This window comes from Oncorhynchus masou, unplaced genomic scaffold (genome assembly GCF_036934945.1).
Source record: "Oncorhynchus masou masou isolate Uvic2021 unplaced genomic scaffold, UVic_Omas_1.1 unplaced_scaffold_1858, whole genome shotgun sequence".
NCBI lineage: Eukaryota > Metazoa > Chordata > Actinopteri > Salmoniformes > Salmonidae > Oncorhynchus > Oncorhynchus masou.
This window is the reverse complement of record NW_027008366.1, coordinates 1-72089: the sequence shown is the minus strand read 5'-3', so window position 1 is coordinate 72089 and position 72089 is coordinate 1. Positions and strand designations below refer to the sequence as shown.

General features: G+C 48.6%; 1 pseudogene; it reads right to left on the bottom strand.

Annotated features, from left to right (window-relative positions):
- Positions 1-31246: 31246 nt before the first annotated feature.
- On the bottom strand, positions 31247-71704 carry LOC135532460 (sodium/hydrogen exchanger 5-like; annotated as a pseudogene).
- Positions 71705-72089: the final 385 nt, after the last annotated feature.

The following is a 72089-nucleotide window of genomic DNA, read 5'->3' as shown; positions in this document are numbered from 1 at the left end:
CCCCAGCCCCTCTACTCCCTCCAGTCCAACCCCTCTACTCCCTCCAGTCCACCCCCACCCCCTCTACTCCCTTCCAGTCCACCCCCAGCCCCTCTACTCCCTCAGTCCACCCCCAAGCCCCTCTACTCCCTCCAGTCCAACCTCTCTACTCCCTCCAGTCCACCCCCCACCCCCTCTACTCCCACCAGTCCACCCCCCCCCCTCTACTCCCTCCAGTCCACCCCCCCCCCTCTACTCCCTCCAGTCCACCCCCAAGCCCCTCTACTCCCTCCAGTCCAACCTCTCTACTCCCTCCAGTCCACCCCCCACCCCCTCTACTCCCACCAGTCCACCCCCCACCCCCTCTACTCCCTCCAGTCCACCCCCAAGCCCCTCTACTCCCTCCAGTCCAACCCCTCTACTCCCTCCAGTCCACCCCCCACCCCCTCTACTCCCTCCAGTCCACCCCCCAGCCCCTCGACTCCCTCCAGTCCACCCCCAACACCCTCTACTCCCTCCAGTCCACCCCCAAGCCCCTCTACTCCCTCCAGTCCACCCCCCAGCCCCTCTACTCCCTCCAGTCCACCCCCAAGCCCCTCTACTCCCTCCAGTCCACCCCCCACCCCCTCTACTCCCTTCCAGTCCACCCCCCAGCCCCTCTACTCCCTCCAGTCCACCCCCAAGCCCCTCTACTCCCTCCAGTCCAACCCCTCGACTCCCTCCAGACCACCCCCAGCCCCTCGACTCCCTCCAGTCCACCCCCAGCCCCCTCGACTCCCTCCAGTCCACCCCCCAGCCCCTCTACTCCCTCCAGTCCAACCTCTCTACTCCCTCCAGTCCACCCCCCACCCCCTCTACTCCCTCCTGTCCACCCCCCACCCCTCTACTCCCTCCAGTCCACCCCCAAGCCCCTCTACTCCCTCCAGTCCAACCCCTCTACTCCCTCCAGTCCACCCCCACCCCCTCTACTCCCTCCAGTCCATCTCCCACCCCCTCTACTCCCTCCAGTCCACCCCCCAGCCCCTCGACTCCCTCCAGTCCACCCCCAGCCTCTCTACTCCCTCCAGTCCACCCCCCAGCCCCTCTACTCCCTCCAGTCCACCCCCAGCCCCTCTACTCCCTCCAGTCCACCCCCAGCCCCTCTACTCCCTCCAGTCCACCCCCAGCCCCTCTACTCCCTCCAGTCCAACCCCTCTACTCCCACCAGTCCACCCCCCACCCCCTCTACTCCCTCCAGTCCACCCCCCACCCCCTCTACTCCCACCAGTCCACCCCCCACCCCCTCTACTCCCACCAGTCCACCCCCCACCCCTCTACTCCCTCCAGTCCACCCCCCAGCCCCTCGACTCCCTCCAGTCCACCCCCAGCCCCTCGACTCCCTCCAGTCCACCCCCAACACCCTCTACTCCCTCCAGTCCACCCCCAAGCCCCTCTACTCCCTCCAGTCCACCCCCCAGCCCCTCGACTCCCTCCAGTCCACCCCCAGCACCTCTACTCCCTCAAGTCCACCCCCAGCCCCTCTACTCCTCCAGTCCACCCCCCAGCCCCTCTACTCCCTTCCAGTCCACCCCCCAGCCCCTCTACTCCCTCCAGTCCACCCCCAAGCCCCTCTACTCCCTCCAGTCCAACCTCTCTACTCCCTCCAGTCCACCCCCCACCCCCTCTACTCCCTCCAGTCCACCCCCACCCCCTCTACTCCCTCCAGTCCACCCCCAAGCCCCTCTACTTCCTCCAGTCCAACCCCTCTACTCCCTCCAGTCCAACCCCCTCTACTCCTCCAGTCCACCCCCCACCCCCTCTACTCCTCCAGTCCAACTCCCACCCCCTCTACTCCCTCCAGTCCACCCCCCAGCCCCTCGACTCCTCCAGTCCACCCCTAGCCTCTCTACTCCCTCCAGTCCACCCCCAGCCCCTCTAATCCCTCCAGTCCACTCCCCAGCCCCCTCTACTCCCTCCAGTCCACCCCCCAGCCCCTCTACTCCCTCCAGTCCAACCCCTCTACTCCCTCCAGTCCACCCCCACCCCCTCTACTCCCTTCCAGTCCACCCCCCAGCCCCTCTACTCCCTCCAGTCCACCCCCCAAGCCCCTCTACTCCCTCCAGTCCACCCCCAAGCCCCTCTACTCCCTCCAGTCCAACCTCTCTACTCCCTCCAGTCCACCCCCCACCCCCTCTACTCCCACCAGTCCACCCCCACCCCTCTACTCCCTCATGTCCACCCCCAAGCCCCTCTACTCCCTCCAGTCCAACCCCTCTACTCCCTCCAGTCCACCCCCACCCCCTCTACTCCCTTCCAGTCCACCCCCCAGCCCCTCTACTCCCTCCAGTCCACCCCCAAGCCCCTCTACTCCCTCCAGTCCACCCCCAAGCCCCTCTACTCCAACTCCAGTCCAACCTCTCTACTCCCTCCAGTCCACCCCCCACCCCCTCTACTCCCACCAGTCCACCCCCACCCCCTCTACTCCCTCCAGTCCACCCCCACCCCCCTACTCCCTTCCAGTCCACCCCCAGCCCCTCTACTCCCTCCAGTCCACCCCCAAGCCCCTCTACTCCCTCCAGTCCTCCCCCAAGCCCCTCTACTCCCTCCAGTCCAACCTCTCTACTCCCTCCAGTCCACCCCCCACCCCCTCTACTCCCACCAGTCCACCCCCACCCCCTCTACTCCCTTCCAGTCCACCCCCAGCCCCTCTACTCCCTCCAGTCCACCCCCAAGCCCCTCTACTCCCTCCAGTCCACCCCCAAGCCCCTCTACTCCCTCCAGTCCAACCTCTACTCCCTCCAGTCCACCCCCCCACCCCCTCTACTCCCACCAGTCCACCCCCACCCCTCTACTCCCTCCAGTCCACCCCCACCCCCTCTACTCCCTCCAGTCCACCCCCAAGCCCTCTACTCCCTCCAGTCCAACCCCCTCTACTCCCTCCAGTCCACCCCCCAGCCCCTCGACTCCCTCCAGTCCACCCCCCAGCCCCCTCGACTCCCTCCAGTCCACCCCCAACACCCTCTACTCCCTCCAGTCCACCCCCAAGCCCCTCTACTCCCTCCAGTCCACCCCCCAGCCCCTCGACTCCCTCCAGTCCACCCCCCAGCACCTCTACTCCCTCAAGTCCACCCCCAGCCCCTCTACTCCCTCCAGTCCACCCCCAGCCCCTCTACTCCCTTCCAGTCCACCCCCAGCCCCTCTACTCCCTTCCAGTCCACCCCCAGCCCCTCTACTCCCTCCAGTCCAACCCCTCTACTCCCTCCAGTCCACCCCCAGCCCCTCTACTCCCTCCAGTCCACCCCCAAGCCCCTCTACTCCCTCCAGTCCAACCCCTCGACTCCCTCCAGTCCACCCCCCAGCCCCTCGACTCCCTCCAGTCCACCCCCCAGCCCCTCGACTCCCTCCAGTCCACCCCCAGCCCCTCGACTCCCTCCAGTCCACCCCCTCGACTCCCTCCAGTCCACCCCCTCGACTCCCTCCAGTCCACCCCCCAGCCCCTCGACTCCCTCCAGTCCACCCCCCAGCCCCCTCGACTCCCTCCAGTCCACCCCCAGCCCCTCGACTCCCTCCAGTCCACCCCCCAGCCCCTCTACTCCCTTCCAGTCCACCCCCAGCCCCTCTACTCCCTTCCAGTCCACCCCCAGCCCCTCTACTCCCTCCAGTCCACCCCCCACCCCCTCTACTCCCTTCCAGTCCACCCCCAGCCCCTCCACTCCCTCCAGTCCAGCCCCTCCACTCCCTCCAGTCCACCCCCTCCACTCCCTCCAGTCCACCCCCTCCAGTCCACCCCTCCACTCCCTCCAGTCCACCCCTCCACCCCCTCCAGTCCACCCCCTCCAGTCCACCCCCAGCCCACCCCCAGCCCCTCTACTCCCTCCAGTCCACCCCCCAGCCCCTCTACTCCTTCCAGTCCACCGTCCACCCCCTCTACTCCCTCCAGTCCACCCCCCAGCCCCTCTACTCCCTCCAGTCCACCCCCCCACCCCCTCTACTCCTTCCAGTCCACCGTCCACCCCCTCTACTCCTTCCAGTCCACCGTCCACCCCCTCTACTCCCTCCAGTCCACCCCCAGCCTCTCCAGTCCACCCCCTCTACTCCCTCCAGTCCACCCCCAGCCCCTCCAGTCCACCCCCCAGCCCCTCCAGTCCACCCCCCAGCCCCTCCAGTCCACCCCCTATCTCTATCTGATCCCCTGTGAGTGTAGCAGACAGCTGGGGAGAACAGCCAGATACAGCGAGCCACACACACAATCTCTCCACAGTAGAAGAAAAACCCAGGGGTCAGATCAGATAGCAGTCAAGGGAATAGTTAAGGCTAGTGGTTAGTGGTCTTTGGAAGAGGCACTCAGAGAAGAACATTCTCTCTGCATCCCAAATGGCTCTCCATTCCCTATATAGTGCACTACTTTAGACTAGAGCACCATCAGTCCTGTAGGGAATAGGGAATAGGGTGCCATTGGGGATACAAAAACAGACTGGCTGCTTGGCGTGATTTCCAGACAGACAGATGGGAAAGAAAGACTCAAATCCTAAAGTGGTTTTCTTCCAGGTGTCCGTATAGTAAAGGTCTCCAAGATCTGATCTGACAAATCACACCCTGGAGAGAGAGATATATACACTCTATGATAAATCACACCCTGGAGAGAGAGATATATACACTCTATGATAAATCACACCCTGGAGAGAGAGATACACTCTCTGACAAATCACACCCTGGAGAGAGAGAGATACACTCTCTGACAAATCACACCCTGGAGAGAGAGAGATATACACTCTGACAAATCACACCCTGGAGAGAGAGAGATATACACTCTGACAAATCACACCCTGGAGAGAGAGATATACACTGATAAATCACACCCTGGAGAGAGATATACACTCTGATAAATCACACCCTGGAGAGAGAGATATACACACTGATAAATCACACCCTGGAGAGAGAGAGATATACACTGATAAATCACACCCTGGAGAGAGATATACACTCTGATAAATCACACCCTGGAGAGAGAGAGATATACACTGATAAATCACACCCTGGAGAGAGATATACACTCTGATAAATCACACCCTGGAGAGAGAGAGATACACTCTGATAAATCACACCCTGGAGAGAGATATACACTCTGATAAATCACACCCTGGAGAGAGAGATATATATACACTCTGATAAATCACACCCTGGAGAGAGAGAGATACACTCTATGACAAATCACACCCTGGAGAGAGAGATACACTCTCTGATAAATCACACCCTGGAGAGAGAGAAAGAGATACACTCTGATAAATCACACCCTGGAGAGAGAGATACACTCTCTGATAAATCACACCCTGGAGAGAGAGAAAGAGATACACTATGATAAATCACACCCTGGAGAGAGAGATATACACACTCTGATAAATCACACCCTGGAGAGAGAGATACACTCTATGACAAATCACACCCTGGAGAGAGAGATACACTCTCTGATAAATCACACCCTGGAGAGAGAGATACACTCTATGACAAATCACACCCTGGAGAGAGAGATACACTCTCTGATAAATCACACCCTGGAGAGAGAGAAAGAGATACACTATGATAAATCACACCCTGGAGAGAGAGATATACACACTATGATAAATCACACCCTGGAGAGAGAGATACACTCTCTGATAAATCACACCCTGGAGAGAGAGATATACACACTCTGATAAATCACACCCTGGAGAGAGAGAGAGATACACTATGATAAATCACACTCTAGAGAGAGAGATACACTATGATAAATCACACTCTAGAGAGAGAGATACACTATGATAAATCACACTCTAGAGAGAGAGAGAGAGAGAGAGAGAGAGAGAGAGAGAGAGAGAGAGAGAGAGAGAGAGAGAGAGAGAGAGAGAGAGAGAGAGAGAGAGAGAGAGAGAGAGAGAGAGAGAGAGAGAGAGACTATGATAAATCACACCCTGGAGAGAGAGATGAATGAAGCCCTCTGTTTCCCCAGTGACTCCATCATGCCAGCCTTATTGGCCTTGTGCAGCACATCTACACCTGCATTGCTTGCTGTTTGGGGGTCTTAGGCTGGGCTTCTGTACAGCACTTTGTATCAGCTGATGTACAGGGCTTTATAAAGGGCTTTATAAATACATGTGATTGACTGAACACAGAGAGATCCAAGCCATCAACGGCCCTGATACCCTATTCCCTATGCACTCCACTACTTTTGACCAGAGCCAATAGACCTAGGCCATATACTAGCCCATATACTAGACCTAGGCCATATACTAGACCTAGGCCATATACTAGACCTAGGCCATATACTAGACCTAGGCCATACACTAGACCTAGGCCATACACTAGACCTAGGCCATATACTAGACCATATACTAGACCTAGGCCATACACTAGACCTAGGCCATACACTAGACCTAGGCCATATACTAGACCTAGGCCATACACTAGACCTAGGCCATATACTAGACCTAGGCCATACACTAGACCTAGGCCATACACTAGACCTAGGCCATATACTAGACCTAGGCCATATACTAGACCATATACTAGACCTAGGCCATACACTAGACCTAGGCCATACACTAGACCTAGGCCATATACTAGACCTAGGCCATACACTAGACCTAGGCCATACACTAGACCTAGGCCATACACTAGACCTAGGCCATATACTAGACCTAGGCCATACACTAGACCATATACTAGACCTAGGCCATATACTAGACCATATAGCTAGGCCATATACTAGACCTAGGCCATACACTAGACCATATACTAGACCTAGGCCATATACTAGACCATATACTAGACCTAGGCCATATACTAGACCTAGGCCATACACTAGACCATATACTAGACCTAGGCCATATACTAGACCATATACTAGACCTAGGCCATATACTAGACCTAGGCCATACACTAGACCATATACTAGACCTAGGCCATATACTAGACCTAGGCCATATACTAGACCTAGGCCATACACTAGACCATATACTAGACCTAGACCATACACTAGACCTAGGCCATATACTAGACCTAGGCCATACACTAGACCTAGGCCATACACTAGACCTAGGCCATACACTAGACCTAGGCCATATACTAGACCTAGGCCATACACTAGACCTAGGCCATATACTAGACCTAGGCCATACACTAGACCATATACTAGACCTAGGCCATACACTAGACCTAGGCCATACACTAGACCTAGGCCATATACTAGACCTAGGCCATACACTAGACCATATACTAGACCTAGGCCATATACTAGACCATATAGCTAGGCCATATACTAGACCTAGGCCATACACTAGACCATATACTAGACCTAGGCCATATACTAGACCTAGGCCATACACTAGACCTAGGCCATATACTAGACCATATACTAGACCTAGCCATATACTAGACCTAGGCATATACTAGACCTAGGCCATGACCTAGGCCATACTAGACCTAGACCATACACTAGACCTAGGCCATATACTAGACCTAGGCCATACACTAGACCTAGGCCATACACTAGACCTAGGCCATACACTAGACCTAGGCCATATACTAGACCATATACTAGACCTAGGCCATATACTAGACCATATACTAGACCTAGGCCATATACTAGACCATATACTAGACCTAGGCCATATACTAGACCATATACTAGACCTAGGCCATATACTAGACCTGGCCATATACTAGACTATACTAGACCTGGCCATACACTAGACCTAGGCCATATACTAGACCTAGACCATACACTAGACCTAGGCCATATACTAGACCTAGGCCATACACTAGACCTAGGCCATACACTAGACCTAGGCCATACACTAGACCTAGGCCATATACTAGACCCATATACCTGGGCCATATACTAGACCATATACTAGACCTATATACTAGACCTAGGCCATATACTAGACTAGGCCATATACTAGACCTAGGCCATATACTAGACTAGGCCATATACTAGACCTAGGCCATATACTAGGCCATATACTAGACCTAGGCCATATACTAGACCTAGGCCATATACTAGGCCATATACTAGACCTAGGCCATATACTAGGCCATATACTAGACCTAGGCCATATACTAGGCCATATACTAGACCTAGGCCATATACTAGACCTAGGCCATATACTAGGCCATATACTAGACCTAGGCCATATACTAGACCTAGGCCATATACTAGGCCATATACTAGACCTAGGCCATATACTAGGCCATATACTAGACCTAGACCATACATAGACCTAGGCCATATACTAGACCTAGGCCATATACTAGACCTAGGCCATACACTAGACCTAGGCCATACACTAGACCTGCCATACACTGACCTAGGCCATATACTAGACCATATACTAGACCTAGGCCATATACTAGACCATATACTAGACCTGAGCCATATACTAGACCTAGGCCATATACTAGACCTGGGCCATATACTAGACCTGGGCCATATACTAGACCTAGGCCATATACTGGCCATATACTAGACCTAGGCCATATACTAGACCTGGCCATATACTAGGCCATATACTAGACCTAGACCATATAGACCTAGGCCATATACTAGGCCATATACTAGACCTAGGCCATATACTAGGCCATATACTAGACCTAGGCCATATACTAGACCTAGGCCATATACTAGACCTAGGCCATATACTAGACCTAGGCCATATACTAGACCATATACTAGACCTAGACCATATACTAGACCATATACTAGACCTAGACCATATACTAGACCTAGGCCATATACTAGGCCATATACTAGACCTAGACCATATACTAGACCTAGGCCATATACTAGACCTAGGCCATATACTAGGCCATATACTAGACCTAGGCCATATACTAGGCCATATACTAGACCTAGGCCATATACTAGACCTAGGCCATATACTAGACCTAGGCCATATACTAGACCTAGGCCATATACTAGACCTAGGCCATATACTTGACCATATACTAGACCTAGGCCATATACTAGACCTAGGCCATATACTAGACCTAGGCCATACACTAGACCTAGGCCATATACTAGGCCATATACTAGACCTAGGCCATATACTAGACCTAGGCCATATACTAGACCATATACTAGACCTAGGCCATATACTAGACCTAGGCCATATACTAGACCTAGACCATATACTAGACCTAGGCCATACACTAGACCATATACTAGACCTAGGCCATATACTAGACCTAGGCCATACACTAGACCTAGGCCATATACTAGACCATATACTAGACCTAGGCCATATACTAGACCTAGGCCATATACTAGACCTAGGCCATACACTAGACCATATACTAGACCTAGACCATACACTAGACCTAGGCCATATACTAGACCTAGGCCATACACTAGACCTAGGCCATACACTAGACCTAGGCCATACACTAGACCTAGGCCATATACTAGACCATATACTAGACCTAGGCCATATACTAGACCATATACTAGACCTAGGCCATATACTAGACCATATACTAGACCTAGGCCATATACTAGACCATATACTAGACCTAGGCCATATACTAGACCTAGGCCATATACTAGACCATATACTAGACCTAGGCCATACACTAGACCTAGGCCATATACTAGACCTAGACCATACACTAGACCTAGGCCATATACTAGACCTAGGCCATACACTAGACCTAGGCCATACACTAGACCTAGGCCATACACTAGACCTAGGCCATACACTAGACCTAGGCCATATACTAGACCATATACTAGACCTAGGCCATATACTAGACCTAGGCCATATACTAGACCTAGGCCATATACTAGACCTAGGCCATATACTAGACCTAGGCCATATACTAGACCTAGGCCATATACTAGGCCATATACTAGACCTAGGCCATATACTAGGCCATATACTAGACCTAGGCCATATACTAGACCTAGGCCATATACTAGGCCATATACTAGACCTAGGCCATACCTAGGCCATATACTAGACCTAGGCCATATACTAGGCCATATACTAGACCTAGGCCATATACTAGACCTAGGCCATATACTAGGCCATATACTAGACCTAGGCCATATACTAGACCTAGGCCATATACTAGGCCATATACTAGACCTAGGCCATATACTAGGCCATATACTAGACCTAGACCATACACTAGACCTAGGCCATATACTAGACCTAGGCCATATACTAGACCTAGGCCATACACTAGACCTAGGCCATACACTAGACCTAGGCCATACACTAGACCTAGGCCATATACTAGACCTAGGCCATATACTAGACCATATACTAGACCTAGGCCATATACTAGACCTAGGCCATATACTAGACCTAGGCCATATACTAGACCTAGGCCATATACTGAACCTAGCCATACTAGACCTAGGCCATATACTAGGCCATATACTAGACCTAGGCCATATACTGACCTGGGCCATATACTAGGCCATATACTAGACCTAGGCCATATATAGACCTGAGCCATATACTAGGCCATATACTAGACCTAGGCCATATACTAGACCTAGGCCATATACTAGACCTAGGCCATATACTAGACCTAGGCCATATACTAGGCCATATACTAGACCTAGACCATATACTAGGCCATATACTAGACCTAGACCATATACTAGACCTAGGCCATATACTAGGCCATATACTAGACCTAGGCCATATACTAGACCTAGGCCATATACTAGACCTAGGCCATATACTAGGCCATATACTAGACCTAGGCCATATACTAGGCCATATACTAGACCTAGGCCATATACTAGACCTAGGCCATATACTAGACCTAGGCCATATACTAGACCTAGGCCATATACTTGACCATATACTAGACCTAGGCCATATACTAGACCTAGGCCATACACTAGACCTAGGCCATATACTAGGCCATATACTAGACCTAGGCCATATACTAGACCTAGGCCATATACTAGACCATATACTAGACCTAGGCCATATACTAGACCTAGGCCATATACTAGACCTAGACCATATACTAGACCTAGGCCATACACTAGACCATATACTAGACCTAGGCCATATACTAGACCTAGGCCATACACTAGACCTAGCAGAATATGAGACTAGTGTGCACAGGCTACTCTTTCTTGTACCGAGTAAAATGTTTCACCTCACCAGTGCCAAATGGCAGCTATGTGGCCCTACGTTTGACCAGGACCCCATAGGGAATAGGGTGCCATTTGGGACTCAGGTTAAAGGTTATAACATATATGTCACTATTAAAAGGCCAGTAAACGGCCAAGTAAGTGTATATGATATAATCTGGTGAGGTATAGGTGGTGTCTTGAAATGATTAAGCTAGGCTAGTAAAACAGGTTAAAATGATTAAGCTAGGCTAGTAAAACAGGCTAAAATGATTAAGCTAGGCTAGTAAAACAGGCTAAAATGATTAAGCGAGGTTAGTAAAACAGGCTAAAATGATTAAGCTAGGCTAGTAAAACAGGCTAAAATGATTAAGCTAGGCTAGTAAAACAGGCTAAAATGATTAAGCTAGGCTAGTAAAAACAGGCTAACATGATTAAGCTAGGCTAGTAAAACAGGCTAAAATGATTAAGCTAGGCTAGTAAAAACAGGCTAACATGATTAAGCTAGGCTAGTAAAACAGGCTAAAATGATTAAGCTAGGCTAGTAAAAACAGGCTAACATGATTAAGCTAGGCTAGTAAAAACAGGCGAACACATATGTTCCTATGTTTAACGAGCCTTGCAGAACGGTGTGGCCTATCCAAATGACAAGAAAACACCCCGTAGGAAACTGGCACCCTACTCTGGCACCCTACACCCTACTCTTGTACTAACTGTACTTGGCCTAACATGTGTGTTTTCTTACGAGCACTGACTATGACTGACCGCGGATAAGAGTCTGTTAAATGACTCTCTACTGTAAGTCTCTCTGGATCAGAGAGTCTGTTAAATGACTCTCTACTGTAAGCCTCTCTGGATCAGAGTCTGTTAAATGATTCTCTAATGTAAGTCTCTATGGATCAGACAGTCTGTTAAATGACTCTCTACTGTAAGCCTCTCTGGATCAGAGAGTCTGTTAAATGACTCTCTACTGTAAATCTCTCTGGATCAGAGTCTGTTAATTAAATTAATAACATGGAAATGTACAAAATCTCACAAACACACAACACAGTAACAACACACCTCACAGCTCTGACAATTTGATGACCAAACATTTTTTTATTACTGTCAACTCGCCAGGGATTTTCCTGCCACTGAAATCCTTGGGCGGGACGCCAAAGTTTATTCGGGATGTGCAAGTCCAAACAGCGTAATGTAATACACACACACACATATATATACACACACATATATACACACACACACACATACATATATATATATACACACACACACACACACACACACACACACATATATACACACACATATATACACACACACACACATATATATATATATATATATATACACACACACACACACACACACACACACACATATATATATATTATACATTTTTGGGATTGGAAAAATGCTTTCTGTATAAACTTCAACAATTAAAACCAGATATAAATTATATAGAAAATATAATGAACCTATATGTTTTTTAATAATATAATCTTTGAGAGCAAATCAATCACCAAGATAACAGATAGACAGCCAGGATGAATAGAACATTTCCTAAAAAACAATGAATTTAGCAGTATTGACATTGTTGCTTTGTTTGAGCAGAAGAACACAGCATTAGCCATGTCAAAATGCATGGAATTACAGGACATTATCTTTAAAACTGCAACGTTTTTCTCTCAGCTCCATGGAGAGGTGAAATGTGTAAAATTGCAGGAAATTGGCTTTAAAAGATTTCTCGACACACCGCCAAGATAGGAGTCTCTAAAATGTTCTAAATAATTCAGCAGAGCCAACAGACCAACCGCGCCCACTGACACACACATTCCCCTGCCCATTGCCACGCCCATTGCCACGCCCACTGCCACACCCATTGTCACGCCCACCACCTAAGCCCCTCCCTGATCCAGAAGAGAGCTCTGCTCCTCCTACTCGTCCTGCAGTAGAACTGGTTGACCCACCTCTGAAAGGCATCTGAACACCTCGTAATACCCACATCCAACACAACGGCCCTGAGAGAGACTACTGCCGTGTGGTACAGCGGTGTGTTCTGAATCGGAGTTACCGGAGTTCAACAAGGCTTTCTGAATCGGAGTTACCGGAGTTCAACAAGGCTTTCTGAATCGGAGTTACCGGAGTTCAACAAGGCTTTCTGAATCGGAGTTGCAACAAGGCTTTCTGAATCCGGAGTTACCGGAGTTCAACAAGGCTTTCTGAATCCGAGTTACCGGAGTTCAACAAGGCTTTCTGAATCGGAGTTACCGGAGTTCAACAAGGCTTTCTGAATCGGAGTTACCGGAGTGCAACAAGGCTTTCTGAATCCGAGTTACCGGAGTTCAACAAGGCTTTCTGAATCCGAGTTACCGGAGTGCAACAAGGCTTTCTGAATCCGAGTTACCGGAGTTCAACAAGGCTTTCTGAATCCGAGTTACCGGAGTTCAACAAGGCTTTCTGAATCGGAGTTACCGGAGTTCAACAAGGCTTACTGAATCTGAGTTACCGGAGTTCAACAAGGCTTACTGAATCCGAGTTACCAGAGTTCAACAAGGCTTTCTGAATAGGAGTTACCGGAGTTCAACAAGACTTTCTGAATCCGAGTTACCGGAGTTCAACAAGGCTTTCTGAATCTGACCTGCCTGCCTTGCCTGCCTGCCTTGCCTGCCTGCCTTGCCTGCCTTGCCTGCCTTGCCTGCCTTGCCTGCCTTGCCTTGCCTGCCTTGCCTGCCTGCCTGCCTTGACTGCCTGCCTTGCCTGCCTTGCCTGCCTGCCTGCCTGCCTGCCTTGCCTGCCTGCCTGCCTTGCCTGCCTTGCCTGCCTGCCTGCATGCCTGCCTGCCTTGCCTGCCTTGCCTGCCTGCCTTGCCTGCCTGCCTTGCCTGCCTGCCTGCCTTGACTGCCTGCCTTGCCTGCCTTGACTGCCTGCCTTGCCTGCCTTGCCTGCCTGCCTTGCCTGCCTGCCTTGCCTGCCTGCCTTGACTGCCTGCCTTGCCTGCCTGCCTGCCTGCCTGCCTGCCTGCCTTGCCTGCCTGCCTTGCCTGCCTTGACTGCCTGCCTTGCCTGCCTGCCTTGACTGCCTGCCTTGCCTGCCTTGCCTGCCTGCCTCGCCTGCCTGCCTTGCCTGCCTGCCTGCCTGCGTGCCTGCCTGCCTTGCCTGCCTGCCTTGCCTGCCTGCCTGCCTGCATTGCCTGCCTGCCTTGCCTGCCTGCCTTGCCTGCCTGCCTGCCTGCCTGCCTGCCTTGCCTGCCTGCCTGCCTGCCTTGCCTGCCTTGCCTGCCTGCCTGCCTTGCCTACCTGCCTCCTGCCTGCCTGCCTTGCCTGCCCTGCCTGCCTTGCCTGCCTGCCTGCCTTGACCGCCTTGCCTGCCTGCCTCGGCCTGCCCTGCCTATGCCCGCCTTTGCCTGCCCGCTGCCTCGCCTCGCCTGCCTCGCCTGCCTGCCTGCCTGCCTGCCTGCCTGCCTGCCTGCCTGCCTGCCACTGCCTGCCTGCCTGCCTGCCTTGCCTGCCTGCCTGCCTGCCTGCCTGCCTGCCTGCCTGCCTGCCTGCCTTGCCTGCCTGCCTGCCTTGCCTGCCTTGCCCTGCCTGCCTGCCTGCCTGCCTGCCTTGCGCCTGCCTGCCTGCCTGCCTGCCTGCCTTGCCTGCCTGCCTGCCTGCCTGCCTGCCTGCCTGCCTGCCTGCCTGCCTGCCTTGCCTGCCTGCCTGCCTGCCTTGCCTGCCTGCCTTGCCTGCCTGCCTCGCCTGCCTGCCTGCCTGCCTGCCTGCCTGCCTTGCCTTGCCTGCCTGCCTTGCCTGCCTGCCTGCCTGCCTGCCCGCCTGCCTGCCTTGCCTGCCTGCCTGCCTGCCTGTACTTCCTGCCTGCCTGCCTGACTGCCTGCCTTGACTGCCTGCCTGCCTGCCTGCCTGCCTGCCTGCCTTGCCTGCCTGCCTGCCTGCCTGCCTTGCCTTGCCTGCCTGCCTTTCCTGCCTGCCTGCCTGCCTTGCCTGCCTGCCTGCCTGCCTTGCCTGCCTTGCCTGCCTGCCTTGCCTTGCCTGCCCGCCTTCCCGCCTGCCCGCCCGCCTTGCCTGCCTGCCCGCCTGCCTTGCCCGCCTTGCCTGCCCGCCTGCCCGCCTGCCTGCCTGCCTGCCTGCCTTGCCTGCCTGCCTGCCTTGCCTGCCTGCCTTGCCTGCCTGCCTTGCCTGCCTGCCTGCCTTGCCTGCCTGCCTTTCCTGCCTGCCTGCCTTGCCTGCCTTGCCTGCCTTGCCTGCCTGCCTGCCTGCCTTGCCTGCCTTGCCTGCCTGCCTTCCTGCCTGCCTGCCTGCCTTGCCTGCCTGCCTTGCCTGCCTGCCTGCCTTGCCTGCCTGCCTGCCTGCCTGCCTGCCTTGCCTTGCCTGCCTGCCTGCCTGCCTTGCCTGCCTGCCTTGCCTGCCTTGCCTGCCTTGCCTGCCTGCCTGCCTTGCCTGCCTGCCTGCCTTGCCTGCCTTGCCTGCCTGCCTGCCTGCCTTGCCTGCCTTGCCTGCCTGCCTGCCTGCCTTGCCTGCCTTGCCTGCCTTGCCTGCCTGCCCTGCCCGCCTTGGGCTCGGCCCTGGGCCTTGCCCGCCTCGCCTTCCCTGCCTGCCTGCCTGCCTTGCCTGCCTGCCTGCCTGCCTTGCCCGCCTGCCTGCCTGCCTGCCTTGCCTGCCTTGCCTGCCTGCCTGCCTGCCTTGCCTGCCTGCCTGCCTTGCCTGCCTGCCTGCCTGCCTGCCTTGCCTGCCTTGCCTGCCTGCCTTTCCTGCCTGCCTGCCTGCCTTGCCTGCCTGCCTGCCTTGCCTGCCTTGCCTGCCTGCCTTTCCCTGCCTGCCTGCCTGCCTTGCCTGCCTGCCTTGCCTGCCTGCCTGGCCTTGCCCCTGCCTTGCCTGCCTGCCTGCCTTGCCTGCCTGCCTTTCCTGCCTGCCTGCCTTGCCTGCCTTGCCTGCCTTGCCTGCCTGCCTTGCCTGCCTTGCCTGCCTGCCTTCCTGCCTGCCTGCCTGCCTTGCCTGCCTGCCTTGCCTGCCTGCCTGCCTTGCCTGCCTGCCTTGCCTGCCTGCCTGCCTTGCCTGCCTGCCTGCCTGCCTGCCTGCCTTGCCTTGCCTGCCTGCCTTGCCTGCCTTGCCTGCCTTGCCTGCCTGCCTGCCTTGCCTGCCTGCCTTGCCTGCCTTGCCTGCCTTGCCTGCCTGCCTGCCTTGCCTGCCTGCCTGCCTTGCCTGCCTTGCCTGCCTGCCTGCCTGCCTGCCTTGCCTGCCTGCCTGCCTTTCCTGCCTGCCTGCCTGCCTTGGCCTGCCTGCCTGCCTTGCCTGCCTGCCTGCCTGCCTTGCCTGCCTGCCTGCCTGCCTGCCTTGCCTGCCTTGCCTGCCTTGCCTGCCTGCCTTGCCTGCCTGCCTTGCCTGCCTTGACTGCCTGCCTGCCTGCCTGCCTTGCCTGCCTGCCTGACTGCCTGACTGCCTGCTTTGCCTGCCTGCCTGCCTGCCTGCCTGCCTTGCCTGCCTTGCCTGCCCTGCCTGCCTGCCTGCCTGCCTGCCTTGCCTGCCTGCCTGCCTGCCTGCCTTGCCTGCCTGCCTTGCCTGCCTTGCCTGCCTGCCTGCCTGCCTGCCTGCCTTGCCTGCCTGCCTTGCCTGCCTGCCTGCCTTGCCTGCCTGCCCCACAGACTGTATATGCTGTCTTCTTCAGAGTAGAAGATATATGAAGGAGTTAGTTATCTAGGTGAAGACTGTCGGTGCCACACGAGGCCAGCTGAGCCACAACCCCATGTCCCTCTCCCATCATGCTCATCCATAGTCAACAGTCATGTGACATTATGAAAGCACTCTGGTCAAGGAGCCAGTCTCCTCCCGCTGCACAAACCATTGAAGCTGAAGGTTTAAATCATGTCTGGGACAGCGAGTGGCCCGGGTCAAGTTTGGGAGAGGGACATGGGGTTGTGGCTCAGCTGGCTGCGTGTGGCACCGACAGTCTTCCCGAGATAACTAACCCCCCCCCCCAGGGATGCTAAAATGATATATCAGCTTCTCAAAGGCTGACTAAGGGCTTTGTGTTGATGCTTTGGCAGACCGAAGAGCACTAGTTACCCCCTCGTGACCACTCTGCTTCAGGAAGTGCAATAGAGTTCAGCTCTATAGGAAATGGGTTGAAAGGTCCAGGAAATACATCACCCCATTAAATACTGTCTAAACAGCCCCTGTGCCCCTAGTCTACCCCATTAAATACTGTCTAAACAGCCCCTGTACCCCTAGTCTACCCCCATTAAATACTGTCTAAACAGCCCCTGTACCACTAGTCTACCCCCATTAAATACTGTCTAAACAGCCCCTGTGCCCCTAGTCTACCCCCATTAAATACTGTCTAAACAGACAGAGCCCCTGTACCACTAGTCTACCCCATTAAATACTGTCTAAACAGACAGAGCCCCTGTACCACTAGTCTACCCCATTAAATACTGTCTAAACAGCCCCTGTACCACTAGTCTACCCCATTAAATACTGTCTAAACAGCCCCTGTACCACTAGTCTACCCCATTAAATACTGTCTAAACAGCCCCTGTACCACTAGTCTACCCCCATTAAATACTGTCTAAACAGCCCCTGTGCCCCTAGTCTACCCCCATTAAATACTGTCTAAACAGCCCCTGTACCACTAGTCTACCTCATTAAATACTGTCTAAACAGACCCTGTACCACTAGTCTACCCCATTAAATACTGTCTAAACAGCCCCTGTACCACTAGTCTACCTCATTAAATACTGTCTAAACAGACAGAGCCCCTGTACCACTAGTCTACCCCATTAAATACTGTCTAAACAGCCCCTGTGCCCCTAGTCTACCCCATTAAATACTGTCTAAACAGCCCCTGTACCACTAGTCTACCCCATTAAATACTGTCTAAACAGACAGAGCCCCTGTACCACTAGTCTACCCCATTAAATACTGTCTAAACAGCCCCTGTACCACTAGTCTACCCCATTAAATACTGTCTAAACAGCCCCTGTGCCCCTAGTCTACCCCATTAAATACTGTCTAAACAGCCCCTGTACCACTAGTCTACCCCATTAAATACTGTCTAAACAGACCCTGTACCACTAGTCTACCCCTTTAAATACTGTCTAAACAGCCCCTGTACCACTAGTCTACCCCATTAAATACTGTCTAAACAGACAGAGCCCCTGTACCACTAGTCTACCCCATTAAATACTGTCTAAACAGCCCCTGTACCACTAGTCTACCCCATTAAATACTGTCTAAACAGACAGAGCCCCTGTACCACTAGTCTACCCCATTAAATACTGTCTAAACAGACAGAGCCCCTGTACCCCTAGTCTACCCCATTAAATACTGTCTAAACAGCCCCTGTACCACTAGTCTACCCCATTAAATACTGTCTAAACAGCCCCTGTACCACTAGTCTACCCCATTAAATACTGTCTAAACAGACAGAGCCCCTGTACCACTAGTCTACCCCATTAAATACTGTCTAAACAGCCCCTGTACCACTAGTCTACCCCATTAAATACTGTCTAAACAGCCCCTGTACCACTAGTCTACCCCATTAAATACTGTCTAAACAGCCCCTGTACCACTAGTCTACCCCATTAAATACTGTCTAAACAGCCCCTGTACCACTAGTCTACCCCATTAAATACTGTCTAAACAGACAGAGCCCCTGTACCACTAGTCTACCCCTATTAAATACTGTCTAAACAGCCCCTGTACCACTAGTCTACCCCATTAAATACTGTCTAAACAGACAGAGCCCCTGTACCACTAGTCTACCCCCATTAAACACATTCCAAGGCCGAATCAACTATTAGAACTATGTCATTGCCCATATAAACCAAGTTAAAAGGCCTTCCGTAATGAATATGAACCAAATATTTCAGGCTGTGAATTCCCCTTTAACTGGGAGATTGAATGACGTCGTTGTTCACTGCAGATCATTGTGAAGAGGAAGAAGAAGGCAGCCTGGAATCAGACAGATACAGTAGAGTTGCAACGATGGGACAAGTCTGTAACTACCAATTGGATATCACGAAATTAGGGAGAAAAGAAAGAAAGACAAAAATAATACAACTTGGTCTTCGTCAGCGAAAAGAAAGATATGGAGAAACTCCCGGCGCATTGGCATTGGCTGAATCAGCTTAATCTACCAACCAATCATCTCCCACAATACCTTCCCACTGCATGTCTTGTGCACCTCAAGTTCCTACCCGGGTCCCGCCTCCATTGGGAGCCACGCCTCACAGTCGTGTGATTCGCTAAAAATTAAATTATGAGAAATAATTTACTCAGTAAAGTCACTCCCATTCAGTTATATGGCCACGCCCACTAAGGCCAACTTTTGAATGGTTGATATCCCAGGCAGAGTTGTTTTTCCGAACTATGTTCTCCCGTCCAGGTAAAGGGGTTTTAGCGCAAACAGTCCTCCCACCTGACACCAAGCAGACATGCTGTCACAGAGCTGTCGGGGCCTTACACAACACACCTATCTATAGCTGCAGGGGGGAATATCTTGGAATGGCATTAACTAAAATCAGAACCGCTCGTCTGTCATCCAACCAACGGAATGTGTAATCTCACACTCACCTATTATCATCAACATGTCATTTAGCAGACACTCTTATCCAGAGAGACTTACAGGAGCGATTTACTGTAGTGCAAAAAGGGATATTGAATTGTGTTTCGGTTGTCAACGCAACCAAATAATCAACATTCTGAAGGAGATCCAGACAAACTTAGGGGAGCAATTAGGGATAAGTGCCTTGCTCAAGGGCACAACAGATTTTCACCTCGTCGGCTCGGGGATTCAAACCAGCAACCTTTCAGTTACTAACCCAACGCTCTTAACCGCTAGGCTATTGGATTCACGTCTCTATCTCAACCAACAATCTAAGTTTAAACATTTAAAAAATAGGACTAAATTTAATCAAACTTTAAATGCATTTTAAATAAAGTTGGATTTGATTTGAAATAAAGTTGGATTTGATTTCGTCCTATTCTTTAACTTTGATTCTTGGTTGAAATGGAGACATTAATCCAACATATCAATTATTATTAATTTATAGACAAACTGGAATTAAAGCCTGTGGTATAAAAGATACTTCTCCTTCAGAATGTTGATATTTAGTTGCTTTGACAACCAAAACATAATTCAATGTCCCTTTTGCACGACAGTAAATAGTCTATTAACTTGTGGACTAGTGAAAGACCTGTTTAAAAACGGGGAAGGGTTGTGTTGTGTGTTCAAGATGCACCACTTCACTTTAAATACATCACTCATTGGTTAAAGCCACACCCAGGCACACCTACCAAACATATCTCCTCCGTTCAAGAAAGTACATGAACGTTTCGGGAAAATGTGTCGTTCGGTACAAAGCGTTCCCGCAACGTAGCAAACGTTCAAACAAAACTGAACACACCCCTCTCTTAGGTCACATTAATGTTCTATTAAACAAATGGGAGGGTCATAAATGCTAATTAGTTTAAAAACAGGTGTCTATTTCACAAGATACCGCTGGCTAAATCTGACATTAAAATGCCTATTTACTCTGTTCCATCTGACTGCGCAATCCACAGCCCAGCGATTTATAAACTTGATCTCCACTTTAAAAAGCACCTAGACATTATCTCACATTTCTTTTAGAATAACATTTAGTTTTCAACCGAGGAGATTTGTATAAACCTTGCTGTCTGAACGACTGGGTCGCGTCCATAGATACAGAACAAAAAGACTGGACGACTTGGTCGCATCTCTGGCAACAAGCCGACAGAACAAACGACCAACCGGCTTGGGTAGTAACCCTAGATTTGTGTCGGGACTATATCTTGTGGAAGGATGAAATAGCATGAATATAATTAATTAATTAATAAACGTGTTTAATGAAAATCGAAGCCGGTGTTTGGGGGATGTATTGGCATGGTTTGCGAGCCCGATACAAACAACACCTGTGCCAATATATCCTCCTAAATACCAGCTTCTCTGGGCACACGATCGCTTAAATAATGCCCCAAAAGGCTCTTGTCAAATACCTTGCTAGTTCCTTTCTCCATCCTCTCTCTGCGAGGCCCCACTAACAGAGAAGTACATGTTTCAGCAATAAACTGTAACTCAGCTTTCACCTCAAAAAATGTTTTAATGATGATAGAATCCAAAATGAGTTGGGGGCTAACATTAGCTAGGTAGAAACATAAACACTGTATGGGGTCATGTTTAGCCGACCATTAGCTAACTAACATTGCTTGGCTCTAGCTTGAGTCTGTGTAACTTATTGGTTTGGAGTCCAACCATTACTCCCAATGTTGTGTCCCAAAGCAAACTGTCCCCAATGCCTTCCTAGCATGAGGCTGGCTAGCAAGCTAACAGCTAACTTTAACTAGCTAGATATTCTGAAAGCTAAATTAGGATCGTTGTCAGGGGCAAAGTTGGTTATAGTGTCAAATATTGGGAATAAAAACTCTCAAAAGAACCTTTAACAAAACCCTAAAAGTTACACTGCACAATTACTAACATGATTTGACCTTTTAACTGGCTACAAATCTAACTTTACAAACTTACCAGTGAATCTCCAACATCTGTCCACAGAGTTGCTATGTAGCTAGTGGCTGGTTTCCACTAGATAACACAGCCACAAAGTCGATAAATCACAAAAAAAATGGGATGGAAACAAACAAAAAATATATTTTTGGTCTTAATTTAGGGTTAGCCATAAAGTTAGCATTGTGGTTAAAGTTAGTGGTAAAGTTAGGTTAAAAATCCGATTTTAAGAAGATAATTTGCAGAAATGGGCGGGGTTTATGACTTTGTGACTGTGTTAACTAGTGACGACCCGTAGCTTGTGGAGTGATGCAAGCGTGTGATTGGTTACTGATTAGACATGCGATTGAGTCTACACGGTTTTAATTGGACTAGACACATGTGAATGACTCAGTGCAAGCGTGGTCTCTAGATCAGGTTGGACATACTGTAGCTAGGTCAAATACATGTCCCCCCGACCGTTCTGTTGGACATACTGTTGCTAGGTGACATACATGTCCCCTGACCCTTCTGTTGGACATACTGTAGCTAGGTCAAATACATGTCCCCCCCGACCGTTCTGTTGGACATACTGTTGCTAGGTGACATACGTCCCCCCGACCCTTCTGTTGGACATACTGTTGCTAGGTGACATACATGTCCCCTGACCGTTCTGTTGGACATACTGTTGCTAGGTGACATACCTCCCCCCGACCCTTCTGTTGGACATACTGTTGCTAGGTGACATACATGTCCCCCCCGACCCTTCTGTTGGACATACTGTTGCTAGGTGACATACATGTCCCCCCCCCGACCCTTCTGTTGGACATACTGTTGCTAGGTGACATACATGTCCCCCCGACCCTTCTGTTGGACATACTGTTGCTAGGTGACATACATGTCCCCCCCGACCCTTCTGTTGGACATACTGTTGCTAGGTGACATACATGTCCCCCCCGACCCTTCTGTTGGACATACTGTTGCTAGGTGACATACATGTCCCCCACCCTTCTGTTGGACATACTGTTGCTAGGTCACATACATGTCCCCCAACCCTTCTGTTGGACATACTGTTGCTAGGTGACATACATGTCCCCCCCCCCCGACCCTTCTGTTGGACATACTGTTGCTAGGTGACATACATGTCCCCCCGACCCTTCTGTTGGACATACTGTTGCTAGGTGACATACATGTCCCCCCCGACCCTTCTGTTGGACATACTGTTGCTAGGTGACATACATGTCCCCCCCGACCGTTTTGTTGGACTGAATATGACAGAGTGAAATTCATTATGAAAATACTTAGTGTGTTCTCTCCAGTGACCTGTACCCCAAATGGCACCCTCTTCCCTGACTTGCTATATTGTATTTACTTTGCCACCATGGCCTTTTTTTGCCTTTACCTCCCTTATCTCACCTCATTTGCTCACATCGTATATAGACTTGTTTATACTGTAGTATTGACTGTATGTTTGTTTTACTCCATGTGTAAATCTGTGTCGTTGATTTTTGTCGCACTGCTTTGCTTTACCTTGGTCAGGGTCGCAGTTGTAAATGAGAACTTGTTCTCAACTGGTCTACCTGGTTAAATAAAGGTGATCTGGTCTACCTGGTTAAATAAAGGTGATCTGGTCTACCTGGTTAAATAAAGGTGATCTGGTCTACCTGGTTAAATAAAGGTGAAATAAAATAAATGTAAAAAAACTTTAAACTTTAAAAACTTTAAACCAGAGCCCAATGGCACCCTATTCCCTATATAGTGCACTACTTTAAACCAGAGCCCTAAGGCCTATGGCACCCCTATTCCCTATATAGTGGCACCCTATTCCCTATATAGTGCACAACTTTAAACCAGAGCCCAATGGCACCCTATTCCCTATGTAGTGCACTACTTTAGACCAGAGCCCTAAGGCACCCTATTCCCTATATAGTGCACAACTTTAAACCAGAGCCCTAAGGCACCCTATTCCCTATATAGTGCACAACTTTAAACCAGAGCCCTAAGGCACCCTATTCCCTATATAGTACACTACTTTAGACCAGAGCCTTTGGATGTGCCAGATACCCGCCTTTGAAGGGCAGGACGCGCCCCACTTCAGAGGTTACGGGGGGGAAGCCCGAACCCGCTGACATGATTCTTATTGTTAATGACTTCTGTTTGTGTATTGACAGAGCTGATATTTATTTATTTATCCTTTATTTAACTAGGCAAGTCAGTTAAAGAACACATTATTGTTTTCAATGACAGTGTAGGAACAGTGGGTTAACTGCCTTGTTAGAGATATAGAAATAAAGCACGTGACCAACAGGTATTCATTCAGAAAAAACACACTTTATAATTTATTCACTTTGTTTCTGGGCAAGTGCCAAAGTTAACATTTTGGCACAGATATGTTTAATTTAATACAACAACCCGTCGAATCTCAGGTAAAAACAAAATAATCGTTTCAAATCAAAAAATAGTCCTAAAAAAAGGAAAGGACTTCAGAACATGTCCCATGTCCCATGTTGTGATAGTTGGAGATTGGACCGGTTTACGTGACAGAGAGCATAATAACTGAAACAACAACGTTGACAAGCAGCTCAAGCAGCTCAAATAAAACAATGTTCATGGTACCACACTAGTTAAGGGTAATGAGGCAAGCAGCTGGTGCCACACTAGTCAAGGGTAATGAGGCAAGCAGCTGGTGCCACACTAGTCAAGGGTTATGAGGCAAGCAGTTGGTGCCACACTAGTCAAGGGTAATGAGGCAAGCAGCTGGTGCCACACTAGTCAAGGGTTATGAGGCAAGCAGCTGGTGCCACACTAGTCAAGGGTAATGAGGCAAGCAGCTGGTGCCACACTAGTCAAGGGTTATGAGGCAAGCAGTTGGTACCACACTAGGGTTATGAGGCAAGCAGTTGGTACCACACTAGGGTTATGAGGCAAGCAGTTGGTACCACACTAGGGTTATGAGGCAAGCAGCTGGTGCCACACTAGGGTTATGAGGCAAGCAGCTGGTACCACACTAGGGTTATGAGGCAAGCAGTTGGTACCACACTAGGGTTATGAGGCAAGCAGCTGGTGCCACACTAGGGTTATGAGGCAAGCAGCTGGTACCACACTAGGGTTATGAGGCAAGCAGCTGGTACCACACTAGTCAGGGTTATGAGGCAAGCAGCTGGTGCCACACAAGGGTTATGAGGCAAGCAGCTGGTACCACACTAGGTTATGAGGCAAGCAGTTGGTACCACACTAGGGTTATGAGGCAAGCAGTTGGTACCACACTAGGGTTATGAGGCAAGCAGTTGGTACCACACTAGGGTTATGAGGCAAGCAGTTGGTACCACACTAGGGTTATGAGGCAAGCAGTTGGTACCACACTAGGGTTATGAGGCAAGCAGCTGGTGCCACACTAGGGTTATGAGGCAAGCAGCTGGTACCACACTAGGGTTATGAGGCAAGCAGCTGGTACCACACTAGGGTTATGAGGCAAGCAGCTGGTGCCACACTAGGGTTATGAGGCAAGCAGCTGGTACCACACTAGGGTTATGAGGCAAGCAGCTGGTACCACATTAGGGTTATGAGGCAAGCAGCTGGTACTACACAAGGGTTATGAGGCAAGCAGCTGGTGCCACACTAGGGTTATGAGGCAAGCAGCTGGTGCCACACTAGTCAAGGGTTATGAGGCAAGCAGCTGGTACCACACTAGGGTTATGAGGCAAGCAGTTGGTACCACACTAGGGTTATGAGGCAAGCAGCTGGTACCACACTAGGGTTATGAGGCAAGCAGTTGGTACCACACTAGGGTTATGAGGCAAGCAGCTGGTACCACACTAGTCAAGGGTTATGAGGCAAGCAGCTGGTACCACATTAGGGTTATGAGGCAAGCAGCTGGTGCCACACTAGTCAAGGGTTATGAGGCAAGCAGCTGGTACCACACTCGCCAAGGGTTATGAGGCAAGCAGCTGGTGCCACACTCGTCAAGGGTTTAATCCCTAATTGCACCCTTTTCCCTTAAAGTCATATACAGGCCTATGGTGGGCCCTGGTCCAGAACAGGGAATAGGGAGGGCCCTGGTCCAGAACAGGGAATAGGGAGGGCCCTGGTCCAGAACAGGGAATAGGGAGGGCCCTGGTCCAGAACAGGGAATAGGGAGGGCCCTGGTCCAGAACAGGGAATAGGGAGGGACCTGGTCCAGAACAGAGAATAGGGAGGGCCCTGGTCCAGAACAGAGAATAGGGAGGGCCCTGGTCCAGAACAGGGAATAGGGAGGGCCCTGGTCCAGAACAGAGAATAGGGAGTGCCCTGGTCCAGAACAGAGAATAGGGAGTGCCCTGGTCCAGAACAGAGAATAGGGAGTGCCCTGGTCCAGAACAGAGAATAGGGAGTGCCCTGGTCCAGAACAGGGAATAGGGAGGGCCCTGGTCCAGAACAGAGAATAGGGAGTGCCCTGGTCCAGAACAGGGAATAGGGAGTGCCCTGGTCCAGAACAGAGAATAGGGAGTGCCCTGGTCCAGAACAGGGAATAGGGAATGCCCTGGTCCAGAACAGAGAATAGGGAGGGCCCTGGTCCAGAACAATGCACTATAAAGGGAATAGAGTGCCATTTGGGACAAAACCCCGATAATTTCTTCTTACAAGGCACAACATCCCTCATGTTAAACACATCACCTTTGCTGATTGGAGAGTTTGTGGCTGTTAACATTACAATAAACAACTGAAAGATGGTGTCGGAGAGAGATATTTACAGGAGGTTATATCGCTATGGGCCTCTGGGTTGTTCTCTCTGAGGACAGTATGGAGGGAAGAACTATACGTATTTATTTGTTAGGAAAAACTGGTTGTTTACGTCGCCACATTATAGACCCCGTATCAATGAGCTCGGGCTTTAAATTAAGATTTCAGGTGAATCTTTGGCAGAAAAAAAAACAAAACAAAAAACATCATGTACCAATCCATTATACATTGAACTAATTTATCATTAAAACAACTCCTTTACATAAATACAGAATATAACAATAATCTCATCTGAATGTATTATGAAGATCGGTGTGTGTTAAGGTATTGGACAAGGTAAAACACAGGGGAGGGGTAATGTTGTGTCTCTACCGGGATAACAAGTCGATCAGATAGGAGACGAGGTGGTACTCTCACAGAACATCATACTGGTTTCTATATCAGACTAGATACTACACTGTGTGTGTGTGTGTGTGTGTGTGTGTGTGTGTGTGTGTGTGTGTGTGTGTGTGTGTGTGTGTGTGTGTGTGTGTGTGTGTCTGTCTGTGTGTGTGTGTGTGTGTGTGTGTGTGTGTGTGTGTGTGTGTGTGTGTGTGTGTGTGTGTGTGTGTGTGTGTGTGTGTGTGTGTGTGTGTGTGTGTGTGTGTGCGTGCGTGCGTGCGTGCGTGCGTGCGTGCGTGCGTGCGTGCGTGCGTGCGTGCGTGCGTGCGTGCGTGCGTGCGTGCGTGCGTGTGTGTGTGTCTGTGTGTGTGTGTGTGTGCGTGCGTGCGTGCGTTGGTGTGTGCGTTGGTGTGTGTGCGTGTGTGTGTGTGTGTCCGTATGTGTGTCACCTTTGACAACTGTCCACTCGCTTTACACAACAAAAGAAAGCATGTTAAACCCTACATCATCACATCCCCGTCTGACGTAACAGTTACAGTGGAACACAGACTGAGGCAATGGATGACGTCATCACATCAACAAGGAAATGGTGACTTTAACTCTTCTACAAACTTTGGTCATTTTTAAATAAAACAATTCATCTGTAGCTCGGCAAAGTTTTTTTTTTCATTTTCTTTCTTTATTTTTTTTTTTTTACAAAGAAAATATCTTCTGTAGTTTTTATATAAGAGAAGCATTGATAAATACATGTTTAAAAACCAAGGCTATGCGTGTTTAGTCTTAACATAGGGCTGCATTGGGTTGACACAGGACATAAAGGACAGGCAGAGAGAGGTGCTGTTTAAAGTCACGAAGGGGGCGATTCTTAGGGGTATTTCCCAAATCACCCTATTCCAATATAGTGCACTACTTTTGACCAGAGCCCTATAGTAGTGCACTACTTTTGACCAGAGCCCTATAGTAGTGCACTACTTTTGACCAGAGCCCTATAGTAGTGCACTACTTTTGACCAGAGCCCTATAGTAGTGCACTACTTTTGACCAGAGCCCCATAGGCCCTATAGTAGTGCACTACTTTTGACCAGAGCCCCATAGGCCCTATAGTAGTGCACTACTTTTGCCCAGAGCCCCATAGGCTCTATAGTAGTGCACTACTTTTGACCAGAGCCCCATAGGCCCTATAGTAGTGCACTACTTTTGAACAGAGCCCCATAGGCCCTATAGTAGTGCACTACTTTTGACCAGAGCCCCATAGGTCCTATAGTAGTGCACTACTTTTGACCAGAGCCCCATAAGTCCTATAGTAGTGCACTACTTTTGACCAGAGCCCCATAGGCCCTATAGTAGTGCACTACTTTTGACCAGAGCCCCAAAGGCCCTATAGTAGTGCACTACTTTTGACCAGAGCTCCATAGGCCCTATAGTAGTGCACTACTTTTGACCAGAGCCCCATAGGCCCTATAGTAGTGCACTATGTAGGGGTTAGGGGTGCCAAATAGGAGGCAGGCTATGATTGACGTGCTCTGACTGTACATGATGAGAGACACAGAGACAGTCCTCCCAGATCACTACTGAGGAGATGAGAGGACTATACAATACTGTGTCTCCCCCTGGGCTTCCTGACTTCCAGGTTCATCACTACTGAGGGGATGAGAGGAATATTCAATACTGTGTGTCCCCCTGGGCTTCCTGACTTCCAGGTTCATCACTACTGAGAGGATGAGAGGAATATTCAATACTGTGTGTCCCCCTGGGCTTCCTGACTTCCAGGTTCATCACTACTGAGAGGATGAGAGGAATATTCAATACTGTGTCTCCCCCTGGGCTTCCTGACTTCCAGGTTCATCACTACTGAGAGGATGAGAGGAATATTCATAGCCAGGCCTGAAGACAAACAGATCTGGGACCAGGCGATGGTCATCAGGCAACGATGCTGGCTCTGGGCTGGGGTTTGGGAAATGTATGAAATTAAAGACTTTCCTGGTAATCTCATGGCCTGGTCTCATATCTGCTTGTGCTGTCATGGCAACTCCTATGGTTGTTGTTATTGCTGTTTGGCCTGACCATGACCTGACCATGACCATAGGAGTTGGGGAACAGAGCACAAACCAATCAGGAACCCAGATCTGGTCATCAATCAACAACACTCTCTCTGGGCTGGTGTTTAGGAAGTTTATAAAGTTGGTGCTTTCAGCCCTGTCTTCTCCCCTCTTTGATCTCTCTCTCTACCTCTCTACCTCTCTCTCTCTACCTCTCTACCTCTCTCTCTCTACCTCTCTACCTCTCTACCTCTCTACCTCTCTCTCTCTACCTCTCTACCTCCTCCTCTCTCTCTCTACCTCTCTACCTCCCTCTACCTCTCTCTACCTCTCCCTCTCTCTCTCTCTCTCCCTCCCCCTCTCTCTCTACCTCCCTCTCCTCTCCTCTCCCCTCCCCCTCTCTCTCTACCTCCCTCTCCTCTCCCCTCCCCCCTATCTCTCTCCCGAGTGGCAGCAGCAGTCTAGGGCACTGCAGTGCTACAACCAGCCGTGGCCAGGAGTCCCATAGGACGGCGCACAATTGGCCCAGCATCGTCCGGGTTACGGGAGGGTTTGGCCGGTGGGGCTTTACTTGGCTCATCGCACTCTAGCGACTCCTTGTGGTGGGCCGGGTGCCTGCAGGCTGACTCCGGTCGTCAGTTAAACTGTGTTTCCTCTGACACATTGGTGCGGCTGTCTTCACGGTTAAGCTGGAATTATGTGTGTAACCTTTATTTAACTAGGCAAATCAGTTAAGTACAAATTCTTATATACAAAGACGCCTCTAGTACTGAAATGCAGGGCCTTAGACCGCTGCGATACAGCCTGGAATCGAACCAGTGTCTGTAGTGATGCCTCTAGCACTGAGATGCAGTGTCATAGACCGCTGCGATACAGCCTGGATTGGAACCAGGGTCTGTAGTACCTTAGACCGCTGCGATACAGCCTGGAATCGAGCCAGTGTCTGTAGTGACGCCTCTAGCACTGAGATGCAGTGTCATAGACCGCTGCGATACAGCCTGGAATGGAACCAGTGTCTGTAATATCTTAGACCGCTGTGATACAGCCTGGAATGGAACCAGGTTCTGTAGTACCTTAGACCGCTGCGATACAGCCTGGAATGGAACCAGGGTCTGTAGTACCTCAGACCGCTGCGATACAGCCTGGAATGGAACAAGGGTCTGTAGTACCTCAGACCGGATCTGCGATACAGCCTGGAATGGAACCAGGGTCTGTAGTACCACTGCGCCGCTCGGGAAAAAGAACGCGGTTTGGCCGGTCATGTTTCGGAGGACGCATGACTCCGCCGCGCCTCTCCCGAGAACGTTGGGAAGTTGCAGCGATGAGACAAGATCATAACTAGGGAGAAATAGGGGCTAAAAAAGTATATATATATATTATATTATATTAGTGAAGCCGTTAGGCAGGACAAATGTTTTCTCTCTCTCTTTCCTTGTGGATCGGGAGGAGAGGAGAGGAGAGGTGAGTGGAGAGGAGAGGAGGGAGGGGAGAGAGGGAGAGGGGGAGAGGAGAGGGAGAGGAGGAGGAGAGGAGAGGAGAGGAGAGGAGGAGGGAGAGGAGAGGAGAGGAGAGGAGAGGAGAGGAGAGGAGAGGAGAGGAGAGGAGAGGAGAGGAGAGGAGGAGAGTACTGGGGGTTGAATGGAGCGTTTGATGTTAGAGGGACACACCCCATAAGGCCTGGGCAATGTGGCAGTCCGGCTATAGACAGATATTTCTCAAATCGGCTTACATCTTGACATTGACTTATATTCAAGTGTATGAAACAGACAGGGCAGAACCTCGACCCTGCAGGGAGCTGGGGGGGGGGGGGGGTAGAACCAATCAGGGACCAGGATCTGGTCATCAATCAACAACACTCTCTCTGGAAACTGGTATTGTTTTACCACATGGACGGACGGCCCCAACCCTGGACCACAATGCACTGTGTGTCTATCTGTGACTGTACCAGCTGCCACATCAAATCAAAACTCTCAGCCTTCATCCCAAATGGCACCCTATTCCCTATTGGGGCTCTGGTCAAAAGTAGTGCACTATATAGGGAATAGGGTGCTATTTTGGGATGCTCATTATACTTCCTCAATATCATCATCGCTGTATTAGTCCAACATCCTGTGTGTGTGTGTGTGTGTGTGTGTGTGTGTGTGTGTGTGTGTGTGTGTGTGTGTGTGTGTGTGTGTGTGTGTGTGTGTGTGTGTGTGTGTGTGTTTTTGTGTGTGTGTGTGTGTGTGTGTGTGTGTGTGTGTGTGTGTGTGTCTGTGTGTGTGTGTGAAGGAGATGAAGACTCGTCGTCTGGAAGGAGAAGTAGCAGAGCTGAGGGGGTTGGACGGCCTGAGCTGGTGTGTGTGTGGTTGGGTGACTGTTCTGCTGTTGTGTGTGAGGCAGTGAGGGACGTAATTGCCCATAGAAGCTGATTTGAAATCAGTCTTGTGTTGTTCTCCCTAGTAGGTATTGGTTAGGGACTTGGTTGAGTAAGCTGATCCTAGATCTGCGTCGACAACACCAGTGATGTGGTTGGAGCCATTAAAGCTGAGTGGGCCCTCTGCTGCGCGCCAGCGGCTCACTGCCAGGAGGGGGCGCTGTGACCAGGCTCCTCAGGTACACACAGGGGTTCCTCCTCCGCCCTAGACCCTGGGCCTGGGGGAGGGGGCGGGGGGGCCAGGGGCCTCACAGAGGATGACATGAGGGGCTGAAGCTCCTGCTCAGACGAGGGTCCCTCTTCCTCCTCCTTCTCCTCTCCTCCTGGAGGGAACTCAAACCGAGCGATGCCCTGAGCCACTATTGACCCAGCCCCTCTGGATCCAAAACCAGAGCCACTAACTCCACTACCAGAGTATGAGACAGGACGCTGCCCTCCCAGCCTGGAGAGGGCGCTGACGCGGGGGTGTAAGGGCTCTACGGGGCCCGGCGGAGAGGACAGGCTCTCTAAGGAGGAGATGCTCTGGTTCCACGCCTGCTGCAGGTCTATGGGGATGATTTTAGTAGCCTCCATGGAAACGCACACCGGCAGGGTTCCGATGCCACCCTTCCAGGGCAGGTTCCTCTCACTGCAGGTGGGGGAGGGCGGGGCCACGGAGGGGCTCTGACACACATCCAGACCAGCCGGGACTGAGACAGGACACAGGTCAGACAGAGGAGAATACAGTCAGGATTCTGTATTAGTATTTAGACAGGGACACCAGGCCTTTTCTGAGGTTTCTAGTCTCTCATGTGTCCTTACCAGATTTGGGTCGTTCTTTGGGCGTGTCTGGAACCTTTCGAGCCACAAAGGTGATGCCAACGTCCTCCTCCTTCTCTGGCTCCATGTGTTCTCCCACAATCATCCTCAGACTCCACCGGCACCACCACAGGATCTGAGGGGGCATCACAGACACGTGAACACTACAGGACCCACAATGCACCACCACAGGATCTGAGGGGGCATCACAGACACGTGAACACTACAGGACCCACAATGCACCACCACAGGATCTGAGGGGGCATCACAGACACGTGAACACTACAGTACCCACAATGCACCACCACAGGATCTGAGGGGGCATCACAGACACGTGAACACTACAGGACCCACAATGCACCACCACAGGATCTGAGGGGGCATCACAGACACGTGAACACTACAGTACCCACAATGCACCACCACAGGATCTGAGGGGGCATCACAGACACGTGAACACTACAGTACCCACAATGCACCACCACAGGATCTGAGGGGGCATCACAGACACGTGAACACTACAGTACCCACAATGCACCACCACAGGATCTGAGGGGGCATCACAGACACGTGAACACTACAGTACCCACAATGCACCACCACATGATCTGAGGGGGCATCACAGACACGTGAACACTACAGTACCCACAATGCACCACCACAGGATCTGAGGGGGCATAACAGACACGTGAACACTACAGTACCCACAATGCACCACCACAGGATCTGAGGGGCATCACAGACACGTGAACACTACAGTACCCACAATGCACCACCACAGGATCTGAGGGGGCATCACAGACACATGAACACTACAGTACCCACAATGCACCACCACAGGATCTGAGGGGGCATCACAGACACGTGAACACTTACAGTACCCACAATGCACCACCACATGATCTGAGGGGGCATCACAGACACATGAACACTACAGTACCCACAATGCACCTTCACAGGCTCTGAGGGGACATCATAGACACGTGAACACTACAGTACCCACAATGCACCACCACAGGATCTGAGAGGGCATCACAGACACATGAACACTACAGTACCCACAATGCACCACCACAGGATCTGAGAGGGCATCACAGACACATGAACACTACAGTACCCACAATGCACCTTCACAGGCTCTGAGGGGACATCATAGACACCTGAACACTACAGTACCCACAATGCACCACCACAGGATCTGAGAGGGCATCACAGACACGTGAACACTACCATACCCACAATGCACCACCACAGGATCTGAGGGGGCATCACAGACTCATGAACACTACCCTTACCCACAATGCACCACCATAGGATCTGAGAGGGAATCACAGACACATGAACACTACCCTACCCACAATGAACCACCATAGGATTTGAGGAGGCATCATAGACAAATGAACACTACCCTACCCACAATGCACCTTCAGAGGCTCTGCGGGGGCATCATAGACACATGAACACTACCCTACCCACAATGCACCACCATAGGATTTGAGGGGGCAACGTAGACACATGAACAATATCAATCATGATCAATGATAGCAACTATCTTTTATTTTTACAACCAACTCCTATGCTCTGTCCCAGTGTCCACACTTGCATACTACCTAGCGTGAACCAATGTCATGCCTGAGCATCCTCGATAATGTACTAGTGTGGACATTGGAACGTGGCAATACATTCCAGAACCCACAGAAATAGTTTGAGCGAGTGAGAACTGGGAACACAGGTCATGAAGGAATGATATTGAAATCGCTGAGGCCCGACTCCATTTCCAGTGTGTTTTAGTGAGTGACTCACCTTTGTCTTGCCAGCTGACGTTCCGTCGAGGTTTGTCGTTGAGGTCCTGTTCCTTAACGTCTGATCCTCTCCTCTGTAGGAGGGAGAGAAAACACCCGTTATAATGTCCATTACAGGCAGGACCCACAGGAAACCAGGCAGGACGCACAGGAAACCAGGCAGGACCCACAGGAAACCAGGCAGGACCCACAGGAAACCAGGCAGGACCCACAGGAAACCAGACAGGACCCACAGGAAACCAGGCAGGACCCGCAGGAAACCAGGCAGGACCCACAGGAAACCAGGCAGGACCCACAGGAAACCAGACAGGACCCACAGGAAACCAGGCAGGACCCACAGGAAACCAGGCAGGACCCACAGGAAACCAGGCAGGACCCACAGGAAACCAGGCAGGACCCACAGGAAACCAACACCATAATATTCATGGGAGGAGCTATAGGACAGGCTCATTGTAATGGCTGGAACGGAATCAATGGAAACGAAGTCAAACATATTGTTTCCATGTGTTTGATTCCATTCCAGCCAATACCATGAGGCAATCCTCCTACAGCTCCTTCCACCTGCCTCTTCTGATTACTTCCTGTTTCTCCCATCCGCAACAGAGAATGGTCCAAAGCCCTGGCTATATCGTTGAAGGCCCTGGCTATACCGTTGAAGACCCTGGCTATACTGTTGAAGGCCCTGGCTATACTGTTGAAGACCCTGGCTATACCGTTGAAGGCCCTGGCTATACCGTTGAAGGCCCTGGCTATACCGTTGAAGGCCCTGGCTATACCGTTGAAGGGCCTGGCTATACCGTTGAAGGCCCTGGCTATACTGTTGAAGGCCCTGGCTATACTGTTGAAGACCCTGGCTATACCGTTGAAGGCCCTGGCTATACCGTTGAAGGCCCTGGCTATACCGTTGAAGGCCCTGGCTATACCGTTGAAGACCCTGGCTATACCGTTGAAGGGTCTGGCTATGCCGTTGAAGACCCTGGCTATACTGTTGAAGGCCCTGGCTATACCGTTGAAGAGCCTGGCTATACCGTTGAAGACCCTGGCTATACCGTTGAAGGGTCTGGCTATACCGTTGAAGACCCTGGCTATACCGTTGAAGGCCCTGGCTATACCGTTGAAGGGCCTGGCTATACCGTTGAAGACCCTGGCTATACCGTTGAAGGCCCTGGCTATACCGTTGAAGACCCTGGCTATACTGTTGAAGACCCTGGCTATACTGTTGAAGACCCTGGCTATACTGTTGAAGACCCTGGCTTTACCGTTGAAGGGTCTGGCTATACCGTTGAAGGCCCTGGCTATACCGTTGAAGGGCCTGGCTATACCGTTGAAGGCCCTGGCTATACTGTTGAAGGCCCTGGCTATACTGTTGAAGACCCTGGCTATACCGTTGAAGGGCCTGGCTATACCGTTGAAGGCCCTGGCTATACCGTTGAAGGCCCTGGCTATACTGTTGAAGGCCCTGGCTATACCGTTGAAGACCCTGGCTATACCGTTGAAGGCCCTGGCTATACTGTTGAAGGCCCTGGCTATACTGTTGAAGGGCCTGGCTATACCGTTGAAGGCCCTGGCTATACCGTTGAAGGCCCTGGCTATACTGTTGAAGGGCCTGGCTATACCGTTGAAGGCCCTGGCTATACTGTTGAAGGCCCTGGCTATACCGTTGAAGGCCCTGGCTATACTGTTGAAGGCCCTGGCTATACCGTTGAAGTACCCTGGCTATACTGTTGAAGGCCCTATACCGTTCAGACCCTGGCTATACCGTTGAAGGCCCTGGCTATACCGTTGAAGACCCTGGCTATACCGTTGAAGACCCTGGCTATACCGTTGAAGGCCCTGGCTATACCGTTGAAGCCCCTGGCTATACTGTTGAAGACCCTGGCTATACCGTTGAAGGCCCTGGCTATACCGTTGAAGGCCCTGGCTATACCGTTGAAGGCCCTGGCTATACCGTTGAAGGCCCTGGCTATACCGTTGAAGGCCCTGGCTATACTGTTGAAAGCCCTGGCTATACTGTTCAAGACCCTGGCTATACCGTTGAAGGCCCTGGCTATACCGTTGAAGGCCCTGGCTATACCGTTGAAGGCCCTGGCTATACCGTTGAAGGCCCTGGCTATACTGTTGAAGGCCCTGGCTATACCGTTGAAGGCCCTGGCTATACTGTTGAAGACCCTGGCTATACTGTTGAAGGCCCTGGCTATACTGTTCAAGACCCTGGCTATACTGTTGAAGACCCTGGCTATACCGTTGAAGGCCCTGGCTATACCGTTGAAGGCCCTGGCTATACCGTTGAAGGCCCTGGCTATACTGTTGAAGGCCCTGGCTATACCGTTGAAGGCCCTGGCTATACTGTTGAAGGCCCTGGCTATACTGTTGAAGGCCCTGGCTATACTGTTGAAGACCCTGGCTATACTGTTGAAGGCTCTGGCTATACTGTTGAAGGGTCTGGCTTCCTGCTGAATTACACAGAGATAATAACATCTAATCATTTCTTTTAGAGATGCAAAAGTCTCCCCCTATCCTGGCTCCCTGCTGAAGTTACACAGAGATAATAACATCCAATCATTTATTTTAGAGATGCTAAAGTGTCCCCCTATCCTGGCTTCCTGCTGAAGTTACACAGAGATAATAACATCCAATCATTTCTTTTAGAGATGCTAAAGTCTCCCCCTATCCTGGCTCCCTGCTGAAGTTACACAGAGATAATAACATCCAATCATTTCTTTTAGAGATGCTAAAGTCTCCCCCTATCATGGCTCCGTGCTGAAGTTACACAGAGATAATAACATCCAATCATTTCTTTTAGAGATGCTAAAGTCTCCCCCTATCCTGGCTCCCTGCTGAAGTTACACAGAGATAATAACATCCAATCATTTCATTTAGAGATGCTAAAGTCTCCCCCTATCCTGGCTCCCTGCTGAAGTTACACAGAGATAATAACATCCAATCATTTCTTTTAGAGATGCTAAAGTCTCCCCCTATCATGGCTCCGTGCTGAAGTTACACAGAGATAATAACATCCAATCATTTATTTTAGAGATGCTAAAGTCTCCCCCTATCCTGGCTCCCTGCTGAAGTTACACAGAGATAATAACATCCAATCATTTCTTTTAGAGATGCGTAAGTCTCCCCCTATCCTGGCTCCCTGCTGAAGTTACACAGAGATAATAACATCCAATCATTTCTTTTGCAAGGGTCCCTGCCTTTTTCTGGCTGCGGTCCTTCTTGTGGCTGTGGCGTTTGTGTCGGGTGGTCTTGAACGTCTCCATGCGACTCTTCATATTTCTCTGGAAGATCTCTCTGTCCTGACGCTCGTGGTCCCCCACTGTCATGAAGTGTCTGCTGTAGTGGGACTGGTACTATGGAGAGGGGGGGGGGAGAGAGAGGAGGGGAGAGCAAGTCAGATTGTAGTTATACAATGCAGATCTCACTGTCCTGATGCTAGGGGTCCCCCACTGGTACCATGGGAGGGGGGGAGTTATATGATTGGTCCCAGAGAGGAGAGGGAGGAGAGGAGATAAGAGGACAGGGAGGAGAGGAGATAAGAGGACAGAGGGGAGAGGACAGGGAGGAGAGGAGATAAGAGGACAGGGAGGAGATAAGATAAGAGGACAGGGAGGAGAGGACAGGACAGGGAGGAGAGGAAATAAGATAAGAGGACAGGGAGGAGAGGAGATAAGATAAGAGGACAGGGGGAAGAGGACAGGGAGGAGAGGAGATAAGAGGACAGGGAGGAGATAAGATAAGAGGACAGGGAGGAGAGGAGCTAAGAGGACAGGGAGGAGAAGAGAAAAGAGGACAGTGATGAGAGGAGATAAGAGGACAGGAAGGAGAGGAGCTAAGAGGACAGGGAGGAGAGGAGCTAAGAGGACAGGGAGGAGAGGAGATAAGAGGACAGGGAGGAGAGGAGATAAGAGGACAGGGAGGAGAGGAGTTAAGAGGACAGGGAGGAGAGGACAGGGAGGAGAGGACAGGGAGGAGAGGAGACACTGTCTGTCTGTCTGTCTGTCTGTGTGACAGTGCTGCGAGAGGCCCAGCCAGCCAGCCTGCCTGTATGTCTGTCTGTGTGTGTGACAGTGCTGACAGGGCCATACCCGTCTCCTGGGCTTGTACAGGTTCCCAGCCAGCCAGCCTGCCTGTATGTCTGTCTGTGTGTGTGACAGTGCTGCGAGAGGCCCAGCCAGCCTGCCTGTATGTCTGTCTGTGTGTGTGACAGTGCTGTGAGAGGCCCAGCCAGCCAGCCTGCCTGTATGTCTGTCTGTGTGTGTGACAGTGCTGTGAGAGGCCCAGCCAGCCAGCCTGCCTGTATGTCTGTCTGTGTGTGTGACAGTGCTGTGAGAGGCCCAGCCAGCCAGCCTGCCTGTATGTCTGTCTGTGTGTGTGACAGTGCTGCGAGGCCCAGCCAGCCAGCCTGCCTGTATGTCTGTCTGTGTGTGTGACAGTGCTGTGAGGAGCCCAGCCAGCCAGCCTGCCTGTATGTCTGTCTGTGTGTGTGACAGTGCTGTGAGAGGCCTAGCCAGCCAGCCTGCCTGTATGTCTGTCTGTGTGTGTGTGACAGTGCTGTGAGAGGCCTAGCCAGCCAACCTGCCTGTATGTCTGTCTGTGTGTGTGACAGTGCTGTGAGAGGCCTAGCCAGCCAACCTGCCTGTATGTCTGTCTGTGTGTGTGACAGTGCTGTGAGAGGCCTAGCCAGCCAGCCTGCCTGTATGTCTGTCTGTGTGTGTGACAGTGCTGTGAGAGGCCTAGCCAGCCAGCCTGCCTGTATGTCTGTCTGTGTGTGTGACAGTGCTGTGAGGCCCTAGCCAGCCAGCCTGCCTGTATGTCTGTCTGTGTGTGACAGTGCTGTGAGAGGCCTGCCAGCCAGCCTGCCTGTATGTCTGTCTGTGTGTGTGACAGTGCTGTGAGAGGCCCAGCCAGCCAGCCTGCCTGTATGTCTGTCTGTGTGTGTGTGACAGTGCTGTGAGAGGCCCAGCCAGCCAGCCTGCCTGTATGTCTGTCTGTGTGTGTGACAGTGCTGACAGGGCCGTACCCGTCTCCTGGGCTTGTACAGGTTCCCAGCCAGGAAGTGATGCGTTTCTGACTCCTCCTCCACCTTGGCTCCCGGCACGTTGTCAATCACCTGGAGGTCCAGACAGACCCCACTGCCGTTCTCTCTCCTGTAGGGTTAGAGTACAGACTGTTAGCAGTGGTTGGGGTGGGACCCCACAGGGGAGTTCATGAAGACTGGGTATTGTTTGGGAAAGCACGGTCACACCCAGTGACCCAGTGACATTAATAGACAGCTGCAGATGTGACATTGAACACGGTCACACCCAGTGCTATTAATAAATAGACACACACACACACACGCACCAAACACACACACACAAACACACACACACACACACACACACACACACACACACACACACACACACACTAAACACACAGAGACTTAACTCACAGGTAGTTGGTGACGTTGGTGACCTCTGGGAAAGATGCCCTGGAGGCCATGGAGGGCAGAGAGAGCCTGGCAGAGGTCAGCACGTTGCCACCCTGTTCAGGAGACACACACAGAGGTTAAAGATCAGGGGTCAACTCATCCTCAAAACACCTCACATTGTCTGAAAAGGTTTTATAAAATGGTCTGAGTCTGGACTAAAGTGGACAGTCAAAATGTAATGGGTCACAAAACAGGTCTGGGTGGAGTTAAACACACAGTCTGGGTGGAGTTAAACACCTCCTAGGAAACAGTCTGGGTGGAGTTAAACACCTCCTAGGAAACAGTCTGGGTGGAGTTCAACACCTCCTAGGAAACAGTCTGGGTGGAGTTCAACACCTCCTAGGAAACAGTCTGGGTGGAGTTAAACACGTCCTAGTAAACAGTCTGGGTGGAGTTAAACACCTCCTAGGAGACAGTCTGGTGGAGTTCAACACCTCCTAGGAAACAGTCTGGGTGGAGTTAAACACCTCCTAGGAAACAGTCTGGGTGGAGTTAAACACCTCCTAGGAAACAGTCTGGGTGGAGTTAAACACCTCCTAGGAAACAGTCTGGGTGGAGTTAAACACCTCCTAGGAAACAGTCTGGGTGGAGTTAAACACCTCCTAGGAAACAGTCTGGGTGGAGTTAATCACCTCCTAGGAGACAGTCTGGGTGGAGTTAAACACCTCCCTAGGAGACAGTCTGGGTGGAGTTAAACACCTCCTAGGAAACAGTCTGGGTGGAGTTAAACACCTCTAGGAAACAGTCTGGGTGGAGTTAAACACCTCTAGGAAACAGTCTGGGTGGAGTTAAACACCTCTAGGAGACAGTCTGGGTGGAGTTAAACACCTCCTAAGAAACAGTCTGGGTGGAGTTAGTTAAACACCTCATACTATAGACATCTCTCCTACAGACTATATGACTACCTACCTACCGACCGACCGAACAAACAAACAAATAAACAAACAAACAAACAAAACAGGCAAACTAACAAACAAACAAACAAACAAACTAACAAACTGACAAACAAACTAACTACTGGAGACATCTCTCCTACAGGATAAGACTACCTACCAAACTAACTACTGGAGACATCTCTCCTACAGGATAAGACTACCTACCAAACTAACTACTGGAGACATCTCTCCTACAGGATAAGACTACCTACCAAACTAACTACTGGAGACATCTCTCCTACAGGATAAGACTACCGACCTTCCACACGCCTATGGAACGTTCCAGTCATGTCAGCTGATCGGCCGACCCAATAGGCCTGTCTTACCAACCTGTTGCCATGGTGGCGATATTAACAAAGAATTCCCCACCCAAAAAATCCTTTCCCAAACCTCTCATATCTATTTCCCCACACAGTCACGCGGTCTGATGTCACGCACCTTCGCCACTAAGGCTGTGTCCCTAACGGGACCCTCTGAAGGGTGACACTTTCTAAACAGAGCCCGACGGGCCCAAGTCAACAGTGGTGCACGACAGTATTTAGGATGCAGGGCACATCACTGACTGTGATGTCACAGTAGAGATGGGATGTTTGATGTGGCGACTCTCAGGTCTCAGATTATGCGGTGGTGTCAGCCGAGGAGACAGAGAGATGAGTTACTCTCTCTGCATATATATATATATATCTCTATTCTCTCTCTGCATATATATATATATATCTCTATTCTCTCTCTGCATATATATATATATATATATATCTCTATTCTCTCTGTGTCTCTATCCTCTCTCTGCATATATATATATATATATATCTCTATGTCTCTATTCTCTCTCTGTGTCTCTCTGTCTCTCTCTCTCTCTGTCTCTCTCTCTCTGTAATTCTCTCTCTGTCTCTCTGTCTCTCTCTGTCTCTCTCTCTCTGTCTCTCTCTCTCTGTGTCTCTCTCTCTCTCTCTCTCTCTCTCTCTCTGTATTCTCTCTCTGTGTCTCTCTGTCTCTCTCTCTCTCTGTCTCTCTCTCTCTCTCTGTAATTCTCTCTCTGTCTCTCTGTCTCTCTCTGTCTCTCTCTGTCTCTCTCTCTCTGTCTCTCTCTCTCTGTCTCTCTCTCTCTGTCTCTCTCTCTCTGTCTCTCGCTCTCTGTCTCTCTCTCTCTCTGTCTCTCTCTGTCTCTCTCTCTATTCTCTCTCTCTCTCTATTCTCTCTCTCTCTCTCTCTCTCTCTCTACTTGGGGAAACTTTACACATTCCGGTGTCCATTGTTGGTGCATCACTGCCATGCTGCCGTGAGTTGAGGAGCAGTGCCATCTAGTGGCCCTGGTTGACATTTACAACACAACTGTGCACCGGACAAAATCATGGCAACAGTTGTGTCTCTGAGCCACTCCCCTCCCTCCCCCCTCCCTCCTCCTCCTCCCTCCCTCCCTCCCTCCCTCCCTCCCTCCCTCCCTCCCCTCCCTCCCTCCCTCCCTCCCTCCCTCCCTCCCTCCCTCCCTCCCTCCCTCCCTCCCCCTCCCTCCCTCCCCCTCCCTCCCTCCCTCCCTCCCTCCCCCTCCCTATAACACTGATGGCGTCTCTAATATTGATTTTCTGATAGACCTCCCACAGCTCCCTCCCTCCCTCCCCTCCCTCATACCTGGTCTATAACACTGATGGCGTCTCTAATATTGATTTTCTGATAGACCTCCCACAGCTCCCTCCCTCCTTCCCCTCCCTCATACCTGGTCTATAACACTGATGGCGTCTCTAATGTTGATTTTCTGATAGACCTCCCACAGCTCCCTCCCTCCCTCATACCTGGTCTATAACACTGATGGCGTCTCTAATATTGATTTTCTGATAGACCTCCCACAGCTCCCTCCCTCCCTCCCTCCCTCCCTCATACCTGGTCTATAACACTGATGGCGTCTCTAATATTGATTTTCTGATAGACCTCCCACAGCTCCCTCCCTCCCTCCCTCCCTCATACCTGGTCTATAATACTGATGGCATCTCTAATATTGATTTTCTGATAGACCTCCCACAGCTCCCTCCCTCCCTCCCTCATACCTGGTCTATAACACTGATGGCGTCTCTAATATTGATTTTCTGATAGACCTCCCACAGCTCCCTCCCTCCCCTCCCTCATACCTGGTCTATAACACTGATGGCGTCTCTAATATTGATTTTCTGATAGACCTCCCACAGCTCCCTCCCTCCCTCCCCTCCCTCATACCTGGTCTATAACACTGATGGCGTCTCTAATATTGATTTTCTGATAGACCTCCCACAGCTCCTCCCTCCCCTCCCTCCCTCCCTCATACCTGGTCTATAACACTGATGGCATCTCTAATATTGATTTTCTGATAGACCTCCCACAGCTCCTCCTCCCTCCCTCATACCTGGTCTATAACACTGATGGCGTCTCTAATATTGATTTTCTGATAGACCTCCCCAGCTCCCTCCCTCCCTCCCTCCCTACCTGGTCTATAACACTGATGGCGTCTCTAATATTGATTTTCTGATAGACCTCCCACAGCTCCCTCCCTCCTCCCCTCCCTCATACCTGGTCTATAACACTGATGGCGTCTCTAATATTGATTTTCTGATAGACCTCCCACAGCTCCCTCCCTCCCTCCCCTCCCTCATGGCATACCTGGTCTATAATACTGATGGCATCTCTAATATTGATTTTCTGATAGACCTCCCACAGCTCCCTCCCCTCCCTCATACCTGGTCTATAACACTGATGGCGTCTCTAATATTGATTTTCTGATAGACCTCCCACAGCTCCCTCCCTCCTCCCTCATACCTGGTCTATAACACTGATGGCGTCTCTAATATTGATTTTCTGATAGACCTCCCACAGCTCCCTCCCTCCCTCCCCTCCCTCATACCTGGTCTATAACACTGATGGCGTCTCTAATATTGATTTTCTGATAGACCTCCCACAGCTCCCTCCCTCCTCCTCCCTCCCTCATACCTGGTCTATAACACTGATGGCGTCTCTAATATTGATTTTCTGATAGACCTCCCACAGCTCCCTCCCTCCCTCCCTCATACCTGGTCTATGACACTGATGGCATCTCTAATATTGATTTTCTGATAGACCTCCCACAGCTCCCTCCCTCCCTCCCCTCCCTCATACCTGGTCTATGACACTGATGGCGTCTCTAATATTGATTTTCTGATAGACCTCCCACAGCTCCCTCCCTCCTCCCTCATACCTGGTCTATAACACTGATGGCGTCTCTAATATTGATTTTCTGATAGACCTCCACAGCTCGCTCTTCCGGTACACAGATTTCCGCAGCAGCAGCTTGCTCAGGTAGTTCTTGTCAAACTGCTCCCACCTGAATGTAGATGCCCACAGAGGGAAAGGTTATATAATGACAGCATATGTTACACGGTATGTTTTAGAAGGGAAAACTCCTAACCTTGCACTTAGTCATCATTAGTGAATATATAACTGAAGTGAAAGTTAGGATTGACCCTAGACTCCCCGTGGATAATGTCCAATAATAATAAATTATATTTCAGTTGAAACATTGCCTGCAGAGCTGAGGGCTACTGACTTGTCTCTCCAGTGGTGGTAACCGTTGAGTCCAGCGATGTCCTCCACTGCTGTCAGACAATGGTCAAAGGCCTGGGGAGAGACCGTACACAGTCAGGTCAAGGTCAAAGGCCGGGGGGAGGGACCGTACACAGTCAGGTCAAAGGCCGGGGGAGAGACCGTACACAGTCAGGTCAAGGTCAAAGGCCTGGGGAGAGACCGTACACAGTCAGGTCAAAGGCCTGGGGAGAGACCGTACACAGTCAGGTCAAGGTCAAAGGCCTGGGGAGAGACCGTACACAGTCAGGTCAAAGGCCTGGGGAGAGACCGTACACAGTCAGGTCAAAGGTCAAAGGCCTGGGGAGACCGTACAAAAGGCCTGGTGAGAGACCGTACACAGTCTGGTCAAAGGCCTGGGGAGAGACCGTACACAGTCAGGTCAAAGGTCAAAGGCCTGGGGAGAGACCGTACACAGTCTGGTCAAAGGCCTGGGGAGAGACCGTACACAGTCTGGTCAAAGGTCCCTGGGGAGAGACCGTACACAGTCAGGTCAAAGGCCTGGGGAGAGACCGTACACAGTCTGGTCAAAGGCCTGGGGAGAGACCGTACAGTCAGGTCAAAGGCCTGGGGAGAGACCGTACACAGTCAGGTCAAAGGTCAAAGGCCTGGGGAGAGACCGTACACAGTCAGGTCAAAGGTCAAAGGCCTGGGGAGAGAGTACACAGTCAGGTCACAAAGTCAGGTCAAAGGTCAAAGGCCTGGGGAGAGACCGTACACAGTCAGGTCAAAGGTCAAAGGCCTGGGAGAGACCGTACACAGTCAGGTCAAGGTCAAAGGCCTGGGAGAGACCGTACACAGTCAGGTCAAAGGACCGTACACAGTCAGGTCAAGGTCAAAGGCCTGGGGAGAGACCGTACACAGTCAGGTTAAAGGTCAAAGGCCTGGGGAGAGACCGTACACTGTCAGGTCAAAGGCCTGGGGAGAGACCGTACACAGTCAGGTCAGAGGCCTGGGGAGAGACCGTACACAGTCAGGTTAAAGGTCAAAGGCCTAGGGAGAGACCGTACACAGTCAGGTTAAAGGTCAAAGGCCTGGGGAGAGACCGTACACAGTCAGGTCAAAGGTCAAAGGCCTGGGGAGAGACCGTACACAGTCAGGTTAAAGGTCAGAGGCCTGGGGAGAGACCGTACACAGTCAGGTTAAAGGTCAAAGGCCTGGGGAGAGACCGTACACAGTCAGGTTAAAGGTCAAAGGCCTGGGGAGAGACCGTACACAGTCAGGTCAAAGGTTAAAGGCCTGGGGAGAGACCGTACACAGTCAGGTTAAAGGTCAGAGGCCTGGGGAGAGACCGTACACAGTCAGGTTAAAGGTCAAAGGCCTGGGGAGAGACCGTACACAGTCTGGTTAAAGGTCAGAGGCCTGGGGAGAGACCGTACACAGTCAGGTCAAAGGTCAAAGGCCTGGGGAGAGACCGTACACAGTCAGGTTAAAGGTCAAAGGCCTGGGGAGAGACCGTACACAGTCTGGTTAAAGGTCAAAGGCCTGGGGAGAGACCGTACACAGTCTGGGTTAACAGAGTTTATACAGTCTGGTCAAAGGCCTGGGGAGAGACCGTACACAGTCAGGTTAAGGTCAAAGGCCTGGGGAGAGACCGTACACAGTCAGGTTAAAGGTCAAAGGCCTGGGGAGAGACCGTACACAGTCTGGGTTAACAGAGTTTATACAGTCTGGTCAAAGGCCTGGGGAGAGACCGTACACAGTCAGGTTAAAGGTCAAAGGCCTGGGGAGAGACCGTACACAGTCAGGTTAAAGGTCAAAGGCCTGGGGAGAGACCGTACACAGTCAGGTTAAAGGTCAAAGGCCTGGGGAGAGACCGTACACAGTCTGGGTTAACAGAGTTTATACAGTCTGGTCAAAGGCCTGGGGAGACCGTACACAGTCAGGTTAAAGGTCAAAGGCCTGGGGAGAGACCGTACACAGTCAGGTTAAAGGTCAAAGGCCTGGGGAGAGACCGTACACAGTCTGGGTTAACAGAGTTTATACAGTCTGGTCAGAGGCCTGGGAAGAGACCGTACACAGTCAGGTCAAAGGTCAAAGGCCTGGGGAGAGACCGTACACAGTCAGGTCAAAGGTCAAAGGCCTGGGGAGAGACCGTACACAGTCAGGTCAAAGGTCAAACGCCTGGGGAGAGACCGTACACAGTCTGGTCAGAGACCGTACACAGTCTGGGTTAACAGAGTTTATTCCTGATAGCCAGCCTAAACGGATGGGACACAGTGTCACAGAAGAGAGTTGGCCCATATATGTCACAGTGTTATAGAAGAGAGTCGGCCCATATCTGTCACAGTGTTATAGAAGAGAGTTGGCCCATATCTGTCACAGTGTTATAGAAGAGAGTCGGCCCATATCTGTCACAGTGTTACAGTAGAGAGTCAGCCCATATCTGTCACAGTGTTACAGGAGAGAGTTGGCCCATATCTGTCACAGTGTTATAGAAGAGAGTCAGCCCATATCTGTCACAGTGTTATAGAAGAGAGTCGGCCCAAATCTGTCACAGTGTTACAGGAGAGAGTTGGCCCATATCTGTCACAGTGTCATAGAAGAGAGTTGGCCCATATCTGTCACAGTGTTATAGAAGAGAGTCGGCCCATATCTGTCACAGTGTTATAGAAGAGAGTCAGCCCATATCTGTCACAGTGTCACAGAAGAGAGTCGGCCCATATCTGTCACAGAAGAGAGTCGGCCCATATCTGTCACAGAAGAGAGTCGGCCCATATCTGTCACAGTGTCATAGAAGAGAGTCAGCCCATATCTGTCACAGTAGAGAGTTGGCCCATATCTGTCACAGTGTTATAGAAGAGAGTCGGCCCATATCTGTCACAGTGTTATAGAAGAGAGTCGGCCCATATCTGTCACAGTGTTGTAGAAGAGAGTCGGACCATAGCTGTCACAGTGTTATAGAAGAGAGTTGGCCCATATCTGTCACAGAAGAGAGTCGGACCATATCTGTCACAGTGTTATAGAAGAGAGTTGGCCCATATCTGTCACAGAAGAGAGTCAGCCCATATCTGTCACAGTGTTATAGAAGAGAGTCAGCCCATATCAGTCATAGAAGAGAGTTGGCCCATATCTGTCACAGTGTTATAGAAGAGAGTCGGCCCATATCTGTCACAGTGTCACAGAAGAGAGTCGGCCCATATCTGTCACAGTGTTATAGAAGAGAGTCGGCCCATATCTGTCACAGTAGAGAGTTGGCCCATATCTGTCACAGTGTTATAGAAGAGAGTCGGCCCATATCTGTCACAGTGTTATAGAAGAGAGTCGGCCCATATCTGTCACAGTGTTATAGAAGAGAGTCGGCCCATATCTGTCACAGTGTTATAGAAGAGAGTCGGCCCATATCAGTCATAGAAGAGAGTTGGCCCATATCTGTCACAGTGTTATAGAAGAGAGTCGGCCCATATCTGTCACAGTGTCACAGAAGAGAGTCGGCCCATATCTGTCACAGTGTTATAGAAGAGAGTCGGCCCATATCTGTCACAGTGTCACAGAAGAGAGTCGGCCCATATCTGTCACAGTGTTATAGAAGAGTCGGCCCATATCTGTCACAGTGAGAGTCGGCCCATATCTGTCACAGTGTTATAGAAGAGTCAGCCCATATCTGTCACAGAAGAGGTCAGCCCATATCTGTCACAGTGTTATAGAAGAGAGTCGGCCCATATCTGTCACAGAAGAGTCGGCCCATATCTGTCACAGTGTTATAGAAGCTAAAATTTCACTACAGATCCATATCTGTCACAGAAGAGGTGTCGCCCATATCTGTCACAGTGTTATAGAAGAGTCGTGCCCATATCTGTCACAGTGTTATAGAAGAGAGTCAGCCCATATCTGTCACAGTGTTATTCAGAGGGGTGAGTCAGCCGTGTGTATCTGTCTCAGTTTATAGAAGAGAGTCTGTGCCCATATCTGTCACAGTGTTATAGAAGAGATGTTGGCATATCTGTCACAGTGTTACAGAGTAGCTAAAAGTTCACTACAGATGAGGAGGGGTGTGTGTGTGTGTGTCCGTGTGTGTGTGTGTGTGTGTGTGTGTTCTCAGTTGAGGTGCTGCAGTTCTATGGTGTGAGTGTCCTGTCTGTCTCCGTTCAGAGGGGTGGTGTGTGTGTGTGTGTGTGTGTGTCAGTCTCCGTTCCAGAGGGTGAGGTGTGTGTGCAGTCTGTCTCCGTTCAGTCTGCAGCTCTATCTGTGAGTCCCTCCTGTCAGTCTGTCTCCGTTCAGAGGGTGTGAGGTGTGTGTGTCAGTCTGTCTCCGTTCAGAGGGGTGAGGTGTGTGTGTCAGTCTGTCTCCGTTCAGAGGGGTGAGGTGTGTGTGTCAGTCTGTCTCCGTTCAGCTTCGAGGCCGTGACAGCTGCTCCTGTGATGTGACAGTGACTGACTGGTCACAGTGGTTGAGCCGTCAGCGACGAAGACAGAAACATAGATGGAACTGAAATTAACGATATTGAAGTTGATTTCAATCGAACGACATTCATATGATGAAATGAAACTGAATCGCTCACACGTTCGTGTATCTCCTCGTTGATGGTGGGCTTGCGGTTGGTCGCACGAGGTACTTTGAGCCAGTTCACTAGAGGCTTGATGGTCAGGCCCTGGAGGAAAGAGACACAGAGAAAGAGAGAGGAGGGGTAAGAGAGTGTGAGAGAGAGACAGAGAGGAGGGGGAGTAGGAGGAGACAGAGACAGAGAGAGAGAGTGTGAGAGAGAGTGAGGAAACAGAGAGACAGAGAGAGAGAGAGGAGGGGGTAAAGAGGGGAGGGGGGGTGAAAGAGGAAAGAGGAGACAGAGAGGGAGAGAGGGGAAGGGGAAGGGGGGTGAAAGAGGGAGAGACAGAGAGGGAGAGGGAAGGGGAAGGGGAAGGGGGTGAAAGAGGGAGAGAGGGAAGGGGAAGGGGAGAAGGGGGTGAAAGAGGGAGAGAGGGGAAGGGGAAGGGGGTGAAAGAGGGAGAGAGGGGAAGGGGGTGAAGGAGGGGTAAGGAGGGAGAAGGAGAGGGGAAGGGGAAGGGGTGAAGGAGAGGGAGAGACAGAGAGAGAGAAAGAGGGGAAAGGAAGGGGGGTGAAAGAGGGAGAGAGGAGGGGAAGGGGAAGGGAAGGGGGGTGAAGAAGATAGGGGAAGGGAAAGTTACAGGAGATTAGAGGAGAAATGTAAATCCCTCCCACAAACACTGAGTGTGTAAGGAACACACCAGGCCCCTCCCCATAAACACTGGGTGTGTACAGGAACACACCAGGCCCCTCCCCATAAACACTGAGTGTGTACAGGAACACACCAGGCCCCTCCCCATAAACACTGAGTGTGTACAGGAACAAACCAGGCCCCTCCCCATAAACACTGAGTGTGTACAGGAACACACCAGGCCCCTCCCCATAAACACTGAGTGTGTACAGGAACAAACCAGGCCCCTCCCCATAAACACTGGGTGTGTACAGGAACACACCAGGCCCCTCCCCATAAACACTGAGTGTGTACAGGAACAAACCAGGCCCCTCCCCATAAACACTGAGTGTGTACAGGAACACACAGGCCCCTCCCCCATAAACACTGGGTGTGTACAGGAACACACCAGGCCCCTCCCATAAACACTGAGTGTGTACAGGGACACACCAGGCCCCTCCCATAAACACTGAGTGTGTACAGGAACACACCAGGCCCCTCCCATAAACACTGGGTGTGTACAGGAACACACCAGGCCCCTCCCATAAACACTGAGTGTGTAACACACCAGGCCCCTCCCCATAAACACTGAGTGTGTACAGGAACACACCAGGCCCCTCCCATAAACACTGAGTGTGTACAGGAACACACCAGGCCCCTCCCCATAAACACTGAGTGTGTACAGGAACACACCAGGCCCCTCCCCATAAACACTGAGTGTGTACAGGAACACACCAGGCCCCTCCCATAAACACTGAGTGTGTACAGAAACACACCAGGCCCCTCCCCATAAACACTGGGTGTGAACAGGAACACACCAGGCCCCTCCCCGTAAACACTGAGTGTGTACAGGAACACACCAGGCCCCTCCCCCGTAAACACTGAGTGTGTACAGGAACACACCAGGCCCCTCCCATAAACACTGAGTGTGTACAGGAACACACCAGACCCCTCCCCGTAAACACTGGGTGTGTACAGGAACAAACCAGGCCCCTCCCATAAACACTGAGTGTGTAACACACCAGGCCCCTCCCCATAAACACTGAGTGTGTACAGGAACACACCAGGCCCCTCCCCATAAACACTGAGTGTGTACAGGAACACACCAGGCCCCTCCCCATAAACACTGAGTGTGTACAGGAACACACCAGGCCCCTCCCCATAAACACTGAGTGTGTACAGGAACACACAGACCCCTCCCCGTAAACACTGAGTGTGTACAGGAACACACCAGGCCCCTCCCATAAACACTGAGTGTGTACAGGAACACACCAGGCCCCTCCCATAAACACTGAGTGTGTACAGGAACACACCAGGCCCCTCCCCATGTTCTGATATCACTGGATCAATACACAGATAAATCACATCTTGATTCTGCATGTCAATATGATTATCAATGTAGGACAACAAGCACTATTTTATTTATTTTATTTCACCTTTATTTAACCAGGTAGGCTAGATGAGAACAAGTTCTCATTTGCAACTGCGACCTGGCCAAGATAAAGCTTAGCAGTGTGAGCAGACAACACAGAGTTACACATGGAGTAAACAATTAACAAGTCAATAACACAGTACAAAAAAGGCAAGTCTATATACATTGTGTGCAAAAGGCATGAGGAGGTAGGCGAATAATTACAACCTTGCAGATTAGCACTGGAGTGATAAATGATCAGATGGTCATGTACAGGTAGAGATACTGGTGTGCAAAGAGCAGAAAAGTAAATAAATAAAAACAGTGTGGGGATGAGGTAGGTGAAAATGGGTGGGTTATTTACCAATAGACTATGTACAGCTGCAGCGATCGGTTAGCTGCTCAGATAGCACAAGTTTGACGTTGGTGAGGGAGATAAAAGTCTCCAACTTCAGGGATTTTGCAATTCGTTCCAGTCACAGGCAGCAGAGTACTGGAACGAAGGCGGCCAAATGAGGTGTTGGCTTTAGGGATGATCAGTGAGATACACCTGCTGGAGAGCGCGTGCTACGGATGGGTGTTGCCATCGTGACCAGTGAACTGAGATAAGGCGGAGCTTTACCTAGCATGGACTTGTAGATGACCTGGAGCCATGGGTCTGGCGACGAATATGTATGCGAGGGCCAGCCGACTAGAGCATACAAGTCGCAGTGGTGGGTGGTATAAGGTGCTTTAGTGACAAAACGGATGGCACTGTGATAAACTGCATCCAGTTTGCTGAGTAGAGTGTTGGAGGCAATTTTGTAGATGACATCGCCGAAGTCGAGGATCGGTAGGATAGTCAGTTTTACTAGGGTAAGTTTGGCGGCGTGAGTGAAGGAGGCTTTGTTGCGGAGTAGAAAGCCGACTCTTGATTTGATTTTCGATTGGAGATGTTTGATATGAGTCTGGAAGGAGAGTTTACAGTCTAGCCAGACACCAAGGTACTTATAGATGTCCACATATTCAAGGTCGGAACCATCCAGGGTGGTGATGCTCGTCGGGCATGCGGGTGCAGGCAGCGATCGGTTGAAAAGCATGCATTTGGTTTTACTAGCGTTTAAGAGCAGTTGGAGGCCACGGAAGGAGTGTTGTATGGCATTGAAGCTCGTTTGGAGGTTAGACAGCATAGAATGACCAGGCATCCTCAACTGACGGGATGAGGTCAATGTCCTTCCAGGATACCCGGGCCAGGTCGATTAGGAAGGCCTGCTCACAGAAGTGTTTTAGGGAGCGTTTGACAGTGATGAGGGGTGAGCGTTTGACTAGATAGACAGTGTGTTGGATCAGGCAGAGCAAGGTCAGCCTGGGGGCTAGGATCTCTCCAAGACTGTTGAGTCAACAGAAAAACGAGCTCTGACTGGGTTTGATGTATTAGCGCTTGGCTGGAACAAAAGCCTGCACACATTCCACAAAGGGGTGAGAGTAGATGTCATGTCTTCACGGTATGGGGACCTCTCTATATATGATCATAGGTCTAATCATAGAATTACATACAGTATTAGAATCCCTTTTAAGTTCATAAGGATCTATATGGGCATGATAGTGAAGATAAGTCGTCACTTTTAAAATGTATCACCCCATTTTTAATGTGGCTTAATAAACACAACCGGTCATGATGTTTTCATCTGATAGGCTGAAAGGCTGATGTAAGCGACCTGGGCGCGTTGTTCAGGGGGTCGGATTGAGCGACAGGGAGGGTGAGGGAATAGCTGCGACGCCTCATGTTTCTGCTTATAATTTCTGTCATTTTGGTGGAAGGCTGTTTGTTAGTCAACGTGTCTATAATGAGATACGTGCAGCTTCTCTTCTGCCGTTCCTCGATAAAACCCCGATCGGCAGAATGACGTCATAAATCGATAGAACGATCAACGCATCATGGACAATCTCGCTGACATCGGGTAAAGTTCTCTCTTCCATTTCTGCTTCTCTCTCACACACGGAGCGAGAACATTTGTGGACCAGGGAGATTTCTGTTTGACCGGTTTCAAAGAAAATGAAAAGCTGTGAAAATGATCCATCATGCTGAAAGAAATACATTATATTTCTCCATTCTGGTTCCCGAGATAAAATTAACTTTTGGTCTATAATTTTAATGCAAGGAACACCTAGTTCTGCAGGAGTTAATATTATAATAGACTACATGAGACCTACAGTCAGTGTCCAGACTTCAGATAATATTATAATAGACTACAGTCAGTGTCCAGACTTCAGCTAATATTATAATAGACTACAGTCAGTGTCCAGACTTCAGTTAATATTATAATAGACTACAGTCAGTGTCCAGACTTCAGCTAATATTATAATAGACTACAGTCAGTGTCCAGACTTCAATTAATATTATAATAGACTACAGTCAGTGTCCAGACTTCAGTTAATATTATAATAGACCTACAGTCAGTGTCCAGACTTCAGTTAATATTATAATAGACTACATGAGGACTACAGTCAGTGTCCAGACTTCAGTTAATATTATAGTAGACTACATCAGTGTCCAGACTTCAGCTAATATTATAATAGACTAAGTCAGTGTCAGACTAGAATATTATAATAGACTACATGAGGACTACAGTCAGTGTCAGACTTCAGATAATATTATAATAGATTACAGTCAGTGTCCAGACTTCAGTTAATATTATAATAAACTACAGTCAGTGTCCAGACTTCAGTTAATATTATAATAGACTACAGTTAGTGTCAGACTTCAGATAATATTATAATAGACTACAGTCAGTGTCCAGACTTCAGTTAATATTATAATAGACTACAGTCAGTGTCCAGACTTTTGTTGTTAATATTATAATAGACTACAGTCAGTGTCCAGACTTCAGATAATATTATAATAGACTACAGTCAGTGTCCAATTCAGTTAATATTATAATAGACTCTCATCCATTCCTACAGTCAGTGTCCAGACTTCAGTTAATATTATAGTAGACTACAGTCAGTGTCCAGACTTTCAGTTAATATTATAATAGACTACAGTCAGTGTCCAGACTTCAGTTAATATTATAATAGACTACAGTCCTAGTTCCAGACTTCAGTTAATATTATAATAGACTACATGAGACCTACAGTCAGTGTCCAGACTTCAGTTAATATTATAGTAGACTACAGTCAGTGTCCAGACTTCATTAATATTATAATAGACTATAGTCAGTGTCCAGACTTCAGTTAATATTATAATAGACTACAGTCAGTGTCCAGACTCAGTTAATATTATAATAGACTACAGTCAGTGTCCAGACTTCAGTTAATATTATAATAGACTATAGTCAGTGTCCAGACTTCAGTTAATATTATAATAGATTACAGTCAGTGTCCAGACTTCAGTTAATATTATAATAGACTACAGTCAGTGTCCAGACTTCAGTTAATATTATAATAGACCACAGTCAGTGTCCAGACTTCAGATAATATTATAATAGACTACAGTCAGTGTCCATACTTCAGTTAATATTATAATAGACTACATGAGGCCAACAGTCAGTGTCCAGACTTCAGTTATATTATAATAGACTACAGTCAGTGTCCAGACTTCAGCTAATATTATAATAGACTACAGTCAGTGTCCAGACTTCAGCTAATATTATAATAGACTACAGTCAGTGTCCATACTTCAGTTAATATTATAATAGACGACATGAGACCTACAGTCAGTGTCCAGACTTCAGTTAATATTATAATAGACTACAGTCAGTGTCCAGACTTCAGTTAATATTATAATAGACTATAGTCAGTGTCCAGACTTCAGTTAATATTATAGTAGACTACAGTCAGTGTCCAGACTTCAGCTAATATTATAATAGACTACAGTCAGTGTCCAGACTTCAGTTAATATTATAATAGACTACATGAGACCTACAGTCAGTGTCCAGACTTCAGTTAATATTATAATAGACTACAGTCAGTGTCCAGACTTCAGTTAATATTATACTAGACTACATGAGACATACAGTCAGTGTCCAGACTTCAGTTAATATTATAATAGACTACAGTCAGTGTCCAGACTTCAGTTACTATTACGTTACACCTGCTCTCTGTTCGCTCACATTATCCACTACCACACATCATCCACTACCACACATCATCCATTATCACATCATCCACTATCACACATTATCCACTATCACACATGATCTACTATAACACATTATCCACTATCACACATGATCTACTATCACACATTATCCACATCATCCATTATCACATCATCCACTATCACACATCATCACTTTATACATATCCACTACCACACATTATCACTACATTATCCACTACCACATTATCCACTACCACACATTATCCACTACCACACATTATCCACTACCACACATCATCCACTACCACACATCCCCACATTATCCATTATCACACATGATTCACTAATCACATCATCCACTATCATCCACTATCACACATGATCTACTATCACACATCATCCACATCACACACTATACTATCACACATCATCACTACCACACATCATCCACTACCACACATCATACACTACTCACATCATCCACTGGCTACATCATCCACTACCACACATCATCCACTACACACACATCATCCACTACCCCACATCATCCACTACCCCACATTATCCATTATCACACATGATTCACTAATCACATGATTCACTAATCACATGATCCACTAACACACATCATCCACTATCACACATGATCTACTATCACACATCATCCACCATCACACATGATCTACTATCACACATCATCCACTACCACACATCATCCACTACCACACATCATCCACTACCACACATCATCCACTACCACATCATCCACTACCACACATCATCCACTACCACATCATCCACTACCACACATCATCCACTACCACACATCATCCACTACCACACATCATCCACTATCACACATTATCCACTACCACACATTATCCACTACCACACATCATCCACTACCACACATCATCCACTATCACACATCATCCACTACCACACATCATCCACTACACACACATCATCCACTACACACACATCATCCACTACACACACATCATCCACTATCACAGAGTGAGTACTCCACCTGGACAGGACACTAGTCTATCTCCTGTTTCTGTAGAGTGAGTACTCCACCTGGACAGGACACTAGTCTATCTCCTGTTTCTACAGCGTGAGGCAGTTCACCTGGACAGGACACTAGTCTATCTCCTGTTTCTACAGAAAAATTTGAACGATAAACATTCTATTTTCTGGACTAAAATATCTCTGGTATTAAAATATCTCTAGTATTAAAATATATCTAGTATAAAATATGTATTAAAATATCTCTGGTATTAAAATATCTCTAGAATAAAATATGTTTTAAAATATCTCTAGTATTAAAATATATCTAGTATAAAATATATCTAGTATAAAATATGTATTAAAATATCTCTAATATTAAAATATCTCTAGTATTAAAATATCTCTAGTATTAAAATATCTCGAGTATTAAAATATCTATTAAAATATCTCTAGTATAAAATATGTATTAACATATCTCTGGTATTAAAATATCTCTAGTATAAAATATGTATTAAAATATCTCTGGTATTAAAATATCTCTAGAATAAAATATGTTTTAAAATATCTCTAGTATTAAAATATATCTAGTATAAAATATATCTAGTATAAAATATGTATTAAAATATCTCTAGTATTAAAATATCTCTAGGATTAAAATATCTCTAGTATAAAATATGTATTAAAATATATCTAGTATTAAAATATCACTAGTATTAAAATATCTCTAGAATAAAATATGTATTAAAATATCTCTAGTATTAAAATATCTCTATTATAAAAAAAATCTCTAGTATAAAAAAATCTCTCATATAAAATATGTATTAAAATATCTACTATTAAAACATTGAGTATTAAACTATCTATTAAAATATCTGTAGTATAAAAATATCTCTAGTATTAAAATATATATTAAAATATCTCTAGTATAAAATATGTATTATAATATCTATTAAAATATCTCTAGTATAAAATATGTATTAAAATATATCTAGTATTAAAATATCACTAGTATTAAAATATCTCTGGTATTAAATATCTCTATTATTAAAATATCTCTAGTATTAAAATATATCTAGTAGTAAAATATATCCAGTATTAAAATCTCTAGTATAAAATATCTCTAGTATAAAATATGTATTAAAATATCTCTAGTATAAAATATCTCTAGTATAAAATATGTATTAAAATATCTCTAGTATAAAATATCTCTAGTATAAAATATGTATTAAAATATATCTAGTATAAAATATCTCTAGTATAAAATATGTATTAAAATATCTCTAGTATAAAATATCTCTAGTATAAAATATGTATTAAAATATCTCTAGTATAAAATATCTCTAGTATTAAAATATCTCTAGTATTAAAATATCTCTAGTATAAAATATGTATTAAAATATCTCTAGTATAAAATATCTCTAGTATAAAATATGTATTAAAATATATCTAGTAATAAAATATCTCTAGTGTTAAATATCTCTAGTATTAAAATATCTCTAGTAAATACTTTACCTGGAACATCACAGTGAAGAAAACCACTATGATGGTTGTGGCCACAAAGTAGTCTTTAGCCGGGACCCGTTCTGCATCCAGCAGCACCACCAAGGCAAACGCCACCGCCCCTCGCAGGCCACCGTACGACATCACCACCTGGTCGATCTTGTCCAATGGGACGAGGCGGAACCAGTTCAACACCCAGGTCTGCATGACCACACCTGGAAGAGATCAGAGACAGAGAATCAACAGCTACAGTATAATACTTATCCCCCCACCACCACAGTATAAATGAAGTCGTGCCAGTACATTCTCATCATTGAGTACAGAGTACCATCTTGATTATTGATAAAGGGCGACAGATATTCAGACGCTTTTGGAGTTAATTGAAGGAGTGATTACTTTATCATCTGTTTGGCATTAAAGGTTTTATAGAGAGGCCCGATCGCTGATAAAACACGCTGGATCCTCAAGACTCTGTTCAGTATCTGTGTGTGAAGCAAGCACCCTGATGAAAGGCTCTCTCAGACAAGCACCCTGGAGACAAGCACCCTAACGAAAAGGCTCTCTCAAACAAGCACCCATAACGAAAGGCTCTCTCAGACAAGCACCCTGACGAAAGGCTCTCCCAGACAAGCACCCTGACGAAAGGCTCTCTCAGACAAGCACCCTGACGAAAGGCTCTTCAGACAAGCACCCTGACGAAAAGGCTCTCTCAGACAAGCACCCTGACGAAAGGCTCTCTCAGACAAGCACCCTGACTCTCTCAGAAAGGCTCTTCAGACAAGCACCCTGGCGAAAGGCTCTCAGACAAGCACCCTGACTCTCAGAAAGGCTCTTCAGACAAGCACCCTGACGAAAGGCTCTCTCAGACAAGCACCCTGACGAAAGGCTCTCTCAGACAAGCACCCTGACGAAAGGCTCTCTCAGACAAGCACCCTGACGAAAGGCTCTCTCAGACAAGCACCCTGACGAAAGGCTCTCTCAGACAAGCACCCTGACGAAAGGCTCAATCAGACAGACAAAAGCACCCCTGACGAAAGGCTCTCTCAGACAAGCACCCTGACGAAAGGCTCTCTCAGACAAGCACCCTGACGAAAGGCTCTTCAGACAAGCACCCTGACGAAAGGCTCTCTCAGACAAGCACCCTGACGAAAGGCTCTCTCAGACAAGCACCCTGACGAAAGGCTCTCTCAGACAAGCACCCTGACGAAAGGCTCTTCAGACAAGCACCCTGGCTCTCTCAGACAAGCACCCTGACGAAAGGCTCTCTCAGACAAGCACCCTGACGAAAGGCTCTCTCAGACAAGCACCCTGACGAAAGGCTCTCCCAGACAAGCACCCTGACGAAAGGCTCTCTCAGACAAGCACCCTGACTCCCAGACAAGAAAGGCTCTCTCAGACAAGCACCCTGACGAAAGGCTCTCTCAGACAAGCACCCTGACGAAAGGCTCTCTCAGACAAGCACCCTGACGAAAGGCTCTCTCAGACAAGCACCCTGACGAAAGGCTCTCTCAGACAAGCACCCTGACGAAAGGCTCTCTCAGACAAGCACCCTGACGAAAGGCTCTCTCAGACAAGCACCCTGGCCGAAAGGCTCTCTCAGACAAGCACCCTGACAAGCACCCTGACGAAAGGCTCTCTCAGACAAGCATCCTGACGAAAGGCTCTCTCAGACAAGCACCCTGACGAAAGGCTCTTCAAACAAGCACCCTGACGAAAGGCTCTCCCAGACAAGAATGTTGGTCAAATAAATCCGCATTAAGGACAGAGAAGACTCCTCTCTTTGTGCTGCGTAGGTCCACTCTTACCCAGGGGGCTGCAATCCCTGATACATAGTAGTATAGTATTGTAATGCACCTTCCGCTATGTGTAGAGTAGCAACGCTGGGTACTGAACCCATGTTTAGTAAGGCGGCACACCTACCCAGGGCCCTGAAGACGAAGATGAAGATGAGCGTACAGGAGATGAGTCCTGTGTCCCAGGCCCACTTAGACTTGTCCACGGCTGAGATGCCCAGGAAGATGAAGATTATGGTTTCGGCGATGCTGGCCAGGGTTTTCATCGTGTACTTCACCGTGGTACGAGATTTCTGGGATATGTTGGCCTCCACGTACTTGTTACAGCCGATACCACAGAACGTCATTCTGAAGGCGGAGAGAGAGAGAGAGAGAGAGAGACAAAGGACAGGTGAGGACCAGGGTCCAGATTCACAAAACACTTCTTAAATGCAAAAAAAATTAAGAAGTTCATAAGATAGTTCGTAAGTGCAATTCCTCAACAATATCTTTAGATTTTATGATTTTCTTACAAACTCCTCAAATATCTTCTTACGTATCTTCTTAAGATGTTTGTCGCTAGGCAACCAATTTAGCTATCTAGCTAGCTAGCAATGACAAAAAAATATACTTAAAATGATCAATACTTAAAATAATCAATACTGAAAACTTTCAGATATAGTTTGAGAGTGAATTATGTACAATTGATTTTCATGAGCTGTTTTCTCTCACTGCCCAGAGTTTAAGACAATGGTTGAACTATCTTGGAATTTAAAAATATTTCCCAACAAACTTTATTTTCAAGAATATAATTTCCAAGAACCTTTTTGAGGAATAGCAACTTTGCTGAACTTTCTTCTTAAGTCTAAAGTCTATAGTTAAGAGAAAAACATGGCAGTTTAGAAGACATTTCTTCCAAAGAGGGTTTAGAGAATCTGAGCCCAGGGCCTTAACCAGGGTTTGAGTTTGAGTGAAGTCCGGAAGAGGATATTTTTGAAAATTGAAGCTCATGCTTGTTCTAGGTCCCAAGAAACAAAGAGATCTTCTGTTGAATCTGACAATTAATCTTAATGGTTGTAAAGTCGTCTCAAATAAAACTGTGAAGGACCTTGGCATTACTCTGGACCCTGATCTCTCTTTTGAAGAACATATCAAGACCATTTCAAGGACAGCTTTTTTCCATCTACGGAAAATTGCAAAAATCAGAAACTTTCTGTCCAAAAATTAATCCATGCTTTTGTCACTTCTAGGTTAGACTACTGCAATGCTCTACTTTCCGGCTACCCGGACAAAGCACTAAATAAACTTCAGTTAGTGCTAAACACGGCTGTTAGAATCCCTGACTAGACCAAAAAATTTTTATCATATTACTCAGTGCTAGCCTCTCTACACTGGCTTCCTGTCAAAGCAAGGGCTGATTTCAAGGTGTTACTGCTAACCTACAAAGCATTACATGGGCTTGCTCCTACCTATCTCTCTGATTTGGTCCTGCCGTACATACCTCCACGTACGCTCCGGTCACAAGACGCAGGCCTCTAATATTCCCTAGAATTTCTAAGCAAACAGCTGGAGGCAGGGCTTTCTCCTATAGAGCTCCATTTTTATGGATTACGTATGTCTGGATACCCATGTCAGAGACTGCAAACTCGGTCTCAACCTTTAAGTCTTTACTGAAGACTCATCTCTTCAGTGGGTCATATGATTGAGTGTAGTCTGGCCCAGGAGTGGGAAGGTGAACGGAAAGGCTCTGGAGCAACGAACCGCCCTTGCTGTCTCTGCCTGGCCAGTTCCCCTCTTTCCACTGGGATTCTCTGCCTCTAACCCTATTACAGGGGCTGAGTCACTGTCTTACTGGGGCTCTCTCATGCCGTCCCTGGAAGGGGTGCGTCATGTGAGTGGGTTGATTCACTGATGTGGTCATCCTGTCTGGGTTGGCGCCCCCCCTTGGGTTGTGCCATGGTGGAGATCTTTGTGGGCTATACTCAGCCTTGTCTCAGGATGGTAAGTTGGTGGTTGAAGATATCCCTCTAGTGGTGTGGGGCTGTGCTTTAGCAAAGTGGGTGGGGTTATATCCTTCCTGTTTTGGCCCTGTCCGGGGTGTCCTTGGATGGGTCCACAGTGTCTCCACCCCTCCTGTCTCAGCCTCACAGTATTTATGCTGCAGTAATTTATGTGTCAGGGGGCTAGGGTCAGTTTGTTATATCTGGAGTACTTCTCCTGTCCTATTCGGTGTCCTGTGTGAATTTAAGTGTGTGTTCTCTAATTCTCTCCTTCTCTCTTTCTTTCTCTCTCTCGGAGGACCTGAGCCCTAGGACCATGCCCCAGGACTACCTGACATAATGACTCCTTGCTGTCCCCAGTCCACATGGCCGTGCTGCTGCTCCAGTTTCAACTGACCTGAGCCCCTAGGACCATGCCCCAGGACTACCTGACATGATGACTCCTTGCTGTCCCCAGTCCACCTGGCCATGCTGCTGCTCCAGTTTCAACTGACCTGAGCCCTAGGACCATGGCCCAGGACACCTGACATGATGACTCCTTGCTGTCCCCATCCACCTGGCCGTGCTGCTGGTCCAGTTTCAACTGTTCTGCCTTATTATTATTTGACCATGCTGGTCATTTATGAACATTTGAACATGTTGGCCATGTTCTGTTATAATCTCCACCCGGCACAGCCAGAAGAGGACTGGCCACCCCACATAGCCTGGTTCCTCTCTAGGTTTCTTCCTAGGTTTTGGCCTTTCTAGGGAGTTTTTCCTAGCCACTGTGCTTCTACACCTGCATTGCTTGGTGTTTGGGGTTTTAGGCTGGGTTTCTGTACAGCACTTTGAGATATCAGCTGATGTACGAAGGGCTATATAAATACATTTGATTTGATTTGATTTACTGCATTTCTATACAATTTAAAACCTTTTTCAAATGCTATTTGGAGAACAGCAAAACAAGGCAAAATGACCCCAGCCATTATCACCTTGGCTGCTGTAGGTTCATTCACATACAATCTACCTACTTCAGTCCATCTACAAACACAGCCTGTTAGCTATACAATCTACTAACCTCAGTCCATCTACAAACACAGCCTGTTGGATATACAATCTACCTACCTCAGTCCATCTACAAACACAGCCTGTTGGATATACAATCTACCTACCTCAGTCCATCTACAAACACAGCCTGTTAGCTATACAATCTACCTACCTCAGTCCAGCTACAAACACACAGCCTGTTAGCTATACATTCTACCTACCTCAGTCCATCTACAAACACACAGCCTGTTAGCTATACAATCTACCTACCTCAGTCCATCTACAAACACACAGCCTGTTAGCTATACAATCTACCTACCTCAGTCCATCTACAAACACACAGCCTGTTAGCTATACAATCTACCTACCTCAGTCCATCTACAAACACACAGCCTGTTAGCTCTACAATCTACCTACCTCAGTCCAGCTACAAACACAGCCTGTTGGATATACAATCTACCTACCTCAGTCCATCTACAAACACACAGCCTGTTAGCTATACAATCTACCTACCTCAGTCCATCTACAAACACACAGCCTGATTATGTTCAATCTACCTACCTCAGTCCATCTACAAACACACAGCCTGTTTGCCTGTTCATATCTACCTACCTCAGTCCATCTATGTTGGTCTACAGCCTGAGGATACAATCTACTTACCTCAGTCCATCTTGTAACACACAGCCTGTTGTATTGTAATGTAATCTATACAGATATGACCATCAGTCCATCTGAGAAACACATAGCCTGTTACATACAATCTTGTATTTTCATGTCCATCTATAGGGAGGATAGGTCCTGTTGAGATGTTCATATTGTAATGTAGACCATCTATAGGGAGGATAGGTCCTGTTAGCTATGTTCATATTCAGACCATCTACATACAGTGTTGGATATACAACTGTAGGTCTATAGGGAGGATCATATGTTAACATGTTCATATTGTAATGTAGGTCTATAGGGAGGATAGGTCCTATTGAGATGTTCATGTTGTATTGTAACATACAGTGGTTGTATTTTAATGTAGGTCTGTAGGGAGGATAGGTCCTGTTGAGATGTTCATATTGTAACATACAGTGGTTGTATTGTAATGTAGGTCTATAGGGAGGATAGGTCCTGTTGAGATGTTCATATTGTAATGTAGGTCTGTAGGGAGGATAGGTCCTGTTGAGGTGTTCATATTGTAATGTAGGTCTGTAGGGAGGATAGGTCCTGTTGAGGTGTTTATATTGTAATGTAGGTCTGTAGGGAGGATAGGTCCTGTTGAGGTGTTTATATTGTAACATACAGTGGTTGTATTGTAATGTAGGTCTATAGGGAGGATAGGTCCTGTTGAGATGTTCATATTGAAACATACAGTGGTTGTAATGTAGGTCTATAGGGAGGATAGGTCCTGTTGAGATGTTCATATTGTAACATTCAGTGGTTGTATTGTTATGTAGGTCTATAGTAGGGAGATGATAGGTCCTGTTGAGATGTTCATATTGAAACATACAGTGGTTGTATTGTAATGTAGGTCTATAGGGAGGATAGGTCCTGTTGAGGTGTTCATATTGTAATGTAGGTCTGTAGGGAGGATAGGTCCTGTTGAGGTGTTCATATTGTAACATACAGTGGTTGTATTGTAATGTAGGTCTACAGGGAGGATAGGTCCTGTTGAGATGTTCATATTGAAACATACAGTGGTTGTAATGTAGGTCTATAGGGAGGATAGGTCCTGTTGAGATGTTCATATTGTAACATACAGTGGTTGTATTTTAATGTTGGTCTATACACACACCCATATACATGTACACGCTGACACAGGTGTGTGCCTTTCCAAATCATGTCCAATCAATTGAATTTACCATAGGTGGACTCCCAATCAGAAGTTGTAGAAACATCTCAAGGATGATCAATAGAAACAGGATGCACCTGAGCTCAATTTTGAGTCTCATAACAAAGGGTATGCATACTCATGTAAATAAGGTATTTCAGTTTTTGATTAAAAAAAAATGCATTTTTTTCCTTCTTGCTTTGTCATAATGGGTTATTGTGATGTCATTATGGGGTATTGTGATGTCATAATGAGTTTTTGTGTGTAGATTACTGAGGAAAATGTTTTATTTAATCCATTTTAGAATAAGAATGTAATGTAATAAAATGTGGAACAGTCAAGGGGTCTGAATACTAGACAGACAGACAGACAGACAGACAGACAGACAGACAGACAGACAGACAGACAGACAGACACAGGCACACACACACACACAGACACAGGCATACACACACACACAGACACAGGCATACACACACACACACAGACATACACACACACAGACATACACACACACAGACACAGGCATACACACACACACAGACACAGGCATACACACACCACACCCTAATGACAGCGGAATAAAAAATATCATAGAAAAATGAAGTGAATTTAATGCAACATATTTTTGAGTACAGACCATCACATTTTCTGTGGTGATTTCTAGAACACATACTAAAGATGTACTCACGACAAGATGGCGGACAGAGAGAAGAGCTCAGCGGTGAGGTAGGCCAGGTAGACCATGAGGAAGACCAATAGAGGCTCAATGATGCGGACCTTCTTGGTGAAACGTGTGATGAAGGCTAGGAGAGCAGCAAAGATCAGACCCACCATGGTCCCCCCAATACTGACGATGAGGAATGAGGCTGAGGAGGGAGAGAAGGATGAAGATGGGGAGGAGGAGGAGGAGGGGGAGGAGGAAGGGTGGAGGGAGACAGGGAGGAAGAGGAGAGGGGTGGAGGAAGATGGGAAGACAGGGAGGAAGAGGAGAAGGGATGAGGAAGATGGGGAGGAGGAGGAAGGGAGGGGGAGACAGGGAGGAAGAGGAGTGAGGAGGAGGAAGATGGGAAGGAGGTGGAAGGGTGGAGGGAGACAGGGAGGAAGATGGGGAGGAGCAGGAAGGGTGGAGGGAGACAGGGAGGAAGAGGGGGAGGAGGAGGAAGGGTGTGGGGAGACAGGGAGGAGAAGGAAGGGTGGAAGAGAGAGAGAAAGGGTGGAGGGAGAGAGAGGAAGGGTGGAGGGAGAGGGGAGGAGGAAGAGAGGAGGCACAGGGGACGTGGGAGAGTCTTTAGGTTCAGAGACAGGAAATCAGGAGAGAGTCTCATAGTGGCTATGCAGAGCATAGTGTATGTGTAAATAGACTACAGCTAACACAGACTACAGCTAAACACCAGAACTCATCCTCACCCACTCCTTTGAAATAGTCAGCTGTCTGAACATTCTCAGGGCCCACCTCCACGAAGGACATGTACACCTTATACAACACCTGCAGAGGAGGAGACATGACATCATCAGGAGATTTGTAACTCTCTCCATAACACAATGCACTCTCTATACAAGTGGGTGCTACTTATTGGTAGATCCAATATTAAAGACCTGGGGCTTGTTATAACCCTGATCCACTATTAAAGGCCTGGGGTTCGTTATAACCCTGATCCACTATTAAAGGCTGGTTATAACCCTGATCCACTATTAAAGGCCTGGGGTTGGTTATAACCCTGATCCACTATTAAAGGCTGGTTATAACCCTGATCCACTATTAAAGGTTGGTTATAACCCTGATCCACTATTAAAGGCTGGTTATAACTGGGGTTGGTTATAACCCTGATCCACTATTAAAGGCTGGTTATAACCCTGATCCACTATTAAAGGCCTGGGGTTGGTTATAACCCTGATCCACTATTAAAGGCTGGTTATAACCCTGATCCACTATTAAAGGTTGGTTATAACCCTGATCCACTATTAAAGTCCTGGGGTTGGTTATAACCCTGATCCACTATTAAAGTCCTGGGGTTGGTTATAACCCTGATCCACTATTAAAGTCCTGGGGTTGGTTATAACCCTGATCCACTATTAAAGGGTTATAACCTATTAAAGGTTGGTTATAACCCTGATCCACAATTAAAGGTTGGTTATAACCCTGATCCACTATTAAAGGTTGGTTATAACCCTGATCCACTATTAAAGGCCTGGGGTTGGTTATAACCCTGATCCACAATTAAAGGTTGGTTATAACCCTGATCCACTATTAAAGGTTGGTTATAACCCTGATCCACTATTAAAGGCCTGTGGTTGGTTATAACCCTGATCCACTATTAAAGGCTGGTTATAACCCTGCTCCACTATTAAAGGTTGGTTATAACCCTGATCCACTATTAAAGGTTGGTTATAACCTGATCCACTATTAAAGGCTGGTTATAACCCTGATCCACTATTAAAGGTTGGTTATAACCCTGATCCACTATTAAAGGCTGGTTATAACCCTGATCCACTATTAAAGGTTGGTTATAACCCTGATCCACTATTAAAGGTTGGTTATAACCCTGATCCACTATTAAAGGCTGGTTATAACCCTGATCCACTATTAAAGGTTGGTTATAACCCTGATCCACTATTAAAGTCCTGGGGTTGGTTATAACCCTGATCCACTATTAAAGGTTGGTTATAACCCTGATCCACTATTAAAGGCTGGTTATAACCTGATCCACTATTAAAGGCTGGTTATAACCCTGATCCACTATTAAAGGCTGGTTATAACCCTGATCCACTATTAAAGGCCTGGGGTTGGTTATAACCCTGATCCACTATTAAAGGCTGGGGTTGGTTATAACCCTGATCCACTATTAAAGGCTGGTTATAAACCTGATCCACTATTAAAGGCCTGGGTTGGTTATAACCCTGATCCACTATTAAAGGCTGGTTATAACCCTGATCCACTATTAAAGGTTGGTTATAACCCTGATCCACTATTAAAGGCCTGGGGTTGGTTATAACCCTGATCCACTATTAAAGACCTGGGGTTGGTTATAACCCTGATCCACTATTAAAGGCCTGGGGTTGGTTATAACCCTGATCCACTATTAAAGGTTGGTTATAACCCTGATCCACTATTAAAGGTTGGTTATAACCCTGATCCACTATTAAAGGCTGGTTATAACCCTGATCCACTATTAAAGGCTGGTTATAACCCTGATCCACTATTAAAGGCCTGGGGTTGGTTATAACCCTGATCCACTATTAAAGGCTGGTTATAACCCTGATCCACTATTAAAGGCTGGTTATAACCCTGATCCACTATTAAAGGCCTGGGGTTGGTTATAACCCTGATCCACTATTAAAGGCTGGTTATAACCCTGATCCACTATTAAAGGCCTGGGGTTGGTTATAACCCTGATCCACTATTAAAGGCTGGTTATAACCCTGATCCACTATTAAAGGCCTGGGGTTGGTTATAACCCTGATCCACTATTAAAGGCCTGGGGTTGGTTATAACCCTGATCCACTATTAAAGGCTGGTTATAACCCTGATCCACTATTAAAGGCTGGTTATAACCCTGATCCACTATTAAAGGCCTGGGGTTGGTTATAACCCTGATCCACTATTAAAGGCTGGTTATAACCCTGATCCACTATTAAAGGTTGGTTATAACCCTGATCCACTATTAAAGGCTGGTTATAACCCTGATCCACTATTAAAGGCCTGGGGTTGGTTATAACCCTGATCCACTATTAAAGGCCTGGGGTTGGTTATAACCCTGATCCACTATTAAAGGCCTGGGGCTGGTTATAACCCTGATCCACCATTAAAGACTGGTTATAACCCTGATCCACTATTAAAGGCTGGTTATAACCCTGATCCACTATTAAAGGCTGGTTATAACCTGATCCACTATTAAAGGCCTGGGGTTGGTTATAACCCTGATCTACTATTAAAGGCTGGTTATAACCCTGATCCACTATTAAAGGCTGGTTATAACCCTGATCCACTATTAAAGGCCTGGGGTTGGTTATAACCCTGATCCACTATGAAAGGTTGGTTACAACCCTGATCCACTATTAAAGGTTGGTTATAACCTGATCCACTATTAAAGGCTGGTTATAACCCTGATCCACTATTAAAGACCTGGGGTTGGTTATAACCCTGATCCACTATTAAAGGCCTGGGGTTGGTTACAACCCTGATCCACTATTAAAGGTTGGTTATAACCCTGATCCACTATTAAAGGCTGGTTATAACCCTGATCCACTATTAAAGGCTGGTTATAACCCTGATCTACTATTAAAGGCTGGTTATAACCCTGATCCACTATTAAAGGCTGGTTATAACCCTGATCCACTATTAAAGGCCTGGTTATAACCCTGATCCACTATTAAAGGCCTGGGGTTGGTTAAACCTGATCTACTATTAAAGGTTGGTTATAACCTGATCCACTATTAAAGGCCTGGGGTTGGTTATACCCTGATCCACTATTAAAGGCTGGTTTTAACCCTGATCCACTATTAAAGGCCTGGGGTTGGTTATAACCCTGATCCACTATTAAAGGTTGGTTATAACCCTGATCCACTATTAAAGGCTGGTTATAACCCTGATCCACTATTAAAGGCCTGGGGTTGGTTATAACCTGATCCACTATTAAAGGCCTTTGGTTATAACCCTGATCCACTATTAAAGGTTGGTTATAACCCTGATCCACTATTAAAGGTTGGTTATAACCCTGATCCACTATTAAAGGCTGGTTATAACCCTGATCCACTATTAAAGGCTGGTTATAACCCTGATCCACTATTAAAGGCCTGGGGTTGGTTATAACCCTGATCCACTATTAAAGGCCTGGTTATAACCCTGATCCACTATTAAAGGCTGGTTATAACCCTGATCCACTATTAAAGGTTGGTTATAACCCTGATCCACTATTAAAGGCTGGTTATAACCCTGATCCACTATTAAAGGCTGGGGTTATAACCCTGATCCACTATTAAAGGCCTGGGGTTGGTTATAACCCTGATCCACTATTAAAGGCTGGGGTTGGTTATAACCCTGATCCACTATTAAAGGCTGGTTATAACCCTGATCCACTATTAAAGGCTGGTTATAACCCTGATCTACTATTAAAGGCCTGGGGTTGGTTATAACCCTGATCCACTATTAAAGGCTGGTTATAACCCTGATCCACTATTAAAGGCTGGTTATAACCCTGATCCACTATTAAAGGCCTGGGGCTGGTTATAACCCTGATCCACTATTAAAGGCTGGTTATAACCCTGATCCACTATTAAAGGCCTGGGGTTGGTTATAACCCTGATCCACTATTAAAGGCCTGGGGTTGGTTATAACCCTGATCCACTATTAAAGGCCTGGGGTTGGTTATAACCCTGATCCACTATTAAAGGCCTGGGGTTGGTTATAACCCTGATCCACTATTAAAGGCCTGGGGTTGGTTATAACCCTGATCCACTATTAAAGGCTGGTTATAACCCTGATCCACTATTAAAGGCTGGTTATAACCCTGATCCACTATTAAAGACTGGTTATAACCCTGATCCACTATTAAAGGCTGGTTATAACCCTGATCCACTATTAAAGGCTGGTTATAACCCTGATCCACTATTAAAGGCTGGTTATAACCCTGATCCACTATTAAAGGCCTGGGGTTGGTTATAACCCTGATCTACTATTAAAGGCTGGTTATAACCCTGATCCACTATTAAAGGCTGGTTATAACCCTGATCTACTATTAAAGGCTGGTTATAACCCCGATCCACTATTAAAGGCCTGGGGTTGGTTATAACCCTGATCCACTATTAAAGGCCTGGGGTTGGTTATAACCCTGATACACTATTAAAGGCTGGTTATAACCCTGATCCACTATTAAAGGCTGGTTATAACCCTGATCCACTATTAAAGGCTGGTTATAACCCTGATCCACTATTAAAGGCTGGTTATAACCCTGATCCAATATTAAAGGCCTTGGGTTGGTTATAACCCTGATCCACTATTAATACACAGTCTCTGTGGAGAAGCAGACCAGGAACAGAAGGTAGCTGGACAGAAGGTAGCTGGACAGAAGGTAGCTGGACAGAAGGTAGCTGGACAGAAGGTAGCTGCAGAACAGAACGATGAGGGAACCTTGTAAGTCTGAAAACGTTAAATCCATCCCACTCGACTCCACTGACTCCTGTCCTCAGACTAGACCAGAGAAAGACTCCCAGCCTGCCCCTGCAAATCCTCACCACGGACTGCAGAGTACAAGTGCCGATCTAGGATCAGTTTAGCCTAGGATCTAGGACCTGCACTCCTACTCTGAAACGGTTGATCCATACAGACGACAGTGGTTGGCGTCAGCGCTCGGCTCTTCTGCAGTTTAATCTTCCCGTAAACCAACATACGGCTGGCTCTCTCCTCTCACAGAGCATAGTAGCAACACTGTACAAGCAGAGGGCCTGAAATCCTAGGTTAGATCCCAAATAGCACCCTATTTTCAAAGTCAGTGCACTACTTTGGGTCAAAAGTAGTGCACTATATAGGGAATAGGGTTCCATTTGAGACGTAGGTCCTCCTCTCCGGGTGACGGTGTTCACGTCACAACTCACTGGGACCAAAAGAGTTAAAGACCATAGAAACAGTTCTGTTAGTAAAAACCTAAAAAGAGACCGAACGGCAACAAGTCGGTTGTGTTGGTCTGATACATCAGAGAACAAACAGATATGAGAGAGGTTGTTTTAAAATAAAGTGTTTAAAGCACTATAATGTTTCTGTGTTTAACAACAACAACAACAACAACGTGAATAGACTTTCTAATGTGTCTAACTGCCGACGACGACAAAAACCCAAAGAGCAAAGCAGCTTACATTTCTCATCAGATAAGCCTGAGCTTGAGACCTGGGGGGCCGGAGAATGGTTAACCAGACCTGGGGGGGGGGTACGGTTTACCAGACCTGGGGGGAGGGGGATACGGTTTACCAGACCTGGGGGGGGGGGATACGGTTTACCAGACCTGGGGGGGGGAGTACGGTTTACCAGACCTGGGGGGGGAGGGGTACGGTTTACCAGACCTGGGGGAGGGGTTTACCAGACCTGGGGGGGGGGTACGGTTTGCAGACCTGGGGGAGGGGGGGTACGGTTTACCAGACCTGGGGGGGTACGGTTTACCAGACCTGGGGGGAGGGGGACGGTTTACCAGACCTGGGGAGTACGGTTTACCAGACCTGGGGGAGGGGGTGCGGTTTACCAGACCTGGGGGAGGGGAGTACGGTTTACCAGACCTGGGGGGAGTACGGTTTACCAGACCTGGGGGGGGTACGGTTTACCAGACCTGGGGGAGGGGGTACGGTTTACCAGACCTGGGGGGAGGGGGAGTACGGTTTACCAGACCTGGGGGGAAGTACAGTTTACCAGACCTGGGGAAGTCGGTTAACCAGACCTGGGGGGGGTACGGTTTACAGACCTGGGGGAGGGGGGGTACGGTTTACCAGACCTGGGGGGGGGTACGGTTTACCAGACCTGGGGGGAGGGGAGTACGGTTTACCAGACCTGGGGGGGGGGGGAGTACGGTTTACCAGACCTGGGGGGAGGGGGGAGACCTGGGGACGGTTTACCAGACCTGGGGGAGGGAGTACGGTTTACCAGACCTGGGGGAGGAGGACCAGACCTTGGGGGGACGGTTTACCAGACCTGGGGGAGGGGGAGTACGGTTTACCAGACCTGGGGGAGGGGTACGGTTTACCAGACCTGGGGGAGGGGGGGGAGTACGGTTTGCAGACCTGGGGGAGGGGGTACGGTTTACCAGACCTGGGGGTACGGTTTACCAGACCTGGGGGGGGTACGGTTTACCAGACCTGGGGGAGGTACGGAGAATGGTTTACCAGACCTGGGGGAGAGGGGAGGGGAACGGTTTACCAGACCTGGGGGGAGGGGTACGGTTTACCAGACCTGGGGGGGGGGGTACGGAGAATGGTTAACCAGACCTGGGGGAGGGGGAGTTTGGAAGACCTGGGAATGCGGTTAGACCTGGGGGAGGGGGTACGGTTTACCAGACCTGGGGGTACGGTTTACCAGACCTGGGGGGGGAAGTACAGTTTACCAGACCTGGGAAATGGGATTAACCCAGACCTGGGGAGTACGGTTTGCAGACCTGGGGGATGCGGTTTTGCAGACGGTTTACCAGACCTGGGGGGTTACCAGGTTTACCAGACCTGGGGGGGGAGTACGGTTTACCAGACCTGGGGGGAGTTTACCAGACCTGGGGGGCGGGGTACGGTTTACCAGACCTGGGGGAGGGGGGGGAGTTACGGTTTACCAGACCTGGGGGGGACCAGACCTGTACAGTTTACCAGACCTGGGGGGTTTACCAGACCTGGGGGAATGGTTAACCAGACCTGGGGGGAGTACGGTTTTACAGACCTGGGGGAGGGGGAATGCGGTTTACCAGACCTGGGGGGGTTACCAGACCTGGGGGGAGTACGGTTTACCAGACCTGGGGGTACGGTTTACCAGACCTGGGGGAGGGTACGGTTTACCAGACCTGGGGGGAGTACGGTTTACCAGACCTGGGGGGAGTACGGTTTACCAGACCTGGGG